The following is a 54,595-nucleotide window of genomic DNA, read 5'->3' as shown; positions in this document are numbered from 1 at the left end:
CGGCTCCAGGCCTGGGAAGGAGGCACCTTGGTCTCGGCCTCGGGGTGCAGGGGTGCGGGGGTGCGGGGGTGCAGGGGTCCTTTGGAGGAAAGAGGAATTGGCCAGCTCCTGAGAAAGCAGCCACCGTCCCTCCCTCCCCGGCGTTCCCCTCGTGGGGATGCACAGGTGCCCCGGCCCTGGGGGCAGGTGGGAGAGGGGGGCCGAGCACCCAGGACCCCGCCATCCTGGAGGCCGCCACACGCCGACCCCAGAGCTGCGGCCTTGCCACACTCACGCCTGCACGGCCGCTTTGCAGATTAACTCTCTGGCTGCCGCCTAGGCCGGGCGCCCAATGAACTCATGAATGGGGTTCCGGGATTGCCCCCCCGGGAGAACCCACTCCCCATCAGACACCGGCCGGCTGGGCACCGGGGCCTTGGTGTCACCAGCCTCTGGTGCGGCCAGGAAGCAGCCGCCACCGCGCCGGCCAGTGCCCGCGGCCCAACGCCGCCAGGACCAGGAGCCACTCGGGGTGCCCACCTGGCGGGGTCAGCAGCCAGGTCGCTCCTGGGCCGACCCGGAGCCAAGCCAGGATGCTCGCCGGCGCCCCCGGCCCCTGGGCGTCCTGTCTGAACCATGAACCCCCGCAACCGCCCGTCCAGCACCCCGACCTCAGATCGTCCCCATCCCAGGGAAGGAGGCGAAAGGGGAGCGCCCTTAACCTTGAAGACACAGCACAGCCCGTTACTGATAGGGCAGCGCCGCGGAGCCCCCGGGAGGTCACGGGCGTCAGGCGGGCACCAGTGAGCTCATTAAGCTTTCATAATCAGTGTAATTAGTCAGCTTGGGCCATCAGAACAGCGGGCCCCAGGTGCTGGCCGGCGGGCTCTGCAGGCCCCACGGAGCTCGGCGCGGCCGGGGCTGGTTTTCTGGAGACCCCCCCCGCTGCAGCTGGGCCACCCCTCCGCGCACACGCCCGGGGCCCAGGCTACCCTCATCTCTTTTTTTTAAAGATTTTATTCATCCATTCATGAGACACAGAGAGAGAGGCGCGACACAGGCAGAGGGAGAAGCAGGCTCCATGTAGGGAGCCCGACGTGGGACTCGATCCCGGGACCCCGGGGTCAGGCCCTGCACTGAAGGCGGCGCTAAACTGCTGAGCCACCCGGGCTGCCCTCATCTCTTTCTTTTTTAAATATTTTACTTATTTATTCATGAGACACAGAGCGAGGCTGAGCCACAGACAGAGGGAGCAGCAGGCTCCCTGCGGGGACCCGACGTGGGACCCGATCCCGGGACCCCGGGGTCACGCCCTGGGCCGAAGACAGACGCTCGACCGCGGAGCCACCCGGTTGCCCCTTGGAAAGCCCTTAGTGACATAGGATGGGGCCATAGCCTGGAGCACGTTCGTCCCACCGGCCCCCGGCACCCCCCACGACCCACGACAGACAGCACTGACCGGCCAGACCCCACACAGATCACAGCGTCCGGGTGTGTGGGATGGGCCCTGCTGAGGGGGACGGCAGGCAGGAGGCTGCCCAATATGCTGGCGACACGGTCACCTTGATAAGGGACGCGCACTGGTCACAGAGGATCCTTAAATCTCAACACCAAGGAAGCCGGGGAGGCCATCGGAAACGGGCAGAGGACCCGAGAGACCCCTCCTCAAAGATGCGGGGACACGAAGCAGGACATGGGCTGATGCCCCACCTCCTAGGTCATCTGGGACACGTGAATTAAAGCAACGATGAGCTACCAACACAGGCCTGCGACAATGCCCCACACCGGGGCGCCGGTCCCCAAGTGCAGCAGGAGCTCCCCGTCCAGGCCAGCGGGGACACGAGGCTGGCGGTCACCCCGGACTCACTTTGGTGACTCACTACGAAACTGATGAACGGCCTCTCATGGGACCACCCGACTCCTGGGGGTTTACCTGGACTCGAAGGCACGGCCACACAGAAACCCCGGGGGGACGTGCCCGGCCGCTTGGTGCAAAGTCGCCCAAACCCCAAACAGTCCTGGTGTCCCTCCCGGGCAAGCGGGCAGCAGAACTGTGCGACAGTCACCCGGGGACCTCATCAGCCCTGGAAAGGAAGGGACCTGAGCGCAGCCGGCGTGCAAGCAGCCAGTCGGGAAAGGTCCCCGACGCGTGATTCCGAGTCTACGACAATTCTGGAAGAGGAGAAAACCGTGGGGACAGCACAAAGATCAGTGGCTGTGGGGGCTCAGCGGGGAGGCAGGGATGCATGGCCGGGCGGGAGGGGGCCGGGGGCAGCTGGGGGCAGTGACACGGCGGTGGTGGGCACGCGTCACCCCGCACCCGCCCGAAGCCACGGAAGGCAGCGCGGCGACCCTCCTGTCAGCCACGGGCTGTAGTTAATAGTCTGTGGACACCAGGACCCCCGCGAGGACGAAGGCTCCAGGAGGGCAGGATGCTTCAGAGGAGGCGCAGCCTAGGGCCCGTGGGAACCCATACTTTCTGCTCTAAGTTTCTACAAATCTAAAGCCACTCGAAAAAATTAAGTCTAGGGACACCTGGGGGGCTCGGCGGTTGAGCGTCTGCCTTCGGCCCAGGGCGTGACCCTGGGGTCCCAGGATCGAGTCCTGCGTCGGGCTCCCCGCGTGAAGCCTGCTTCTCCCTCGGCCTCTGTCTCTCTCAAAAACAAATTTTTTTTAAAAATAAAAAATTAAGTCTATTAATTTAAACAAAAATTTAAACACAGTTAAGATTGTATTGGGGTGTCTGGGTGGCTCAGTTAAACGTCCGACTCTGGATTATCTGCTCAGGTCATGACATCAGGGTTGTGAGATCAAGTCCCACGTCAGGCTCTGCGCTCAGCGTGGAACCTCCTGAGGCTCTTGTCTCCCTCTGCCTGCCCCCCACCCCCTCGCCCTGCTTTCACACATGCTCGCTCTCTCTCCAAAAACATAGAAAAAGATTGGGAGTACTGCTTTGTAATATTTTTATTTAACAATACACCTTCGGGGCAGCTCGCTGGCTCAGTCAGTGGAGCAGGCAACTCTTGATCTTGGGGTTGTGAGTTTGAGCCCCGTGTTGGGTGTTCTTACTTAAAAATGTAATGGTTGTAGTACTTAAAAATAAAATCTTAAACAATCCAACATTTTCCCATGTCGTCAGATAATTAACAATAAAATTTTAATGATTGGTTCATTTTTTTAAAATAGATAAATGGGGCACCTGGGTGGCTCTGTCATTAAAGCGTCTGCCTTTGGCTCAGGTTGTGATCCCAGGGTCCTGGGATGGAATTCTATGTCACGCTTCCTGCTAAGCAGGGAGTCTGCTTGTCCCTCTGCCTGTCCCCCCATTTGTTCTCTATCTCAAATGAATTAAAAAAAAAATCTTAAAAAAATAAATTTAAAAAAATTTAGAAGATACCTATATGAAGGACAATACCATTTGCATTTAGGTAAGTTCTCCAAAACCACACCAAAACCCCATACACTGTTGAAGGATGAGGACATGTGAACTGGAAAAATACACTAGCATAACACTGCATACCTCTGGGGAGGCTGGAAGGGGTTTCAGAGAGAGCTTCAAACTTTACATTCTTTTTTTTACAAAACAAGATTTTTAAAAAATCTTTATTTACTCATGAGAGACACACAGAGAGAGGCAGAGACACAGGCAGGGGGAGAAGCAGGCTCCATGCAGGGAGCCCGATGCAGGACTCGATCCCAGGACCCCAGGGTCACGCCCTGAGCCAAAGGCGGATGCTCTCAACCACTGAGCCACCCAAGTGTCCCCAAACTTCACATTCCCATGCATCGAGACCACCACAGTTACATTTCATTAAATCCGAGTGGCAAATACAGCGAATGATGTTGTATTAGTCTCTGAGCTTTCCTTTGACTGACTTCACACCAAACAAGAAATACAAATGCAGGTGGAAGGGAATGGTTTAAAGGCTCCGAACGCAGGATTCAAGAACTAAACTGGCTTCTGCACAAACAAATTTTGCGATGGAAATTGGCTACCGAGAATAATGAGCCTTTGCCGTTTGTCGGGATTTGCTCTGCGCCCTTCTGCAGGATGACAATAAAATCCCAGCTGCACAGATACAACGTCCACCGGGTGCGCAAACTGCAGGAAGCGCTTTTGTATTAGCCTGGGTCAGTGCTTCCCCCCACCCCGTGCACACACACACACACACACACACACGCACACACCTGCGGCTGTGCACACGGGCCTCGGGGGAGCACACACGACATAGCAAACCATGGGGCGTCGCTGCAAGAGGCTGCTAGAAAAGACCTGTCACAGGGTTTAGGCTTAGCTCTGGGAACACTGAGGAAGGCCTGGGACAGCCGGGCTTGGCTCCTGGGCTCCGGACTGGGTGCTGTCCGGGGCTGGGATAACCCTGCGATGGCCCAGCTCACCTACGGAAGTGAGGCTGCGACTGGCGGAGCAGCGGCCCCCGCCCACACCCGCGCGGAGGGATGCGTGATCTCCGCTGGGAGCCCAGCAGCCTGCCCTCCAGGAAGCGGTTACGGAGCGATCCGCGTTGGTCCTGATCCATCCGGGTCCGAGGCTGGCTGCACCTGTCGCGCTCGGGCAGCCCCGGGTGGCCCAGCGGTTTAGCGCCGCCTGCAGCCCAGGGCGTGACCCTGGAGACCCGGGATCGAGTCCCACGTCGGGCTCCCTGCGTGGAGCCTGTGTCTCTCTGCCTGTCTTTCTCTCTGGGTCTCTCATGAATAAATAAATAAAATCTTAAAAAAAAAAAAAAAAAAGAGCGTCCATGCTCACAAGGAGCCCCCGTCTGCCCCGGCGGGCAGGTGGGCTGGCAGGGGGCAGCGGCGCGGTTAGACGCCCATCCGCCAGGTCCCTAAGCCCAGGTCCTCGCCGCCCCGCCTCGGCCCTCCCGGCCCCGGGGTGCGGCCCGTCCTTCCGCCTCTGCGCCGTCCTGACCGAGGCGTGACCCGGGGTTCGGCCGTTCGCTCAGGCCCCCACCCTGTCCCCCGCCCCCGGGCAAGCACGAACACGGTGGGCCCGGGCCCCCCGCCAGCTCCTCCCGGGCGGGCCGGACACAGCCCGACCTCCCCGCCCCTCCCGCCGCCCCCTCCGGTCTCTAATCCTGCGAAGTCCGGGGCCAGCGCCGCAGCACCTCCCGGCGCCCTCCGAAGGCGGCCCACGGGCCTCCGGAGCCCCCTCCGCGGCGTCGCACCCGGACCCGCCGCCAAAACCACGCGCCCAGCGCTTCGACCGCCCCCCGCAGAGCCCCGGGGCCGCGCGCGAAGCCACTCGCGGTCGCACCCAAACGCTTCCGCTTCCGGCTCTGGAGCCGGAAGGGACGAGGCTTCCGGGGGCCGGGATAGGCGGAACCTCAGAGCCGGGCGGGGCGAGCCGAGTCCTCCAATCACCGGGCGGAGACACCCTAGTCCCCGCCCACCAGAAATGCCTTGGGCTTTAGGGCCCAACGGGGCGACTAAGGCGTATCCAGGGAATGAGACGGCCGTGGGCGTGGCTAGAAAGGCTCTGTGGGCGTGTCCGCGGGGGCCAGGCTCCTCTTCTGGGCGTGGCCTAGGGCTTGGTCTCTTGGGTGTTAGGTGAACAGCCTTTAGAATTTTTCCTTATGGTCTTTTAATTATTTTTTAAATGAAAGTGGAATCATTTCATATACACATTTCTGCAATTAACGTAAAAAAAAGATTTTATTTATTTATTCATGAGAGACACAGAGAGAAAGGCAGAGACATAAGCAGAGGGAGAAGCAGGCTCCCGGAGGGCCTGGATCCCGGCCCTGAAGGCAGACGCTCCACCACTGAGCCACCGAGGCATCCCTACTCCTCGGTATTCTTAAAAATATATATATATCTAAGTTTTAAAGATCTTATTGGCGGTATTTAATGAATCAGCATGTGCTCTTAGCGAATAGAAAAGAGCTCCAGAGAGCTGTACAAAATGAGAGGTTTTCATAGACAGAGGGAGAACACAGAAGTTATTAGTAGAGCAGACTGGTTTCAGGCAAGGTCACCCTTGTGGGACAAAAATGAGCCATCAGGCAGATCACCCAACCGGGAGACTCCCAGCTGCCTGGCTGCGATTCCTGGGAGAGGCTGAACTGCAGTTAAGTTAGGTGTCACGGCTCCGTTTGGTGGCATGGGCTTGGCACAAGTGACTCCATTTCGGTCCTGCTGTCTCTTTAACAGTATCTAAGGAAAGAACTGAAAACAGTTTCGAACAGATCCTTTTTTTTTTTTTTTTAATTATTCATGATAGACACAGAGAGAGAGAGGCAGAGACACAGGCAGAGGGAGAAGCAGGCTCCATGCAGGGAGCCCAACGCGGGACTTGATCCCTGGTCTTCAGGACCAGGCCCTTGGTTGAAGGTGGCGCTAAACCACTGAGCCACCAGGGCTGCCCTCGAACAGATCCTTGTACACAAATGTTTACAGGAGCATCACACACAATGGCCCAAAGGTGGAAGCAACCCAAATGTCCACCGACAGGTGAGGATATGAACAAAATGTGGCCCATCCACGCCCTGGAAGATCATCCAGTCTTTTTTTTTTTTTTTTTAATTTTATTTATTTATGAGAGACAGAGACACAACACAGGCAGAGAAGCAGGCTCCAGGGAGCCTGATGTGGGACTCAATCCCGGGTCTCCAGGATCACGCCCTGGACTGAAGGCGGCGCTAAACCGCTGAGCCACCCGGGCTGCCCAGATCATCCAGTCTTTTTTTTTTTTTTTTTTTTTGATCATCCAGTCTTAAAAAGAAATAAAGCACTGACAATGTGGATGAACCTTGAAAACTTTATGAAAGAAGCCAGTCACAAAAGACGACATATTGTATGACTCTCTATATATGAAATATCCCAAAGAGGGAAATCTCTAGATGGAAAATTTATGAGTGGGGGTGAGGGGATACGGAAACAGGGTGGTGGTAGCTAAAGGGTAGAATTTCTTTTGGAAGCGACAAAAATATTCTAAAATTGTGGCAATGGTTGTGCAATTCTGTGGGTGCTAAAAGCCCTAGATTTTTACACTTTATATTTCAGTAAAGCTGTTTGAAAACAACATACGCTAAACTCTTTAAATAAAAATAAAATTTTTTGAAACTGCCTCATGGGGCTACCACATGGGACAGCATTTGCTGCTGAAAGCAGCACCACAAAAATCACAGGTTGCAGGGAACAAAGAGAATTGCAAGAATTAATTCTGATAAATAACTGGAAAAAATAAGTGTGTTTAAAAATAACAGAAGAATCAAATCTCAAAAAGTGAGTTTTGCAACACCCGGCCGAGGAAGCGTGCCATAGAAAGCAGCTTCAAGACACAGGAGCTTCAGTGAATAATTTTAACAGTCGCACAAATGACAACCGAGTCAACACCTCCAGGTGACCATGAACTCAAGATTTTCAAGTACTGGCCAACGTTGGGTAAAATCAGCTCTTATCAGGCCCTGCAGGCTGCTCCGAGGACAATCGGGCAGTTTGCATTGCAATTTAAAATGTACACGTGGGCAGGCCAGGGGAGCTCAGTGGTTGAGAGCCGCCTTTGGCCCAGGGCGTGATCCTGGAGTCCCGGGATCAAGTCCCACGTTGGGCTCCCTGCATGGAGCCTGCTTCTCCCTCTGCCTGTGTCTCTGCCTCTCTCTCTGTGCCTCTCTTGAATAAATAAATAAAATATAAATGAATGAATGAATAAAATTTAAAAATGTACATGCTAGGAGCACCTGGGGGCTCAGTGGTTGAGCATCTGCCTTCGGCCCAGGGCGTGACCCTGGGGTCCTGGGATCGAGTCCCACACGGGGCTCCCTGCAGGGAGCCTGCCTCTCTCTCTCTCTCTCTGTGACTATCATAAAAATAAAAAAAGAGAGAGAGAGAGACTGGAATGAGGATGACCATGATGAGTGGACATTAACAACTGACATTTCTCGGCACTTGTTACCTGCCTAGTGCAGGTCCCGCTGTACTTCAATTTTTACAGACGTGGACTCAGAGGCTCTGAAGAGCTTGGCAAACTGCGTGTTACCATCTGAGAACCAATTAAGGCTTGGGGCCAGGACGGGAGCCGGAGGCTGGCGCCCAGGCGAGTACGATGGCGCACTCAGCACGGCAGGCAGGAGCGACAGGAAGAATCAGCTGAGACAGTAAGTCCCTGCTCTGACATTCAGGGGCCGGGAGGGCAGAGTCGGTAAAACCAACTGCAGGGATCCCTGGGTGGCGCAGCGGTTTGGCACCTGCCTTTGGCCCAGGGCGCGATCCTGGAGACCCGGGATTGAATCCCACATCGGGCTCCCGGTGCATGGAGCCTGCTTCTCCCTCTGCCTGTGTCTCTACCTCTCTCTCCCTCTCTCTGTGTGACTATCATAAATAAATAAAAATTAAAAAAAAAAAAAAAACAACTGCAGAATCAGCAAGAAATATTTCCTCCAAGAACGCGCTGCAGCGCCGGTGTCACAACCACCCAGGTCGGAGTCCCCCCCGCCCCCCTTTCCCAACTTGCTGAAAACCGTGTCCCTTCAGTTAAGAAGGGAACATCCCTCTTGTGCCTGGACGATCTGATTCCCCCGGACGCTCGAGAATCGGGCCGCATTTCCCAGCAGGCGCGGAGGCTCCGGGAAGGGGCTCCCGGTCGCAACCACCTGCATCTCTTTGCGGTTGCCAAGGAGACGGGCCCCGGGTCCAGCAGGCCCCGCCCCCTGCGCGCGGCCCCGGAACACAGGCCGCGTTGACGCCGCACCCACACGCGCCCTTCCCCCAGCCTGGGCTCGGCCCGCGCCCCCGCGCCCAGGGACCACCACCCGGGCTGGACGACCCCGCCCGCTGACCCAGCCCTGGCTGTCGAGCAGACGCAGGGTCGGACTCCGCGGAGGACACAGAAACGTCCACTAGGAAAGGCGAGCGTCCCGACGCAGGTGCCACCGCAGCCGCAGCCGCCGGCCGGATCGGCGCCCTCGCTTCCGGTTCCGGGGCTGCCGGGAGCGGAAAAAGGAAACAAGCCTCGGCCTCGGGATTGGTGGAGCCTCCGTGGTGGGAGGGGCGGGCCGCGTCCTCCAATCGGCGAGCAGAGGAGCGCTAATCCTCCCGCCCTCTGGAACGCGATTGGGTCCAGCCTCCGGGTCCGCCCCCTTAGGGCTTGACTGAAGCCAGATGGCGCTAGGGGCGTGGTTAAGACTGGACCCTCCCCCGGGGGCGTGGCTAGAGGCAGGACGAGGCCCTGGGGTGCGGCCGGGGGCGTGGCCACCGAGCGCGGCCTGAGCGCCCCGTTGACGTTGGTAGTAAATGCTTCTTGCACGCTTTCCGCGTGCCTGCACCTCCTGTGAAAAGATATTCACGCCATTGGGATGTTTCTCCCTGGAATGTCTTTTACTTCTTCCAGAAATGGAGTCAGGGTTTGTGCATCTCTACAGGCGGTTTTTCTTCCTGATGAGCGTGGTATCCTGTCCTGACCACAGGATGGCGGCCTAGTTCACATTTTCACGTTTGTGATTATTTTGTTGCACTGGGTAGACCGGAAAAATGCCTGTGGACTCCTCCAACACCTACTCATTAGGCATCTCTTGTATCCCAGACTCTGTCCTCTGCACCGGGGCTCATGGCAGTAAATGAACGCAGAAAGCCTTGCCCTCATCCTTCTTAGATTGCAGCTGGGAGGGACAAAAGTATTAACTATATTAATAAATGGCATATATAATAAATGTAATACATCCCAGTGTGGATAGCAGAGTGACTGCAAGCCTGTCCCCTCTGCTGCGCTCCCCCTCCCCCCAGGCCCTGCACAGCTGTTTGAGTCCCATCACTCCCAGGCAAGCCCCTACCCGGCTCCCCACACTTCCCCCCCCCTCCTCTGGAGCAGCCCCAGCCTCTTCCAGGTTCCAGCTGGATGCTTCTGGTGGGGGTGGGGGGCTGGTCCAGGGTGCCTGAGGAGGGGCTGGGACAGGCCTGGGGACTCTGGGCAGCTCCTGACTGGGAGCTCCCATCTCAGGCAGCTGCAGATGTTCCGATGTGCTATGCATGGTGACTGGGATGTGCTGGGACAGCTGGTTACAACTGCATTAAATCAACAGGCCCAATTTAAGGCGAATTGAAAATTCTTACAGGCCTTCCTTTTAAGAACATGCCTGTGTATGCAGAAACAGTGAGTTCATCATAGTATAGCGTACGCAAATCAGTTCTGAGCCAATCGTAGACCTGAGTGTAGAAGCCGAAACTCCATAAACATCTCGAAGAAAACACAGGATAAAAAAATCCTGGTGATGGATATCTGGGTGGCTCAGCGGTTTGGTGCCTGCCTTTGGCACAGGGTGTGATCTTGGAGACCTGGGATCAAGTCCCACATGAGGCTCCCTGCACGGAGCCTGCTTCTCTCACCGCCTATGTCTCTGCCTCTCTCTGTGTCTTTCATGAATAAATAAACAAAATCTTAAAAAAAAAAAATCTTGGTGACCTCAGGCCAGGCAAATATTTCTTAGATAGTATGCAAAATGTGACAAACACACACAACGAAAAGATCAAGTGGGTCATTAAAATTTTAAGTATTTGCTCTTTGAAAGCCACTTTGAAGCAAACAAGGAAGAAGCGACAACAAGGAGAAAATATTTGCGAAACATATACGGATAGTCATTGTTTCTAGAATGTAGAAGGAATTCTTTCAGTGGAGAAAAAGTGTGACCGCAAGAGGGCGCCCCTTACTCTCAAAACCTAGTTCACTGCAGTATCTCAAGATAAAGGGGTGCAGAATGTAATTTACTCTCAGGGTTAAAAGGAGGAACACCCATAATTTGTATATGTGTATATACACACATGTACAAATATGCACGGACACGTGCACACAGAGACACGAACACGTGTGCACACACAGACACACATGCAGACATACACGCACATACATGAATTCTTCATACTATTCATGCAGAAGTTTCAAATGATATCAAAATAAAAAGTTACCCAAAAACAGTTTTCTAGTTTGTACTATCAAATATGCAGATAGCCAAAAAATAATAATAAAAAAAAATATGCAGATAGCCAGCAAATGATCAAAGAATAACAAATGACCAATTCTAACTGTTTGCAACCATTTCCCTTTATTCTTTCCCCTGTATCTCTGGTTTTATTGCCGTTTTTCAAGAATATAACTGGTAACATTATTCCTTCCAGGAATTTGAGAGTGGCTTATTTGCAGTTGAAAACACAGGGTCCCAGGGGCGCCTGGGTGGCTCAGTGGGTTCAGCGTCTGCCTTCGGCTCAGGTCATGAGCCCTGAGCCCTGGGATCGAGTCCTGCGTCGGGCTCTCTGCTCAGTGGGGGGCCTGTTTCTCCCTCTCCCCCTGATCTCCCTGCCCGCCCCCCCCCCCATGCTCTCTCTCTCTCTTTCTCTTTGTCAAATAAGTAAACTTTAAAAAAAAAGAAAAGAAAACAGAGGGTCCCAAGTGAAGCCATTTCCCTGAGTCACCCGGAAGCATTCCTTTTTGCTTTTCATCCTGAATTTTATCCTCAAATCATTTCTGTAAAAATGATTTGATTGGGCGCTAACAGGGAAAATCATTCATGTAGCTCTACAAGGTCAATGCTTGAAAGCTGCAGCCCCCAGATTCTTCCATTCGGCCTCATGTTATTGGCACATCTGCTGTGATGCTGTTTTCCTATGTTCCTGTTCGTATGTCTCTTTTTTATTTTTTATTTTTTAAAAATATTTTATTTATTTATTAATGAGAGACACACACACACACACACACACACACACAGAGGCAGGGACACAGGCTGAGGGAGAAGCAGGCTCCACGCAGGGAGCCTGATGTGGGACTCGATCCCGGGTCTCCAGGATCACACCCTGGGCTGAAGGCGGCGCTAAACCACTGAGCCACCCAGGCTACCCAAGTATGTCTCTTTTTTAACTGAAATTTTTGAGAGAATGCCCATTCACCTGAACTGGTACAGAGAGATCCCGTCCACATGTGTTCACTTTTTCTCTACTGATAACATTTTGCAAAAGTAGAGTTGAAGGTCATAAGCAGGGTATGACATTGATACAGTCCATCCATCTCAGGCAGAGGGTCCCTTTCACTTGGGGTGGCTTCATGTAGCCACGGCCAAGATACAGAACACTTGTGACATCCCCAGGACCTCCTCTAATACCCTTGTGTATTCACACCCCCACCTCCCTCCTAGCTCTCAGGCCACCCCACCCCACCAGGAAGCTATTTAAAAAGATGCTCACTGTCCCAAGAATCCCTAATTTCCGCTCCCACACCTGCTGGGCTGAAGCTCAGAAATCTGCCTATTTACAAAGATGATCCCAGGGCTGGGGACAGGAGAGGAACAAGAGCCTGGACCATCCAGTTCTGCCTGAAAGCCAGGAGGCACTCAAAAGAATGATGGGGCATGTCACAAAAGCACAGAAGCCAGCTTGAAAGGGGGCCAAGTCTTAGACAATGGGACCATCAAAATAATTAAGGAGAATGATGCATTATAAGCCATTAAAAAAAATGGGACTGTGCATCCACACCAAGAGTAAATAGACTCGCGGGGGACAAGGGAAGGCTGTCACTTACAGCTGAATACCAAGGGCCCACTGGCAAACGCGAGGAAGCGATCGGGGTACAAAGCAAGAGCAAAAGCTGCTTCAGGCAAGAAGCATCCACCATAACGGCTTCCAATGATTCTTGCCTCCTAGTTTCCAAATTAATATACTGTGGTCCACTGGTGAAATGGGTGTGAAAATAAAAGAAAACAAGATAAGGAGAATAGAAGGCGCCCTGGGCAGACGTAGTGTGTGGTTTAATGTAGGTGGAGGTCGGGAGAGGCCACCCCGAGGAGGTGACACTGAGCTACGATCGGAAGTATTAGAGGAAGTGAGTCAGAGCTGTCAAGGAGAAGAGTGTTCCAGATGGGCAGACAGCCCGTGCAAAGGTCCTGTGGTAGCCGGTGAGGAAGAGCAGGAAGATCTGTGTGGCTGGAGTGAAGGGCCTGTCATCGGGATTAATCAGAAGGGTGGTAAAGACCCTGCAGGGCCATTCAGCTCTGAATGGGAGTGAGAGCCTTGGGAGGAGATTGGGCAGGGGAGGACAGGATTCCACTCAATGTTTAAAGGATTGTCCAGCTGCTTATTAAGAATACGGGATCCCTGGGTGGCGCAGCGGTTTAGCGCCTGCCTTTGGCCCGGGGCGTGATCCTGGAGACCCAGGATCGAATCCCACGTCGGGCTCCCGGTGCATGGAGCCTGCTTCTCCCTCTGCCTGTGTCTCTGCTTCTCTCTCTCTCTGTGTGACTATCATAAATAAATAAAAATTAAAAAAAAAAAGAATATATTGTAAGGAGAGGGCACCTGGGTGGCTCAGCGGTGGAGCGTCTGCCTCTGGCTCAGGGCATGACCTGGGGTCCCGGGATCAGGTCCCACATCGGGGTCCCCGCAGGGAGCCTGCCTCTCCCTCTGCCTGTGTCTCTGCCTCTCTCTGTCTCTCATGAATAAAAAATAAAATAAAGTCTAAAAAAAAAAAAGGATAGGGGATCCTTGGGTGGCTCAGCGGTTTGGCACCTGCCTTTGGCCCAGGGTGTGATCCTGAAGTCCCAGGATCGAGTCCCACATCAGGCTCCCAGCATGGAGCTTGCTTCTCCCGCTGCCTGTGTCTCTGCCTCTCTTTCTCTCTCTGGTATACATAAATAAAATCTTAAAAAAAATAAAAATAAATAAAATAAAATAAATTAAAGGATATATTGTAAGGAGAGGGAAAAAGAAAGAAAAAGGCAACTAAATGCTAAAATGAACACCCCGAGTGTCCGCCAAGTGGTGAACAGACACACACAGCATGTCCACCACCCATGGGAGCATCACTAGGCTGGCAACAGGAGCGAGGGGCCCACACATGCCGCCCCAGGGATGGACTCCGAGCCCACGACACAGGAGGCCCCACAGGTGTGAGTCCACGTGTGTGACACGTCCAGGACGGGCTTGTCCACAGACAGGAAGGGGGCCCGTGGGGGCTGGGGGCTGGGATGGGGGTGACTGCTGATGGGGATGGGGTTGCTTTCTAGGGTAATGGAATGTTCTGGAATTAGATAATGCAATGGTTGCACAACCGTGTGAATATACTAAAAAAAATACTGAATTCTACACTAAATAGGTTGGTCGCTATGGGAATATAGCTCATAAGTTTCTTACTAAACAAAATCATGAGCAAAACAGAGGAGGAGGAGGCTGCAAACACCACCATCCAAGGAAAAGACGTTGTGAGCTACATATGCAACTTAAAATTTTCTAGGGGTGCCTGGGTGGTGCAGTCAGTTCAGTGTCCGGCTCTTGATTTCAGCTCAGGTCGTGATCTCAGGGTTCTGGGATCGAGCTCCGCGTGGGCTCTGTGCTCAGCACCGGTCTGCTTGTGCCTCTCCCTCTGCTCCTCCCGCTGCTCCTCCCTCTGCTCCTCCCTCTGCTCCCCCCGCTGTTCCTCCCCCTGCTCAGGCTCTCCCTCTCTCTCTCTCCCTTGATCCCTAAAATGAATAAATAAAATCTTTAAAAAATTTTTTTTTCCTAGACACGTCTTTTAAAAAAGAAGAAAAAGTAAAATTAACTTTAACAGTATATTTAACCCAATTTGTCTGAAATAGTATCCTTTCAAATGCAATCAGTATGAAAAATATTCATGAGCATTTTACCCTTTTTCTTTTTGGTACAAAGTCTTCGAAATCCCAAGTGCATTACACACTCAACTCAGACACTTAATTGTCATTGCAAATCTTTGATCTGCATTTAGATTTCGTGAAATCAACCGTCAGACAATTAGATTTGCATACCCAAATTGTCCCAAAAAGAAACATTTTCCTATACGTTTGTGGTGACCACCTCGTCCCCGTGAGCCCGGCACCGGCCGGGTTTTAGCCCCGCACGTCCTGCCAGGCACACCGGGACGCTTTACTCGCCCTAACCAAAGGTCATTTTATAAATTCACATTTTAATTAATTTAATTCAAAGAAAATTAGACACCCAGGTACTGGGTTCCGCGAGCACATTTCGATGGCCACGTGGACCGCAGGGCTCAAACGACAGCGGTATTTACAGGTCGTGGTAACGGCAGTGCCCGGGGTCCATGAGCCCAGCAGGACGGTCACAAAGGGAAGCGGACGGGGAGACGGGGTTTGGAGTGATGGATCTGAGCCCTGCGCCCCCACTGCCGAGCCGTGGAGAGAAGCTTCTCCAGGGTCTCCGCACCGGCTGCATCTGCGCCACCCGGGAGCTGCTTGGGCCCCTCCGCAGACCTGCTGTGTCGGGCCGCAGTGATCTGTGATTCAACAACCCCCCATCCAGGGATTCGGGTCCCTACCAGTTTGAGAACCGTTGCCTGGGGGGCACCTGGGGGGCTCATCGGTTGAGCACCTGCCTTTGGCTCAGGGCGTGACCCCGGGGTCCTGGGATCGAGTCCCACATCAGGCTCCCCATAGGGAGCCTGCTTCTCCCTCTGCCTGTGTCTCTGCCTCTGTGTGTGTCTCTCATGAATAAATAAATAAAATCTTTAAAAAAAAAAAAAAAGAAAGAAAGAAAGATGGATAAACAGAGAGACAGACTGGAGGGACAGGTCCCCACCCAGCACCGCAGCGCTTGGCCATCCCAGACCCATGTGACTCCATGTGACTCCGGGGCTGCCATGCAGGCTCCGAGGACCCTTCGGAGAAGGGAGAAGTGCCTGCCACCGGGAATCCCCCCATTTAGAAGCTTTCCCACCGCGAGTATGAGGGAGCAGCCGGGGCCCCACACAGAGCTGGTGGGAGAGCGAGCCGGTGCCCCCGCCGCTCCGGGGAAAGGCCTGGAAGCTCCGGGAAAATTAGACCCGTGATCGCACCGTACCTCCTCCCGGTTCAACGCAGAGGCTTCCACGTGAGAGAGATGAGCGCAAATTGCCGCGCGCACGCGCGCGCGCACACACACACACACACACACCCACACCCACACCCACACCTGTTCATGGGTGCTCACAGCGGCCGCACGTGGCCACCCAAGCTGGAAACAACCAAACACCCACCGCGGGCCCTGGAGAAACAAACCAGGCCCGGACACACAAGGAAACACTCGTCGGCAGCAAATGCAAGAAACCCCACATGGATGCATCTTAAAAAATCACGTTCGGTGAACGAAGCCAGACACAAACAGACACATATTTATAAGCACATTTATATAATGTTTCCAGAAAAGGCGATACTTCCTCCCAGCGAGAAAGCTAGGGATGGGAGGGAGGACGCTTCCGAGGTGGCCGCGGTGACGGTCGTGCAACCGTACAAGTTTACTGAAGACCCTGCAACAGCGGAGCTTGAACCCGGTGGGGACCCGGTGGGGACCCGGTGGGGACCCGGTGGGGAGGCCTGCGACCGCGCTGTCACAAGACGTTTGGCCAGCACGGGGCGCCAGAGACCACAAGTTCAACCCCCGCCAGGCCCGGGTGGGTCTCCTGGAGATCCACCCTCCCCTCCTCCCACCCGGGAGGCAGTTGCCCGACCCTCAGGAGGGGTCTGCAGCCTCTCCCTGCCTGGGGGTCTCACGGGATTCGTGGGCCACCTGGGAACCTGCTGGAAGCCTGCAGCCGCCCAGTGCCCCCGTGAACCCACCGTGGTCACTCTTGGTCCTAAATGCAGACCAGCCAGCTGGATGGGCGAGTCTCTCTGTAACAGAAGCACTGGTACCAGGCCCTCCTCCACGTCCCGGGTCTTCCCCAAGTCCCACAGGAAGGCTCCTTTTGGGGTGAAGTGTAAATTGGGATGAATGTATACTTTGGGATGCATGTGACAAGGTCTACGGCTGGGGGGTGGGCAGATGATGACCTGGGACCACAGCGTGTCCCACCGCACAGAGAGGGAAGCGTGTCAGAACTGTGCCGGGTCCCAGGGAGGGCGAAGCCACTTGGGACCCTACAAATAGGACACAGACATCTGGGGAAAATAAACACGAAAGAGGCCCATGGGTGGATGCAGGTGTCACCCACCCAGCTGTCCTTCTGGCTACGTGCACACACGACAGAGGAACTTAGAACAACAAAGCACCGGGTGGTGAGTCGGCCCAGGGACACGGGAGACAGTGACAGGACCTCACTGAGATTTTTTTTTAATTTTTTATTTATTTATGATAGTCAGAGAGAGAGAGAGAGGCAGAGACATAGGCAGAGGGAGAAGCAGGCTCCATGCACCGGGAGCCCAATGTGGGACTCGATCCCAGGTCTCCAGGATCGCGCCCTGGGCCAAAGGCAGGCGCTAAACCGCTGCGCCACCCAGGGATCCCCTCGTTGAGATTTTTTAATGAACTTCTGGATGGCAGAGCATGTTTGCTGGGAAGGGGGGGAGAGAAGCTGCTCATCAGCCCCCCAGACGTGCTCCGGCAAAGCCGCCCCCAGATTCCTGAGCACCAGAACCTGCATGAGATGACAAACGCTTCTCGTTGAAGTCACTAACTCCGGGGACAATTTGTTATGAAGCAGTAGCTAGCTCATGCACCTGGATTTCTTTAGAAGTGAGAACCAGGTCCCGGAGATCCCGAAATCCACTCCTGGAATGGGTGCACCTTGCCCCAAGCTCGGGGCCATGGGTGGTTCAGCCTAAAGCCGCAACGTGGGCAGTTCAATGGCAGGAGCCTAATTGAGACGTAGGCCTTATGGTGTCAGAGTTACGAGGATACTTCCCCCTTGAGCCAGGGTTCAAGTCCGGGCCTCACCCCTTCCTAGTTCCATGGCCCCGGAGGGGTCAGTTAACCTTTCTGGATTCATGGTGGGTTATAGCTACTTAACGCCCCCTTTGAGCCCGTGGGGAGTAGAATGATGCCCTTCAAAACAATCCCTTTGAGTCCTAACCTCCCAATAGCTGGGAATGATTTCAGGTGTGATTAGTTAAGATGATATCATTGGAGCAGGGCGGCCCTAGATCCCACGACTGGTGTCCTTTAAGAGAGAAATTAAAAAAAAAAAAAAAAGAAGAGAGAAATTTGGGGGTGTCTGGGTGGCTTAGCGGTTGAGCATCTGCCTTCGGCTCAGGACATGATCCCGGGGTCCTGGGATCGAGTCCTGCATCGGGTTCCCCGCAGGGGGCCTGCTTCTCCCTCTGCCTCTCTCTGTGTGTTTCATGAATAAATAAAAAAATGAAATCTTAAATGAATAAAAAGAAGAGGAGAATTTGGACACAGTCACGAGGAGGGAGAACCCCATGTGAGGACAGACACAAAGATTGGAGGGATGTGTCTACTGGCCTAGGGACACCAAGGATCAGTGGCCACCGCGGAAACAGGAAGGACGGGGGGATCCTCCCTGAGAGCCTCCCGAGGGTGCACAGCCCCGCTGACACCTGGATTTCAGACGCCAGAACAGAACAGAGTAGACGGCTGTTGTTCGAAGCCACCAGGTTCGCGGTCATTGGCTGCAGCAGCCCCGGAAGTGAATTCGAGCCTGCATCCACCAGATGGCAGAAGGCAAACTTCAATCAATTCTGGGTAATTCAATCAATTCACTTTTCCTGGGGCTAGGTCCAAGTTCAAGGGCATTCCTGTGGCATCGGAGAGTGTGGCAGCCCAGAGGCATCCTGCCCCTGAGTCTCACCCAGCCCGGCCACCGGCCACCGTCTTTGGAGGGTGTCTGTCCTTCCGCCTCTTGATTATTCATCTGTTGACCGGACACCAGGGTCCTTCCTTCTACCTGCGGGGGCTCTGCAGCTGCTCCTTTACCTCGGGTCACTTGGCTATAGTCACTTGCCCACAGGGGCCACTGGGATGTCCTGGGGGGGACCGGAACCTGCCACCACCTCCCTGTGGTCACTCCATAGCCCCCCTCTGCAGCCTGGGCTTTCCCTCGAGCCTTCCGTCTGGGCCTACGCCCAACCCCAGTAACCCTGAGCCTCTGGGAGCCTGGGTCAGCCAGGGCAAGCCAGGAATTGCAGAGCTTTGGAAATGCAAACCCCTTCTCTGTCAATCTTTCTTCCAGACCTTGGGCTTCCAAGTCTACCGACCGCAACAACTCAAAAGCCAAGAAGCACATCTTTGCTGCCTGCCCTCCTCTCTACTGTGCTCTCGGCTCTTCCAGAGGGCTCGAGGCAGGCTGCATCCCTGGGGGCCAGCCCGGGTTACGGGTTACGTGGGGGCCAGTGGGAGGCAGGAAGGGGTGAGCGCAGGCCAGCCGACCCAGCTGCCACCCCACCTGCAGGTGGGGCTTCAGCAGAAGAAAGTAAAACAACCTCCAGGGGGGTGACGCTTCTGACCTCTCTGACCTCGATGTGGACCTAGGGATATTTCCTCTTCACAGGCCTCAGATCTGTGCCGTCCCCTGGAACTTTCAGCCAGGCTGGGAATGTTCAAGATTCTCACTGCCCTGGGGTGGATGGTCATCCCCAGCCTTGTGTGGCTACTGAGCGATTGACATGGGGACAGTGAGCCTAAGGAACTGAGTTTTTAATTCTATTTAATTTTAATTTGTTTTAATTTAAATAGCCACAGGTACCCAGTGGATCCCGTGTGAGACAGACAGCCTCGGATAAACTGGTGTGCCCAGCAACCGCGAGAGGAGGAGAGCCAAGTGCACAGAAGGAGGCAATTAGCAGGCTGGCCCATAAATAAAATACACTTCAATTAAGGGCCAGTGGAGGGATCATGGGCGAAAACCTTTTTTGCGGCTCACACATGGCAGCCCTCACTTCCCCTCCATACGCCAGCCACAAAACCCAAGTTGTGTGTTTACATTACAACCTCCAGGGGGGACTGTGCATCCCGAGATCTGAACCCCAGGGTGCCCCTACCCCAGACAAAGCACAGAAGAGGGGCCAGCTGAGTGTTCTCGCACTCCCCTGGATCCCAAGCCAGCATACCCACCCGGGCAGGGGCAGGCGGGCGCCCCGTGGCCCGTGCGAGAATGTCTGAGAATCCCATCAGCAGTTACCTGAATTTTGAACACAGCAGGACTTACAGCCACTGAGATTACCACGAGATTAGTGCCAACTCAAACCACGTTTGGAGAAAAATGAAATAAAGGGAGGGTGGGGGTGGTGTTGGAAGTTCATTTTTAAAAGAGATGTGAGGGGAGACCTGGGGAGGTGGTGACCTCGGGGTAGACTGCTCAAGGAGGGAGCACGGTCATGACTGTCAGGGGGAGACTAGTCCCCGTGGAGGAGGAAATGGTTAGTGCAAAGGTCCTGGGGTGGGCAGGACCACAGCACACCTCCAGTAAGCATTGCAAACCGGGCCAGAGAACAACTCTAGAATCCCTAGACATCCCCCTACCGCCCTCATCCCTTATCTTTCTATCATCCCAGGCCTGGAATGCCCACCACCACCCCTTCCTACCCTGGCCTTGAAGCTGGAAAAGTTGTACCAGTTTCAAGGCCTCTGCAGCCCCTGCTTTTGGTTCTCAGATCCTGGGCTTGGGGAACAGTTGGGAAAAATTCACGACAAAAATTCAGAGCCCAGGACTGGGTGCTGGATGAAGGGGAGCTGTTTTCCCCATTAAGGGGGCTTGAAGCTTCGCTTGCACTGCCCGTCATTCATATCGAGGAAAATGTTATCAGCCCCTATCCGGGAATTGGGATGAAGGGGAAGGATTCGGGTCCCCTCTCCCAGCACCACCTCTCACCCTAAACCACTCCGGGGCGTCGCCAAAACTGATCAGGCTTTTCACCAAACAATGCAACCTCACACCGCCCAGCCCCTTCCGGGGTTGCGCCCTGTGACCCCAAGCCCCACGCCCTCCTTAAATATCCTCGCCCCCGCCGGGACCCCAAACCGCCCGCGGCTCTGCACGCCGCCCTTCCCCACAGCTGTAGCGCAAGGGTTAAGCCGAGGCGCCGGGACCGCTGATTGACAGCCGGGCCGGCGGCTGGGGGGAGCCGACCAATCAGCGCGAGCGGCCGCGGCCCACGTGGGCAGGCGGCCTCGCGATTGGCCAGAGCCTGCAGCGGCCGCCCGCGGAGTCCGAGCCCACGTGCAGCGGCTGCTCCTTCATTGATCGTCCTCGTGGTGCAGGTGGCGGCGGGCGGGGCGGGGCCGGGGCGGGCGGGGGCGGGGCCTGGGCGGGCCGGGGCGGGGCCGGGGCGGGGCGGGCCGGGTCAAAGGGCCCCGGGAGGAGGGGAGACGCGGAGGGGCGTTCTCTCCGGGCCTGAACTTGGTTGACCCCCCGCAGTTTCGTCCCGGGGTACTGGGCCTCTATCCTGGCGGGGGAGGGGGGAGTAGGCGGGCGGGCCTCCGGGAGGACCTCCGCGCCCTCGGGCCCGGGGAGGAAGCCCGGACGCCGCTGAGGGCCAGAAGCCAAGCAAAGAAGGGGCTTAGGGCCGGAGGAGTGCCTGGGGTGGAGAGAGGTCTCTTTCCTCCTGTCTGAGAAATCCCTCCTAGTTCACCTGGCCGACTCTTACTCATCCCTCAAAACCCTTTCCCAATGATGTTTACCCAGGCTCTGGGAAGTTGTCTCAACACTGAGGCTGAGTTTTAGCGTCCTTCCCCGGGGTCCCGAGCGGTGACAGCTCCTGGCAGGGAGTGTAAGTGTTTGGCACCGTCAACGTCCACCTCCTGGAATGACGCTCCTATGAGTTGGGGCTGGTGGAGGCAGCAGAGTTTGACAAATGAACAAAGGGTATAGGGCATGCAGTGGGGGGCCGGAAATCAGGGAGGGGGCTTGGGATCCAGGCCTGGGGCCTGCAGGGGAGGCCAGGGGTGGGGTGGGGTCGGTTCTGCCCCTGGCTGCCCGGCCTTCTGCCCTCAGGGACCTGCCATCTCTCCTTGGGAGTTCCAGGCTAAAGTCCTTTGGCTACTGCCCGAAGATGACGTCTTGGGACCGTCTCAGCCGCCAGCAGCACCCTCCAAGGATGAGGAGGCCCCCAGGAACTTTGGTGAGGAGAATATTAACTGCGAGGGAAGGGGGCTCAGCTCAGACCTCACTCTCCTGCTCCTGAGGGAGGGACACGGGCGGGTGGCCAGGCCTTTGGCTGGGGCCGCTGGCCCATCATACCTGCTGACAGGTGCCAGGCCACTTTCTTTTTAAATTGAACCTGCTTCTCATCACGCAGGTGATCAAACACATGCCTATGTCGTCTCTGGTTAATACTTTAGGAACAGAAGCCCCTCCTCCTCCAGAGAGGACCCTTTACAGTAGTTGAGGCCGGGGTGGGCGACCTTTCTCTCTCGAGGGCTCTCCAGAGAGTCTGTATTTGAGACTTTAGGCCAAGAGGCAAAACGGGAGAAACTCCGTGGGGACTTAAGTAACCAGAGAAAGCAAATTCCCTTCAGGTTTGGGTTTTTGCTTTTTACGATTTTATTTATTTGAAAGAGAGCAGAGAGCACAAGTGGGAGGAGGGGCAGAGAGAGAAGCTGACTCCCCGCTGAGCAGGGAGCCCACGTGGGGCTGGATCCCGAGATCACGATGCTCTCCTGACTGAGCCCCCCAGGTGCCCCTCCCTGCAGGTTTTAGGCGGGTCCCAGCCCACCCTCTGGGGGGCTGATTGGAAATGTGGCCTGAGGGTGGGAGAGCGGGAGGCGGGGGTTCATCTATACAGCCTCCTCTGACCTTCCCAGGCTCCTGAACTGAACTACCACAGTGTCCTGGGTCAGCTCCGAGAGCAGTTCCCCAGGTGAGGGTGGCTCTCAGGGGCCCACGTGGAGGGGGAGAGACTCCCACCTGGTCTCTGGGTGGCCCAGCAGCCCTTGGTCCAAATGACGGAACTTGGTAACAAAGAGCCTTATTGGAGCCTGAAGCAAAAGGAAAGAAGCACCATTACCAATCCGGGCCTTCATTTGAATTTTCTGGTTGTCCTTGTGTTGTTTAGCATGAATTTTTTTGCACCGATTATAGGTTTAAAAACATTGCAGGGAAACGGCATCTCTGATGCCGCCTTGGGGTGGCTCCTTGGAGGGGGGTGCGCAGGGGCCAGGCCTGGGTGGGGCAGTTCTGGCTCTAGTTCTGCGGAGGGGTCTTGAGGGCTCTTCTTCGGTTGCTTCCCCCCCCCCCCCCCACAGGTTATCCCCTCACCTGGCAGCGCAGGTGGACAGCATGTACCACACGGTGAGCCACCCCGGGCAGCCCCCAGGAGCCGGGCTTGGGGACACGGTCTCCTCCACTTGCTTCTGCTTCCTTGGGGCGAGCAAGGTCACCCGTGCAGGCCAGCTTCTCCAGGAGCGTTTTTCCTCATGTGTGCACACCTCGCTGCCAAAGTTAGACATTCCATATTTAAAGGAAGGGTTTCTTTGGCCACTCATCATTGAGGGATAGGTAACGGGAGCCCCTGCTCATGAGGAGTATATGCGCTGGTGTGGTGCTGGTCTTCTAGAACCTTCCGCAACGATGGGAATGTTCTATACCAACAGTACCCAATATGACACCCACTGGCTGCTTGTGGCTGTTGAGAACTTGTAAAGACTGACTTTTTTTTTTTTTAAGATTTTACTTATTTATTCGAGAAAGAGCAAGGGAAAGAGAGCACAAGCAGAGGTGAGAGGGAGAAGCCAGACCCTGAGATCATGACCTGAGCCGAAGGCAGATGCTTAACTGACTAAGCTCCCCAGGTGCCCCAGGAACTGAATTTTTAACTTGATTAAATTTAAATAGCCACACTTGACTAGTGGCTAGCTCCTTGGACAGGGCACCCCCAGGGCGAGGAGAGAGATAAGAAAGCAGATCACAAATCGTAACCACTATAAAGGAAACAGAAGATAATGGGATGGAGTGATACAGATACTGAGCTAAGCTAGTCAGGAAGGGCTTCTTGGAAGAAGTGGTGTTCACAGGGAGATGTGGAAGATAAGGAGGTCCTGCCATCCCAGAGAGAGTGGGGAAGGGGATTCCGAGCAGAGGCGCACAGCCTGTGCAAAGGCCCTGGGGCAGGACTGGCCTTAGTCTGTTGGAGGAATGGGCAAGGAGGCCAGTGTGGCTGGAGCAGAAGGTGGAGGGGAGGGGCGGGGAGCAGGTGTGCAGGGCCTTGTGGCTGTGGGGTCTTTGTACTTCACGTGGAGAATGAAATCTGAGGGTCTCCTTGATTCGCTTCCACTCCATGTGGTAGGTCACCTCCTTTTTGATGAGTGTAGTGACCAGAGAGGTAGAGCAGCTTTGCGGAGACGCACAGTTAGGGAGAAGCATGCTCGCCATTCGACTCCTTGCTCTCGTCCACTTGCGACAGCCACCTCCGGGTGCAATCCTTGCTGTTCCTTGCAGCTCCAGAAGGTACGGCAGGATCTCCAGGAACATCACCGGCAGGTGAGTAACCAGGAGCTGGAGGTATGGCTGGTCCTCCCTGAAAGGTGGGGGGAGGGGGGGCGAGGAGCGCGGTGACAGTTGTCAGGACTGCAGGGAATGTCTGGGGTTTTCCACAAAAGAGGTGGGAGCCCTGGCGGGCTGTGGGCAGAGAGGGCGCGGGGATCGGTGGATGGATCTCTCCCTGCCATGCGCACGTGCACATGCACGCGCACACACCTCTTCCCCTTCCCCTTCCCCTTCCCCTTCCCCTTCCCCTTCCCCTTCCCCTTCCCCTTCCCCTTCCCCTTCCCCGTGCATTTCTGTCCATCCGTCCATCCTCATCCTCGAGGCTCTTCCCTCCTGGCCTGCTTCCCCGGTCCCTGCGTGGCTCCCATGAGGCCAGGGGCCTTCCCAGCACGTTGCAGGTCAGCTGCTTCCGCTCTGAAGGGCCTGTTCCGTGCCAGGCACACCCGGATTACGGTCTTCCGTGTGTCTGCGAGTTCTCGAGGGCCTGGATCACACGTGAGCGGGGGCGGGGGTGGGCCCAGCTCCCCGCACAGGGCGCCGGCCCAAGCTGAAGCACGTCCTCCACTCCCGCCCGCCCTCCCGCCACCTGGCCCCTGTCTCCTGGGTGCTGGCAGGACTTTCCGCCTGTGCCAGATGTGACTGGCAGGAGGCCAGGACCGTGTCTGCAACTTAGCAGGGCCTGGGGTGGGCAGTGTGGGGAGCAGGGAGGGACGGATCCAGAGTGACGGGGGCCGGGGGGGCAGGAAGCAACCAGAACACGGTTATTCATTCAACAGATATTTATCCATCACCTTCTTGCCAAGTGCTGTTGTAGGCACCAGGGAAATTGCAGAGAAGGACACAGACAAACTTCTGCCCTTGGGGTGGCGGGAGCTTGGTAAACAGGAGTGTCAGATGGTGAGGGCTGGACAAGGTGCAGGACGGATTAGAGCGGCCCTAGGGGGACTCGAGGGAAGGGGCAGGGGTGGGAAAGTCTTGCTGAGGAGGTGACATCTGAGCAAACTTGAAGACTACCAGAGAGGTCTGGGATGGGAGGAGTGGAATAGAGGGCGCGGCCCATGCAAAGGTCCTGGGGTAAGACAGCGCCACTGCCGCCCAGTGTGTTGGAGAACAGAGGAGGCCCTGTGGCCGGAGCAGCGTGAGGAGAGGAAGACAAGGAGGGGACAGGGCAGGTGCTCAGGAGCATCATGGGAGCCCCACAGGGCTGTGGGCAAGGGGGGGCACCTGACTCGGGCTCATGGCCCCTGGAGGATGGGTGAGCTGCTGGGCGCTGAGAGGCTTTGGCAGTAAGGGATCAGGATGTGGATGATCCCGACAGCACTTGCTGAGCGTCAGGATGTGAGGGGACAGGACCCCAAGTAGCTGCTGTTGAAGCCAGGAGCCCAGAGAGGCCCCTGTGTCCCCGCAGCCCCCCCTGCTCCCCGGGGAGGGCCTAGCCGGCAGGGGGGAGCAGCGCTTTTCACGCTGAGTGCATTCAAGTGCCAGTAAATTGCGCATTAACGAGCCAGGGCGAGCTGGGGAAGGCTCCCCTGGGCCTGTGCGGCGGGAGGGAGGCCCAGCTGGGGAACCATCACCGCCCGCCAGAGGCAGCCGGGGACCAGCCCAGCCGGGGACGGGGACGGGGGCTCAGAGAGGGGTCCCTGCTCCTGCTGCCTGCCCGGCCCCTCCCTCGCCGTCCTGCCCGCCTGCCCGCCTGCCCGCGCCAGACCAGGCTGCCCCTGGAAGCAGGTTGACGCCGCCCGGCCCCCCTCCCCCCCATTCCTCCCGACTTGGGAAATTGGCTTTGCTTCCCGGGGCCTCTGTTTTCTCGTCTGCAAACTGGGAATGCCGGGAGCTGCCGTGAGACAGGACCGACCGCGTCGCCCTAGTCATTCTCTCTGGTGAAGCACATGTTTTCCCAGGATCGGGGAGTTCGCCCGGGGCCAGGCAAGTGTGGGGAGCCACTAGGAGTCTGCCACGGAGGGGCGTGCATCGACGAGGCCCAGGGACGTCGCTTTTTTGGGGTGCCGTAGACCAAGACCAGACCTGCGCTGGCTTCTCCGGTAGCCACGGGGCACGTGTGGTTGTTTAAACTGAAGTTGACCGTAAACAAGTGGCCCCAGCCACGTTTCAGGGGCTCGGCAGCCGCGTGAAGCCAGCAGCTACTGCATCCGTCAGGGCCAGGACGCTCGGGGATCGCTAAATATAGCTGCACACGCACGTTCCCAGGGAGCTCTTTATCAGGCCAAGGAGATGGGTGTCCCCGTTCTGAATTCTTAGGAGCACTGGCCAAGAGGCTCCAGCCTCGCCGGGTACCTGCCAGGGACCCCTCCTCTGGGTACCTGGGCCACCCACATCCGTAGCCACCAGCCCGACGTGGCTGTTGAGCACTTGAGTGGGGCTGGAGAAACTGCGTTTTTATCTTATTTAAGATTTTCTTTCTTATTTATTTGAGAAAGAGCATGAGCAGAGGGAGAGGGAGAAGCAGAGTCCCCGCTGAGCAGGGAGCCCGACTTGGGGCTCCATCCCAGGACCCTGGGGGTCATGACCTGAGCTGAAGGCAGACACTTCACAGGCTGAGCCACTGGGCGCCCCCCCGCCTCCAAATTTAGTGGGACTTAACTTTCTGTGGCTGGTAGCTGCCGTGCAGGGCAGGAGGGGCTCCGGGCACAGCTCGTAGCTGTGGCAGAGGAGGGAGCCCGTATCCTAAAAGGACAGGCAGATGGGTGCCTGCTGGTAGTGGGAGGAGGGAACCTGGATCCCGCAGCCCCTTTCAGGCCCAGGGAACCTGTTCACTTAAATTTGGAATTCCTGGTAGTCCCGTGGCCTGATGCTTAAGCACAGAGTGACGTTACATGACCCTTCACAGGGCCCCCTCTTGTCCCGTTGCCCACCCCCCTCCCTAAGAGGTAATCACTGGTTTCTTCGTATCCTTCCAACACCTGGCTAGTTCGCCTGTCAGAGGGACAGACGCGCAAATGGAATTGGCTCCTCGAAGCCATTGTAAGCAGGGTGGTGTGGAGGCTTTACCTTTTTTTTTCTTTTTTTTTTTTTTAAGATTTTATTTATTCGTGAGAGACAGAGAGAGGCAGAGACACACGCAGAGGGAGAAGCAGGCTCCCTGCAGGGAGCCCGATGCAGGACTCGATCCGGGGATCCCCAGGATCACGCCCTGAGCCCAAGGCAGACGCTCAACCACTGGGCCCCCCAGGTGTCCCTGAGGCTTTAGTTTTCAAGCAACCTAAGAAAACCAGCTGGAACAGGAACCCAGACCTGACGGACTCGGTACCCCTCTGTGATGACCAGAGGTTAGGGTTCGGGTTAGCTGCTGAGTCCTGGGTGCCAGGAAGTTGCTTCGTGCTCTGTGTAGGGGGCAGGGCTCCGTGTTCTCACGAATCCACCCAAAACATGCTCAAGGCAGGCAGCGTGTCCCCATTTCACATGCAGGACGAGATCTGTGCCCAGGCCGTCCCCGCCCAAGGAAGGCCTAGCTGGGCTGTGTCGTGTGTCACCCCCCCTCCCCTAGGCAGAAAGCTTCCTGCGGACCATGGAGATCTGGAGCGGGCCTCCGGGCTTCCAGCCGGGGGAGGTGGGTGCCTGGGCCCTCGGGAGGGAGGGGACCGGCTGGGAGCACGGGGCACGTCCTCCCAGCCCTCACCAATGTGTGCTTGTGCCGCCAGGTGAGCCAGGGCCCCTCGGGTGTGCAGGCCAAGCGGGGCTCCTGGGGGCCGGCGAGCCCCAAGGCTTCCCCGCGCCCCGGGGCCCCCGCTGCTCCATCCTCCGGGACCCCTCGGTCGCGCTTGTCAGATACCACGGCCACAGGGTCGCCGCACTGGCCCAGGCGGCCCTCCTGGGACTCCGAACCCCGCTTCTGGCAGGATGTTCTGACCGAGCAGCTGTGGCAGGTCTTTGCAGGGACCCACGAGGAGGGGGACCAGCCACGGCACCGGCGTGAGTGTCCCCGGGGGGTGGGGGCCTGGGGCGGCCTGGGGCTGCATGGGGGGCAGCACCACTGAACCTCCTACCGGCTTCCCCTCCATTGGCACAGGGACAGAACCAGCGCTGGGCCCGGTGAGTGACCCCGCAGTCCCCGGAGGGGGGGCTCCCGGCTGCTGGGATCCGGGTCCACGGCTCCCGTCTGGAGCCCTGGACGCCCTTAGAGGACCCGGGACTGTGCCCCGAGCCTGCAGCTCCGCCCGCACAGGACTTGGGGCCTGTTCACGCGTCTCGTCTACGCGACGTCGGCCTCCGCAAGGCCTTCTGGGTCCACAACTGACCCAGAGCAGGTCATTTGGTCGGAACTGATCACCCCCAATGCCCGTGGCAGGAGAGTCAGGACCCAGGGCCACACCCCCCAGGACTGGAACTGCGTACTGAAGACCCTCTGGGTAATCCCAGCGTGGGGGGCGCCGGGGGCAGCCGGCCCCGGGGACCCCACGCCTGCCACTCACCCCTCCTCGTCTCTGCCCAGCTGCCAGCCCCCCCACGGCCTCCCTCAGCCCCCCCAGCTCCCCCGAGGGCTCCCAGGAAGGGAGCGCAGAGCCGGGCACCGGAGCTGAGGGCGTGTTCTCCCGCGTGGCCCAGGTGAGGCCCCATCCCACGTGGCAGGCTCCCCAAGGGCTGAGGACAGGGGCGCGGGGAGCTGGCGTGGCTCAGCGGACCCTGGACCCCACAGGAGCCTGCTGGGAGAGCCTGTCCATTCCTGAAGCCCATGTGAGTCTCCGTGCTGTCCCCTCTCCTCTACCCCCATCCCACTGAATGTGCGGGTGTCTCCTCCTTCCCCACCACCGTGGACAGTGCTTTGTCCCCAGAGCTCAGGGGTCTGGGTAGAAACGTGCTGCTCCAGCTGCACTCAGGCTGTCCCTCCCCACATAACCGGCTCTGGGTCCCAGGGATCTGGGGAAAGAACTCCCGTGGAAAGAGGGTGTTAGAGCTGCATGTGGAAGTCCCAACCTTGTGGTCTGAGGCTGGGGGAGCCCCGACAAGGACAGGGAGGCTTCCTGGAGGGAAGGGGCATGACGGTTAGGATTTTGCCGGATCAGTAGGAGTTTGCTAGGATGAGGCAACGCGTTCCCAGTGGGAGTGATGTTTGGTTATATGGAAGGGAGAGTACTTGAAGGGGCATGGGTGCCCCCTGGGGGAAGCCCAGTGTAGTCGGGGAAACAAGGCCTGAGAAGGAACCCCAAATCTGAAAGATGAAGCTCTTCAGGCTCAGGGGGTGCCCCCTCCGGGCAGAGAGGCTCACAGGTAAGCTGGTGACCCCACGGCCTCCCCTCCCAAGACTCTGGGACCCTGAGGACTTCGAGGACACGTGGAGGAGACCGGACGCCTTGCCCTGGCAGTCCAAGAAGTCAGCCCTCCCCCACCGAGCCCAGAAGATGCGGACGCTCCGGCACGGGGAGCCAGTGCTGGCCACGGCCGTCAGCAGCTTCATGCGCCACGCCTTCACCTGCGGCCGGGGCGGCGTCAAAGTGTGGAGCCTGGTGGGCCAGGGGCTGGAGGACAGGTGTCCTGAGAGCCACCTGGGTGTTCAGGTGAGGGAGGGGCTGGCTCGTGGGAGCAGGAGGGGCTCCCGCGGCGGAGGAAGTTCACCGGCCTCCGCCCTCGGCCTCCGCAGACCCGCCGGGCCTACCTGCGCACCTGCCTGCTGTCCTCAGACAGCACGACCCTGCTGACGGGCGGCCACAACCTGGCCAGCGTGAGCGTGTGGGACCTGACCGCGCCCTCCCTGCACGTGAGCCGGGAGCTGCCCTGCGTGGGGCTCACCTGCCAGGCCCTGGCCTCCAGCCCCAGGGACAGCCTGGCCTTCGCCGGCTTCACTGACGGCACGGTCAGGATCTGGGACCTGCGGGACCAGAGCGTTGTCAGGTGAGGCCCGGGGCGGGCGGGCTCATCCTGAAAGCCCCTGCCTGCTTACGTTTGCATCCCAGGGAGCTGAAGGCCAGACTTCAGGTTCTGGCGGGGTTTTTTCCAAGCCCAGTAGTGGCTCTTATGGGCCAGTGTTTCCCCATCTGTCACCTGGGTGTGATGGAGCACGTGGTATTCCCACGGCTCATTCTGAGCCCTGATGCCCTCCTGACACCCCTTCTGGCCAGGGACCTGCCGGGCCACCCGCCTGGAGCCAAGAGCATTGCTGTCAAAGAGCAGAACATCTGGACGGGGGGTCTGGACACCTGTCTGCGGTGCTGGGACCTGAGGACCACCAGAGAGCCCCTCGAATACCAGTTTGAGTCTCAGGTATGCAGCTGGGATGGGCCGTGCACTAAAGCAGGTGGAGGATGTTGCAGGAATGGGGTAGTGGGACCCCAGGTCTCTGGTGTTGGGAGTCTTAGGGTCGTGAGAAATGTCATCCCCACCCCACCCCACCCCCCAGCTGCCCGGGGCCCCCAATGACATGGGACACTTCCATACTGTTTCGGGCGTGCATAGCTAATAATCCCTTAGGTAGAGAGCACCAAACCACTTTGCAGATGGGCAGACTGAGCCTGAGAGGTACAAAGTTGCCTGTCGGGCCTCGGAAGCCAGGAAGCTGGCAGGCGGTCCGCCCCCACGCAGGGTCCCTGTGCCCCTGTCCACCTCCCGGTCCAGGACCTGACGGGCCTCTTCCTTGCCGCCCGCTCCCCAGATCATGAGCCTGTCCCCCAGCCCCCAGGAGGACTGGGTGCTGGTGGGCACAGCCAACGGCCAGCAGTGGCTGCAGCCCACCCGAGGCGGCCAGAAGCACATGGTGGGGTGTAAGGACGGCATCATCCTGGGTCTCAAGTTCTCCCCGCTCGGTGAGCGGCCAGGAGCGGGCGGGGGAGTCCTCCTGGCCCCCCCACCCCCAGCGCCCCTCATCAGCAGAAGCCACCCAGCGATGCTCCCCCCAGGCCGTGAGGGGGGCGGGGCCCTGCCCTCAGCTGCCAGGTGTCCCCTCCCCGCTTCCAGGCCAGTGGTGGGTGAGCGTTGGCACAGACGACCTGCTCGGCATCTACGGCATGCCCGCGGGGACCCTGGTGTTCCAGGTATGGCAGGGGCCACGGGGGCCATGCTCGGCTCCTGTGCTGAGCGCAGGGTCCTTAAGCAAAGGCCCCGGGGCGGGGGGCCCAAGCGTGAACTGATGGGGAGGTTGGGGCGGGGGTTGGGGCGGGGAGCCCCCTCAGCGCATCCTGGCCTCCCGCCTTCCCAGGTGCCCGAGGCCACTTCCATCCTGTGCTGCGATGTGTCCCCCAACAACCGCCTGATTGTCACGGGGTCCAAAGCCCACGCCTCGGTGTACCAGCTCACCTACTGAGGGCCCTGGCGCTGGCGTCTGCACCCTGGATCCTTTTTTCCTTTCTTTTACTTTTGTCTTTTTTCCCCTAACAAGGTGGAGGCATCGTGGTGGGTGGGCCGGGTGTCTTTCCCTTTGCACGACTGGGCCGGCGATCTTTGTCGCCTGTAATAAAGCAACTGGAAAACGCAGAGGGGTCTGTCGTGCAGCCCTTGCCAGGCCCTGCCGTGTAGAGAGGTCTGGAAGGACTTGGCCAGCTGGGTCTCCCAGCCTCGAGTCCGCATACCCTGAGCACCCCCTTCAAAGCCGCTGACCTCCCTGCTGTTGGGAGTAGGGGTGGGTATGGACCACTCCTTCCTGTCCCAGTGAGCTGATCCCCCCCCCTCACCCCTCCCGGAGGGGGGTTCCCACCCAGGGATGGGGTCCTCCACCCTCCCGAGTGCCCCGCTGCAGTAGGTGGGTGCATCTCACCTTGGGGTAGACCTAACCCCGGGGGGGCACATAGCAACATCTGTGGACGGGAGCCGTCATTGTGACTTTGGGGGGGGGGTGGCGTGCCTGGCATCGAGTGAGTGGGGAGAGCGTAGTTGACAGTAGTCGCTCGCCGGCTGGCTTCTCCTCCCCCCTCTCCCGGGGGCTCTCACAGCCTTTGGTGGCCCTGGCCTCCTGGATAAGCGTCCCGATGGTGCCAACAGGTCTGCTCTCCTTGCCCAGAGAAACTCTCCTCTCCGAAACTCCCCGGAGTGTGACTGGCTTCCCCCAGGGACCCTGCCATCTCCACCCAGGAGGTCCCCAGCAGCGTTCCTGCTTCACCACGGCCCTCCCACAGGAAGCTCCCTCCACAGGAGCTTCCAGAACCTAGACCTGAGGCCAGCCCCGCCCCGGGCTGGCCCACGTCCATAGGCTCCCTCTGCTGCAGCCTGGGCTGCAGACCCCGCCGGCCTGGTTTCCACCCGGCCGAGCTCCTTCCCTCGGAGCCTGTGCACACACGGTTCCCTCTGGACCTGCACACTCGGGTGCAGCGGCTGCTTCTCGTTAGCTCTCGGTTTACGCTGTACCGTCACCTCCTCTGGGACTGCTTGCTTACTAGCACCTGGGGGTGGGCCAGGCGTCCTCGTGCACCAGCCTCTCAGCATCACCTGTGGGGGTCGGAGGGAAGCACCCCAAAGAGTCACGTGCTGCATGCAGTAAGTCCCCTGTGTACGCGGGCGGTGCCCTGGGATGATCCTGTCCCCTGGGCCGGGAGTGAGGCGCACGGCAGCCCTGGGCCCGAGCACGCAAGGCCGCGTGGGACTCCCTCCTCTGCCACGCGACGGCGAATCTCCACCGTCCTGGAGCCCTGCCGTCTCCCAGATGGCGCGCAGATCGTGGGGGCCGGCCCCCTGTCCTGGGCATCACTTGCACTGTGCGGCCCCACAGCACACCTGTCTCCCACCCAGCCTGCCCCCGGTCACGGCCCGGGGAAAGCGATTTCCCCACCCCCCCGACCCCCATCCTCCAGCCCAGGACAGAAAGGCAGTTGTGATAAATACATTTATTTCCCCAAAGTCCACCTGCCCATCCAGCCCCCCGTGGGTCCAGCGAGGGCAGGTTGGAGGGAGGCAGCCAGAGTGTGGACGGGACGTAGCACTGGAAGGTAGGAGCAGAGGGGGGCCGTCGGGGTCTCTGTCCGGGACGCCCCTCCCCCAGGAGCCAGGCCAGGGCTGCAGGCATGGGCGGGGGGGGTCTCAGTAGACCACCTCGTACACGGTGGCCTTCTTGTCACCCGAGCCTGTCACGATGTACTTGTTATTCCCGGAGATGTCACAGCTCAGCACGGAGGAGGATTCCTTGGACTAGGGACAGGGATGAGGGGAGGGAGAGAAGGGGGAGGTGAGGCGGGGCAGGTGGGAAGAGGCAGGTGCCTGTGGGGGTGGGGGGGTCCCTGCCCCCAAGAATGAGCCTTGTTTCACCCAGGGACCCTGCTGTCTCCACCCTGCAGTCGAGGCTGGGGCCAGGATGGGATGCGGGATGGGGCAGCCGGCAGGGGGGTTGGGACTCTGCCAGGGCGGGGGGCGATGACAGGAGAAGCAAGGTGACACATTGTTCCAGGGGGACCATCCACTGAAACTGGGCCTCAGGACAGGTGACGGCGCTCCTGGGAAGGGTAGGACCCCTGTTCTCTTGACACCAAGGAGATCTGAGGCCCTGCCCTCTCGAAGGACGCTCAGAGCGTGTGCGCCAGGCACGAGGCCACACGGCACAGCGAGGGTGGCTCGCTAAGGCTCACCACGACGACCTACACCCATAAAGGGCCCAACGATGAGTTTTCAGGCTCTGCCAAAGGTCCAAATACGTCTCTAGCCAACAAGTCCAGAGGCCAAAATAATCTGCGTCACAGCATTCTCCCTCTGCTGTACTGCCCTTTACAAATGTAAAAAAAAAAAAAAAAAAAAATCGCCCCACACGCACTAGGATGGCTACAAACAAAAAGGACACAATAACAAGTGTCAGTGAGGATGCAGAGACTCTGAACCCATGTGCACTGCTGGGGGGTGGTGGAGAGTTTGTCCAGAGGTTACGCAGTTGTCAGCAATTCCACTCCAAGACAGCTGCCCCAGACATGAAAACGTGCCCACGGCAGCATGATTCACAGTCGCCCAAACGTGGAAGCAAACCAGGTGCCCGTCAAATGGTGAGTGGATAAGCACCATGCAGCCCATCTATACTCTAGAATCCCACCCAGCCCCGGGGAGGAAGGGGCCCCGACCCCTGCCCCCACATGGACGGACCCTGAGGACACCGGGCTCAGGGAGGGGACCCAGACCCAGAAGGACACCTCCTGCAGGACCCCACTCCCAGGAGGTCCCCAGAGGAGGCCTGTCCACACCCAGGACACGACCCAGCCCCAGGAAGGAAGGGGCCCAACACCTGCCCCCACGTGGACAGACCCCGAGGACACCAGGCTCAGGGAGGGGACCCAGACCCAGACGGACACCTCCCTCAGGACCCCACTCCCAGGAGGTCCCCAGAGGAGGCCTGTCCACAGAGACAGAGAGGAGGTGGTGGGAGCCAGGGCGGTGGGGGGGTCCGTGTGGGGAGATGGTTCTGGAGGTGGTGGTGGGGGTAGGTGCAGGGCGGGGTGAGTGTGCTTCGTGCCCTGAGCTGCGCACTTAGAGTTGGTTACAATGGTGAATTTTATACGTATTTTAAAAGTTAAGAACACACAAAAAAAGAACCCAGGGTGCATGCAGATGTGGCGTGTGGCCAGTTTGCAGACCCTGCTTTTGCAGCTTCCTGGCTGGGGTGGGGGGACTTGGGGGACATGGTGTACCCACCAACCACCTGGGGGCTCCGGGACACCCTGCCCTGCCCTGCCCTGCCCTGGGGGCTGCAGACTGCCGAGTACCTGGAAAATGCTGGCTCCGTACGGCGTCCTCCAGGCGTTTAGCAGGTTGTCCTTCCCGGTGCTCACGAACCAGCGCCCTGGGGAGGGGAGGGCCGGGGGAGTTCCAGGAGGGAGGAAGCAAAGACAACCCAGGGCCGGCCTCTCCCTTTCTCTCGGACACCCCTGCTCTCACGAGGGGGGCACCCCCCAAGGGGCTCGGTCTGGCTTCGAGAAGGGGGAGCCCCCAGGAGAGGGCTGCCGGATAAAATCTGGGATGTCCAGTTACATTCGAGTCTCGGGAAAATCACAAATCACTTTTAGTACAGAGGCGCCTCGAGCATCGTCATTTATTCTTTGTAGTCTACGTGCTTGGGATACACTTACACTAAAAAATAAGCCAAGTGATTTTTAGTGTAAGTATATCTCCTGAACACGTAGGCATTTACACAGCAGTGGCCTTTCCGTGTAAGTGTGTCCCGTGCAATACTTGGGAAAACCTCACACTAACGAGTGATCTGCTAAAATTCAAATCCCACCGGGCGTCCTGTGTCCTGCCATGTGGGTTGCTGGTGCTGTGCTGTGTGTTGGCAGAGCCCGCCCCAGCGCCCCGCCCAGCCCGAGCACCCACCGCAGGAGGCGAATTTGAGGGCGAGCACACAGCTCTCGTGAAGGTGCAACTGATACTTCTCTGGCTTGCGGACGTGTAGGACCTCCACGTTGCTGCTCTCCATGCCCACCGCCAGCCAGTCCTGGTTGGGGCAGTGGCCCAGAGAGAAGATCTGGGGGTGCAGAGGGAACAGGGGGCATCAGAACCCGCTTCCGATATTGGAGGATGCCCAGAGGGGGCGGAGGGGGGAGGTCCGGCGCCCTCCCACCGCAGCCCCGCATGGAGAGGCAGCTGGCCCAGGGCCTGGAACACAGCAGGCAACTGCATGTCAAATCATTAATATTAATCAGAATTACACGGAACCCTGGGGCCTCACATCCATTATCCGCTCCGAACGCACAACAGCTCTGGGAGGCGGGTGGGCGGGCGTGAAGCCGGCCGAGGACAGCCGCCCCCCTTGAGCAGATGGTGGAAGGCAAGCTGAGGCCCCCCGCTCGCTCAAGGTCACGCAGCCGTGAAGGATCAGGTCCTCGGACTCCCAGCTCGGAACGCGCCCCACTTGCCAACACCTTTTATTTGGATCTGCAGGGGCTCGGGGGCCTCATCACCCCATGCCCCAGCCGGAGCAGGCCCAGAGCAGAATGAGGCCTTGCTCTGCCCTAAACTTCTCACAATCTCACTGACGGGACACATGTGGAAAGAACCCTAAGTTGACAGCAGAGAGGAGACAAGAAGGTTTTACGTGTTCTCTCCTGGCCGCACAGAAACGTCCCTGTATAATAAAGACAGGTGGCCCAGCGGGATGGGAGATACTCACCACAGGGTCCCCAGAGAACAACCCAACTAAGTCTCGGGGGCAAGGGACCGGCTACCACATCCACCTGCACCCTGCCTTCCTTATCAAAGAGACTTTTAAGCTAAAGAGAAGGGAAGGTAGAACAGAAAAGGGTTTGGGAATCAGCTACCCCCAGGCTTCCAGGAAGGGGGCAAAATGGAGGTGGGTTCTGAAGGATGAGCAGGAGCTCACCAATTGGTGAAAGGAAGGGGAAAGCGTGTCAGCTGGAGGGCACAGTAAGTGGAGCACTCTAGAGGTGTGGCCGGGCATGGTGTGTGTGAGACCAGAGTTTGGGGGTCTTAGATGTCAGGCCACGGAGCTCCCACCCTGTCCCAAGGCAGTGGGAGAGAGGACCTGGGTGACTGTGCCCAGCCCTGAGGAGCCCCCCGATTCTGTCCAGCCCTGTCACTACATCCTTCAGCCCAGACTCCCACAGCGCCCTCGACAGACCTCTGTGCAACTCCTGTGTCGACCTTTGCCTGTCTCTCCAGATCAGTGGCTCCCCTATGCTGAGTCCCAGAGGGGGGTGAAGGCGGTGGGGGGTAGGGGGTGGTCAGGAGCTCTCAGGAGGGTCAGGAGATCGAAGGCCGGGGGGAGGAAGAACAAAGGAATAAGGGGGTGGTGTGGCACAAGCATCTGGGAAAACAATCTGAGGGTCTTAGTGGGCTCACAGCTTCCTAGGAATCAGCTCCTCTGTGCTTCCCTGTAGCTGTCCTGGGAGAATTAAGGGGAAAGGCCTGTGGATTTGTCTTAAGGACAAACAGATGGACAGACATCAGGTATTTGAACCACTCGGCCTCTGGAAGTGAGTGCCTTGGGTGGAGAGGAGGGGCCTCCGGGTTCCAGAAACTTCTACGGCCCTCCCAGCAGACCCGCTGCAGCACCTGGGAGCTGAAGTCGTGCTGCTGCAGCTGGCGGCCCTCCCGCAGGTCCCAGCAGCGCACAGTGTTGTCCAGGCCCCCGGTCCAGAGCCGAGTGCCGTAGTCGGAGATGTCGATGCAGCTGGCGCCGTCGGTGTGGCCCTGGAACTGCCTGCGGGGAGAAGGGCCCGGGCGTCACTCCGGAGCTGCTTCTGCTCCAGTGCCCTCCCAGGCCACCCCCGGCACCCAAGCAGAGGGGTCAGGACCACCCACCTGACCATGGTCTGGTTTTGCAGGTCCCAGACCACGATGTTGCCGTCGCTGCAGCAGGAAAAGCAGACCTTGGCGTCGGGGCTGACCGCCAGGGCGTAGCAGGCAGGGGCGGAGGAGGTCAGCTCGGCCTTGATGCGCGGGGTGGGCGCCGCCAGGTCCCAGATGGACAGGGTGCTGGCCTCGCCGCCCACGATCAGGCTCCGGCCATCCGGCAGCAGCTTGCAGGAGCGAATGTAGTTGTCCCGGTTCTGGGACAGAAGAGAAGCGAGGGCGTGGGGCTGGCCCTCCCGCCCGGCCTCCGAGCGCCCCCAGAGCGCCGATCAGATCACCGTAGGCTGCGAGCCCCGCCCCCGCCGGACAAGCCCCGCCCCGCCTGACAAACCCCGCCCCCAGGGCGCCAGGTCCAGTCTCCATAGGCTGCGAGCCCCGCCCTGCCGGACAAGCCCCGCCCATACTCTCCAAGCCCCGCCCACCGGGCAAACCCCGCCCCCAAGGCACCAGGCCCAGTCTCCATAGGCTGTGAGCCCCGCCTTGCCGGACAGGCCCCGCCCCCACGGCCCCAAAGCTCCACCCTGCCGACCAGGCCCCGCCCCTCACCGAACAAGCCCCGCCCCGCCCGGCGGCGGGCCCCGCCCTCACCAGGCAGTCCAGCTGCGCCACGGGGGTCTTGGCGCCCGGCTGCCCCACGTCCCACACTTTGACGCAGCCCTTGCCGCCCGTGTACACGTGCTGCGTGGAGCCGCTGATGGTGACCGCGCAGACCACCTCGCCGTGCGCCAGCGTGTGCAGCTGCCGCGCGTGCCGTGGGATGCCCGCGCCCACCAGCGCGTCCGAGGGGAAGGGCACCGGCTGCATCTGCCCGTCGGCAGATACGTGGAAGGAGTAGGCCCTGGACAGGAGGAGGACCGTGACCGCGGGGAGGGTCGGCCCTGGAGGTGGCACCGTCGTCCCCCCCGCCCCGGGTGCCCCCACGCCCTCGGGGAAGGAACCCCGTGATCACAGGCGACCCAACAGCGTGGTGCTAAAGGCCTAGCCCGGTGCCCGGTGCGCGAGCCCTGGGAGATGCCTGGAGAGCTCCCGAGAACGGGGCCCAGGGGTGTCACCAGCCACGGGCGGCCAGTTCAGCCTAAATACATTTACAACTCCGGTTCCTCAGTGGCCAAAGCCACAGGTGGCTGATGGCAATCAGCCTGGACAGCTGTAGGTACAGAACGTTCCGCCACGGCAGGAAGTTCCTGGGTACTTGGGGCCGGGGCCAGTCTGTGCGCTGCAGGGCCTGCAGCAGGATGGCTGGCCCCAACCCACGGGAGGCCGGATGTGGGCGTGGCAACCCAAAATATCACCAGACAGGCCAAACGTCCTGGGGTGGGGGTGGGGAAGGCAACCCCCCCCCCCCCCCCGCGCCCCTCCATTGAAAAGCAATGGTCTACATCTTGCTTGTTACATAACCCCTCTCTCCAGAGCCCCTCAAAGAGACCTTCTGGAAAGGCAGCCGGGAACCCCAGCCCCCCGCCCCACAAGGTAAGCACCTGACAGGAGGCCGGGAGCCCCGAGCCAATACTCACGGCTTTCCGCCAGGGATAGTGGGCAGGGAGGAGGAGATAGACGACCCTCGGAGATGCGGGTGACACTCAAATGCCATCTGCCAAAATGCCAGAGGGGGCGTCACAGGGCAGGGGACTGAAGGCCACCTCTGCCCTCCCCCAGGCTACCTGCCGTGTTTCTGTTTATCAGAGGATCCCTCACCGGTTCACCAGCCCCTCCCCAGGAGGAGCCCTGTCCTCCACCCATACTGCAGATAGGAGGGCAGAGGCTCCCGCCAAAGTCTCCCTGCCCAGGGAACCTAGAACCCCAGAGTTGGCAACCTCTGGCCCCCTGCTTCTTTTTGTAAATAAAGTTTTATTAGCACACAGCCACACCCACTCCTTTATATGTTGTCTGTGGAGGCTCTGAGCTGTGAAGGCAGAAGCGAGTAGCTGCGACCTGTGACACAGAAAACCCGGTCTCCAAAGTCAAAACTATTTACTGTCTGGCCTCTTGCGGAAAATACTTGCTGAGCTCCGTTCTACAACATCCCTCCCAGGTGCCACCCAGCCTGGGGGCCGGGATGTCCCCAACGACGGCATTTTCTTCCCTCTGGAGGCATCCTGGTCCACTTCAGCCATCTGTCCCCATACTGTCCTCTGGGGCCCACAGGGGTCTGCCCCCTGCGCCCCAGCTCACAGGTCTCATGCCCCATTCCTCCCACTCCTCCTGAGACCCCACTTCTCGTCCTCTCCCCGGCCTAGTCCTTCGTCCGCAGTCTGCTGGAATCATTAGTCCCTGAAAACAGGACTAGCAATGGCACGCCCTCTGCCAGGGGTCTGAAGGGGACCCTCAGCCCTGGGGCGGGGGCTCTCTGCTCCCAACAGTGCAGCACACTCACTGTTGTTTCTTTGTATTCAGCTTGTGGGCCCCTGGGACCCTCGGATCACCCTCCCACATGCATATGTACTTGCCAAGCAAGTACTTGCCGTCCTTTTCCCTATTTCCTTGTCTCTCCTTATGTGATTGGTTTCTCCTCCCGGCCCCCTGCCCCCCGCATCCTGCCGATAGCACCTGGTGCCCCCACACCGAGCACTCACCATGGGGGACCGTCCATACACTACAGAGCCGCTGACCTGGGGGGACAGGTGGAGGCTGACGTAGGAGCTGGGCACAGAGAGGTCCCCGTTAAGGGCGCTGTGGGAGCTCAGGCTGAAGGATGTGGTGAACGGACTGGACAGTGTCAGGGGGCTCCTCAGGGCTGAGCACGAAGGGACAAAGACAGGTCTTCAGACCCCCCCGGACCCAGACCCGGCCTTCCACGGCCTTGACCGCTCACTGGGGGTGGCTGTGCCCTGGTCCAGGCTCCACCACACCGTGTCATATTTCCAGATGTTTGAGAATCTTTCCCTCTGGCTTTCCTTCCTCAGTTGCTGAGCTCCTACTCACCCTTCAAAACCCTGGGCCGATGTCCAGCAACATCATCAAGCTTCCCCACCCCCACCCCCGCCCATTTTGCTTCCCTCTGTCTATGCTAGCCCGGGTCACACACGCCTGGGAGCTCCTCAAGGGCAGGTCCCAGGGCTGATTCTTTCTGGGGCCCCAGAACCAGCCAGGGCCAGGCCACAGGACAGAAACGGAAAACACCGTCACCCCCACGTCAACGATGGGGAATCTGAGGCTCAGGAAGTTTGAGTCGCTCGCCCAGAGTCGGGGCTGATGAGTACCCGAGGCTGGCCTCAAACCCCAGGCCGTCTGACCCCAAGGCCTCTCGGCCCGTGCACTAGGGCCAAAGCTCGTGAGTAAACCAGTGCCTCTCTGGGCCTCGGCCTCCCCAACTGTCAAGCCAAGACCCTGAGGAGACCGAGGTCCAGAGTGAGGCAGCACTGGGCTCCGAGTCCCGGAAAGGGCCAAGGCCAGGCCAGGGCCGGATTCTGGCCTCCCTCCTCCCCCACCCCTAGCATCTTCTAGAACCCCCCAGAGAAGAGACCTGGTCTGGCGGGCCCCAGCCCACGCTCACCAACACTGTCGGTGCAAGGCGCTGGCTTGGCAGCAAGCTGGCGGAGGTGACTGGCTGAGCTGGGCCCGGGGGTGGACGCATCCTGGGGCGGGGAGGAGTCGCAGGACTTGGGGGCGGGGGTGCTGGCAGGAAGGTCGTTCTGGGGAGAAAGGTCAGGACTGAACACCCCTGTGCCCCGCACCTTGCTGCCCACACTCTGGTGAGAAACCAGGTGGGAGGAAGGAGCAGGTGTATGCGAGCTAGGCTGGGGCTCACGGGATGTGCCTGCGTGCCACGGAGCGCCCCGCTAGTGCCCCTCTGCCGTGTCAGGGACACGCGAGGGTCCGCACACTGGGAGCGGCAGGCGGGCGCCTGGGCAGGAAGGGGCACAGCACCCGCCCACAGGGGTACAGCGGGCGCAGGGAGGGGCACTCACACCTGCTGCCAGAACCGTGCACGCGTATGATAAGGCATGCAGTGCGTTACACGGCTAGGGGTTACAGGGTCACTAGTGCGGGTGTAGACTGGCCTTGAGCAAGGGGCACACCTGCAGGGAGAGGGCACACTGCGACAGAAGGGGGCAGGGTGTGGGGCGGGAGAGCACAGGGTGTGCTCCTGGATGGAGGACGGGGACCCAGGACAGAGGACCCGCACCGGGGGAGGAGGACAGGGACCCAGGACGAGGGACTGACACCCAGTAGGGGCCCGCCCGCCCTGCTTCTGGGGAGCAGTGTCTCTCAGGGAGGGGGGGACACCTGAGCAGGGGGGAAGCGGACCTGGGGAGGAGCTCCTCGCCCTGTCCTCCTGCTGAGGGTCCCCGACCGCCAGGAACCTTGCCGACCTCGCGCCCATCCTCGCCTCCCCAAGCCCGCCTCGCTGCCCCAAGCCCGGGCGCCCACGAGGGCCGTGGGTGGGGACCACGTGGACAGGGAGGCCGCGGGCGCCCCTCCCCCTCGGCCTCCTGGAGTGGAGGAGGTCACAGAAGATGCCACGTGAGCCCCAGCCTCTGCGTCGCCATAGCAACCTGCTGGGAGGGGAGGCCTAGAAACCGGCGCCTCTCCCTCTCCGCCTCTCCCTCTCCCTCTCCCTCTCCCGGTAAGTGGGTAAGTGCCGGGCTGGGCCTCGGGAAGATTTGGGGGAGGGGGCGGGACAGATGGAGCCCCGCGTGGGTGCCGGGGCGCTTCCTACGCGGAGAAAGTTGTTCCCATAGTAATCCTCCTGCCCGGACCTCAGGTGGGGCTGCTGCGCCTCCAGCGCCTCTCAGGGGCCGGAACACTTGCAGGGCGGGAGTCAGCCCTGGGCCCGGATTCTATGGTCACTGGGCTTATTTCCGGGGCTCCCTACTTAAGCAAGCAACCGTCTCCCCAGAAGATGGAGAACGTGTATGTATTTGGTGTGTGTTTAGGCCCGACGGAGCCAGTCCGCTCGGGAGAAGTACTTGGGCAAAGTCGAGGCGGATTTTAGGAGGGTGACAAATAACCACGAAGGACAAGCCTCTGGACACCCAGGCCGGGCGGGTTTCCGCCCCCCTCCACATCTCAGGTGTCAGCATCTGTTTCCAGGTCCCCAGGATGCACGAAGTGAGTTTCCAGGCCTCCCCCACTCCTTACCAGGACAAGCTCCTTGGCTCGGGGGAGTGGCGAGCCGAGGCTCGAGGCCAAGGAGGCCGGACTGTCCACGAGGTCCCGACGGGCAGGGACGCAGATGGGGGCCTTTCCACACGGGGTGCTGGCAGGGCTGGGGGGCTCCGACGGCTGGTCCTGGGTTTGAGGAGGTGAGGTTAAGTGGAGAGGAAGCGGGTAAAGAGGGCGAGCCCATTCCTGTACCCCCCCAGACCCCGTCCCACCCTCCAGGCTGGGCCCCTGCAATCCACCCCGTCTGATGGGATTGAGGGTACCTGCACCATAAGCACACATGGCAGCGTCTACGTCAGGGCTTGCTTTTGGTGTCCCCCCCTGACTGGGGGGCCAGTGAGGCCAGGGAGGGGGCACAGCACCCCATCACACAGCGAGGGCGCTTGAAGCCACTGCCCGCCCCCCAGGGTTCTCAGGGCCTGTGCTATGGAGGGGAGGTTGTCCCGGGCTGTCCCCTCATCCCAGCCACCCTGAACTGAGAGGAGGCCAGGACGCCCCCTTCCCTCCACGCCCAACACTCTGCCAAACCTGCCACTCGCTGTGCCCAGACCTCTGGGCCCTGCAGTCAGAGGCTGGACCCCGACTCACCTCGTCCACCACCAGGTTGTAGTCACTCTTGTCTTCGTCACTCTCCTGGGGGGGGACACAGAGGAGAGGGAGAGAGCTTACTGTGGCCGTGCCCCTGCCTCCACATCCCCTTATTCATCCCCAGGAGTGGGGGCGGACACAGGGCCAGTCCCGGTCTGATCAGGTCTCTGGAGGCTCCAGAGGCCCCTGTACTTGGTTCGGAAAAAAGGCTGCCATTTGCTCAGGTCCAGGGGGGTGTTGGGGAGGGGGCAGGAGTCCCTTATGGAGAAAAGTGAGGGGGGTGGAGCTGCATGCCCACGACGTGCTGTGGGGCCCTCCCCGGGTCTCAGTTTCCCCGCTCTGTGCAGTGCGGGGAAACCATAGCCTTGGCCCTTCCTCAGGCTCCTGGCCTTCAGCTTGCCCCCTCCAGGCAGCCCTCCGAGCTTGCCCGAGAGGAATTTTCTCCTGACGCCTGCCCCTACATCAGTTCTCCTTCCTTGTGCGGCTCCCCCACGGCCCTTGGGGGAAACAGCGTTGTCCAGGGCTGCCCCGTGTCAAGCAGAAAGGCCAGGAAGACCGAAGGTACAGCCTGAAGCCCACGTCTTCCCAGCAGGAGGGGCTTCTCTGACCCCCCCCCCACCGACCCCCAATTATCTTCTTTAAAAACCAAAGGAGTTGCTGACGTGTATAGAACAAACTGTTCCGATTCTTAAAGAGCAAAGGCATCTGTGAGAAACAGAGGAGGACCTGCAGGCTCTGGGGCTGCCAGGCAAGCGGGACCAGGGTGAGGCTGGCCCTGCGGATGCGACAAGTGCTCCCCCTGCAGGTACAGCCCCAGCCTCCACTGAGGTGGGGGGGCCAGAGGTAGAGACTACAGGTGCGGGGCTCATACAGTGAGGGAGGGGTCCCGGCCCTGGAGGGGGCGGGGGGCCAGGGCCAGCCTCCTGCAGGACAGAGCATTCTGGGCCTCCTAGAGGGGCAGGGGAAGGGGAGTCACAGAGGGCTGCACGGGCCGGAACAAAATCCAGGAGGGGGGGCACCCGCTGCCCGGTCCAGGGGCTTCAGACACAAGAGCAACTAGAGCTGGGCCCGGCCCGCAGGGGTCTTCTGATTGCCCTGCGCTCCGTGGGCAAAGGGGAGCTATGGAAGGCCCTGGAGTGAGAGAGTCACGGCCAGAGCTCGGCTCTGGTCGGCTCTGAACAGCAGGGCTGGGGGCCTGCCCCAGTCTTCTGCTTGCCCCCCACTTACATAAGGTCCTGACAGATCTTTGTCCTCAGCGCGCTGCTTCCCGCTGCCGGCCGGGCCACCGGGCCGCTCCTCTTCCACCACACTCTCAGGGGGTGAGGGGGATGCGCTCTGCAGAGAGACAGGGCCAGATGGGACAGAGGGTCAGAGCCCCGAGGCCCCAGACCCTATCCTGGCACAGCCAAGCCCGAGGGTCCCCAACACTGTTATTGGGATCTGGGCCTCAAGTTTCCCGTCTGGGAAATGGGACCTTCCGAGGGCAGAGTCAATGCTCAGTTCTTGACCCCCCACAGCAAGCTTGTGGGGGGAGGTGATGGTTAATCCCATTATACAGACAGGGAAACTGAGCCCAAGGGAAGGCAGGGCTGTGCCGTGAAGGAGGGGCTGAGACAGGACTCAAAGCCAGCCCACAGGCGCCAACGGTCTGGCCTTCGAAGGTCAAAGCCTGGGTCAGCTGCATCCCCCTCCCCCAGCATCAACCTGCCTGTGGGCCTCAGGCAGTCGGCTCCTTCCCTGGCACTCAGTCTCCCCATCTGTATGACCCTGGGGTCCTAGGATCGAGTCCCACATCGGGCTCCCCGCAGGGAGCCTGCTTCTCCCACTGCCTGTGTCTCTGCCTCTCTCTGTGTCTCTCGTGAATACATAGATAAAATCTTTTAAAAAAGAAAAACAATTTAGAAATAATAAAAATTACACACAGGGCTACGGAGCAGCTCTGATAGATAACATCAGCTGGATGACGGACAGTTGATGAACGGAAGGGGGGTGGAGGCTACTCCTTGCACGTTCACTTATTCAATTGCAGAAAGAAGCTCAAGGTGGCAAACTTTTGATAAAAAGAAGTCTAGCCTTAGGGGCACCTCCCACAGCAAAAGGCTCCAGGAGCTGCCCGGGGTCTTGCTCTGAGGACCCCATCAGCTCAGAACCCCCGGCTCCAGCCACCTGCGAGTACAAAGCGAATGTCACCCGAGTTCCTGGGCGCCCTGCAACTTACCCTGCTCGGGGCTCTGTCCACTGGCAGGATGCAGGGGAGGCGAAGAGAGAGGGGAGACAAGGTGAGGGTTCCGTAGCTCGTGGTGCCAGGGACGCGCCCCTCTGGAGTTTATAGGGCCCCCTTCCCAGCTCAGAACCCCCCTCCTTCTTCCTACACCCGCGTCCTCCCCTGAACATTCAGACAGGTGTCCAGAGACGGGCAGTAGCTCGCCCAAGAACACACAGCGGCTGGGAGGAAAGCTGACCCCAAGCCCGGCGGGCCCGGTCACTCGCTCCCTGGCGCTTCAGGGAGTCTGGTGCTCTGGACAGCCTGGCCTGCCACTCCCCCTCCGCACCCGGGATCCCCTGCCCAACGCCACCCTTGGGACCCACTCACCTCTGGGTCCCTCGGCCTCCCCACCTGCCCGGTCTTCCTTGGCGGCCGCAGCCAGCTGAGCCTGCGCGGCCAGAGCTCCGGACAGGGCCAGCAGCCCCGTGGCACTGCTGCCCACCAGGCCAGCAGGGCGAGGGGTGAGGGGTACAGGGGGGGCATGGTGGGACAGCGGCTGGAGCTGCTGCTGCTGGAGAGAGGACGGGTGGGCCAGGGCCGGGCCGCAGCCCAGCAGTGCCCCTGGCCTGAGAGGCAGCAGAGACCGGCACCGGGTGTGGGCAGAGGGGGGCGCCCCGAGGCTCCGGGGAGGCCAGAGCCCCCTCCAGCCGCCCACCTGGAACCCCCAGCCTTAGCACCTCCAGGGTGCCCAGGACCGGGGGTGGGGTCTCCCCGGGACAGGGTAGGGGTGGGGAGGACTCACCCCGATGAGGCTGTTCAGCTCCCCCACGGTCACCTGCTTGGCCCGCTCCACGGCCTGTAGCACCTGTTGTTGATGCTGGGAGGCGGGGGTACCGGGAGGGGGTGCTCAGGCTCCCTGTCTGCTGGCAGCCCCCATCCACCCCCGGAGTGTCCTCCGAGGCCCCAGCTCCCCCCCATCCTTGTCCCCAGCGCTCCCTGGGGGGGGTGGGAAACAGCAGCAGGTCACAAAGTAGAAATTGTTGTCCCTAGTAGCCCGAGGGTCTCTGCCCTGCCACCTTCTTCCTGCCTCTCCTTGCCTCAAGCAATGACTACAAGTCCTCTGTCCCCACTGTCGGAAAGCCACAGGCCGCAGGTGGCTACTGAGCACTTGAGATGCGGCCCGTGCAAGTGACGAAGGAACCGTTTCACTTAATCTCATTTAATACAAATTTAAGTAGAAACATAATGTAATACGTTCAAATAGAAACATAGATGAATGTACGTGTGTGACCGCACACGGCTGTGGATCCACACACCCGCGTGTAAGCATATCTAGGCCGAGGGTTGGCCCACTTTTTCTGTAAAGGGTCGCAGAGTAAATATTTTCAGTTCTCTGTGGCACCTTCTCTCTCCGTGTCCTGCCATGCAGACCATGTGCCTGAACGGGCCTGCCGGTGTCCCCATAAAACCTTATTTATAAAGCAGGCAGAGGGTGGGGTGTGGACCCCGACCACACCATCCCCTGACCCCTGGGCTAGAATGGACTTGCTGGGGCACCTGTGTGTGTTGCTGTTCACTTCCTAGTCCGTTTACCATCTTTCTTCCCGTGTTGCTCTTGTCACCGCGGCCACTCGGTCCCCACCCTCTGCTCCAGACACCATCTCTACAGTCTCACGCCAGCCAGGATATCCCTCCTTCCCGAGCTTCCAGAAAATCTCAGATTTGGTGGGGTCCCATCCGAGGTGAGCATCTACCCCTGTTTTTGTTCGCTGTCACAACGGGGGGGGGGGGCTCCATCTACCCACCCTGCAGGGGGACCTGCCCTGGTGTCTCTTGTGGATGGAATGCTCCAGAAAGGAAGCAGGGACAGCTGCTGCAAAGGTCCTCAGGCTGGCAGGCCCTTGGAGAATTCTTACAAGGGCTAACTTTTTTTTTTCCTTTTAAAGATTTTATTTAAATATTTAGAGGGAGGAGGATCCCTGGTGGCTCAGCGGTAGAGCGTCTGCCTTTGGCCCAGGACGTGATCCTGGAGTCCCGGGATCAAGTCCGACGTCGAGCTCCTTGCATGGAGCCTGCTTCTCCCTCTGCCTGTGTCTCTGCCTCTTTCTCTCTCTCTGTCTCTGTGTGTGTGTGTGTGTGTGTGTGTGTGTGTGTCCCTCGTGAATAAATAAAAAAAATCTTAAAAAGAAAAAATATTTAGAGGGAGGAGAAGCAGACACTCCACTGAGCCGGGAGCCTGATGTGGCGCTTGATCTCAGGACCCTGGCATCATGACCCAAGCCGAAAGCAGACGCCTAACTGCTACCTGAGCCACCCAGGCACCCCACCCCGCTTTTTTTTTAAGTTTCAGTGAGGTGCTCACACTGCTTATTATGTCATCTGCCCCGGTTCTACCTTTTTAAAATTATTATTGTGGTTACAGATACCTACGAGTCACCATCTTAACAGTCTCTAAGTGCACAGCTCAGCGGCACGAAGCACACTCACATCGTCGTGCACCCACCCCCACATTCCATCTCTAGAACCTTCCATCTCCCCACACGGAGACTCCCCATCTCCTCCCTCAGCCCCTGGCTCCCACCACCATCTCGTCTCTGTCTCTGTGCACGACGAGACTCCTCTAGGGACCTCCCGGGAATGGAGCTGGACGGTATTTGCCCTTTCGTGACTAGCCAGCTGCACTGAGCACACATAGGGCTAACTCTTCCTGGGTGCTTGCTTAGCACCCAGTATCGCCCTGGCGTGTATCAGCTTGTCTAAACATGACCACAAAGGCACAGACAAGGCAAGCAGCCAAGGGCACAGAGCCAGGACTCGGACCCAGGCGGCCTGGTGGCCGGGCCGGAGCCCCCACTCCTCGCCCTCAGCCTCCACCTCCGTCCATCCCTGAAGCCCCTGCCCGGTCCCCCCTCCCCGGCCCCCCGGCGGAACCAGTCCCCCCTCTCCCAGTCATCCAGCTCCCCGTCTGCCCCCACAGGCCCACTCACCTCCTGGGTCAGGAAGGGGATAATCTGAGCACAGATACCACTGAGGCGCTTCACAATCTCGGCCTGGCAGGAAACAATAGGGAGGAGGCTTGGGGGGGACCCTCACTCCAGACATAATAAGCCTTGGCAAAGCCCGGGAGGTAAGGGGCCGTCACCAGCAGGTGCAAAGGGGGCGACGCTGAAGCCAGAGAGGCAAGGCTCGGGGGCGGAAGGCGGGCTGCGGAGGACGCGGCCTGCAGAGCTGATGCCCAGGGCCGCCGGGAGCCGGAAGGCCGGGACGGATACAGACACAATCAACAGATTCCCAGGAAGCAGCCACCCAGACGCCCAACTCAGATGGGCACTGAGGGGCTGTGGGGTCATCGCAAACAAAGCAGTGGCCATCCCAGGCCGTGTCTGGGGGGCACAGGCTCCCTCTGCGACCTGGGCCACTGCCAGGCCGAGATCCCAGTGCACCACGCTCAGGGGGAAGGGCTTTGTGGTGTTGGACTAATAAAAAGAAACATATATCTTGTCTTTGTCCCACATCCTGGTACAGAGGAGCCCCTAAAACTCTCAGAATTTCCCAGTGATGGGGGCGGGGAGCATCTTGCTGTTCTCAACACCTGAGTATGTTAGAGGGATGGAGGTCGAGATAATCAGCAACGGCGATGATGTAACCAATTGGGTCTGTGCAATGAAACCTCCCTAAAAATCCTGACGGAGTTGGTGGGGAGCCTCGGGTGGGTGACCAGGTGGGTGACCGTATGGAGGTGCTGGGAGGGTGGCGCACCCGGGCAGGGCATGGAAGCTCTGCGCCCCCGCCCCATGCCTCGCCCCGCGCCTCTCTTCCATCTGGCTGTTCCTGAATCCGATCCTATAGGATAAGCGGGTAATCTAACAAGCCAACTGTTTCCCTGAGTTCTGGGGACTGTTTGGGCAAATTATTGAACCTGAGGTGGGGATTACGGGAACCCTCAACTTATATATAGCTGAACGGTCAGACGCTTGGGCCAGAGACCCAGACTTTTGCTTGGCATCTGCAACAGGGGCAGCCTGGTGGGGCCGAGCCCCGCACCTGTGAGGTCTGAGCTAATTCCAGGCAGAGTGTCAGAATCAAGCTGAATCTCAGGACATCTGCTGGTGTCGTAGCTGGAGAATCGGCTGGTATGTGGGGAAACCCACACGTTTGGGCGCAGAAGTACAGGGAGTGGAGGGGAGGCTGTGGTTTTACAAGCAGGTGTCTTCGGGGACAGGATCTGAGCCAGGGGAGCCCCGAGAGGCTGAACAGAGGGAAAGCTGCATGGGGGCAGGGGGAGAGGGGCAGGTATGGCATATCCAGGTGTGTGCAGGGTCAGGCTATGCTTCGCCTCTGCCAGGGTTAGAGGGGTGCTGTGTGCCTCGTGCATCTGGGCAGGGCTCGAGTTCCCACTGGGAGGGTGGGGGCCGGGCCCTAGCACCTGCCTGCCCCCTCCCACCCCCTAAGATGGTCTATTTCATGCACCCCCAGGACCACGCCCTACTCCAGCCAGGTCAGCCCCCGCCCGCCGCGGCCCACACCAGAGCCAGCAGAGCCCACGCATACCCAGAAAAGCACACCAGGGCGGGCACCCTGAGGCAGTCCACACTCTTAGCCCACTCCCCCTCCTCTTCCCACCCACCCGGAAGGAGTGTTGTTTTAGGCTCCACCCCCCCCACCCCTACCCTGTTCTGATAGTCTCAGGGACAGAACCTAAGACCCCATCAACCTCACAATCTTTTGGGGTCCCTCATCTATCAGAGAACCTTGAGGTCAGTGTCAGGTCCTTGGGGTTAATTTTTTTTTTCTTTTTTTAAGTAGGCTTGGTACCCAGCGTGGAACCCAACACAGATGGGGCTTGCACTCACGCCTCTGAGATCAAGACCTGAGCTGAGATCAAGAGTCGGATGCTTAACCGACTGAGCCACCTGGGCACCCCGTCTCGGGGTTAATCTTGAACAACTGGAGTCAATTTGAGACCCTTCTGGTCTGAGAACCTTGCATCACACTCAGAAGCTGATGAGAGTCTCGGACCCTCAGGGCACTAGGGCCAATCTTACATCCTTTAAAGCATCAACAGCAGCTTGGGGTCCAGCTCAGATCATCAGGATCCATCCTCCAAACATGAGACTCTCTGGCCTGAAAGGGACCTCCCTGGGCCAGAAGTCACCTCCACTGCCTGCCCGACCTGGCTGCAGCCTCTGCCACAAGCCCTCCTTGACAGGGACACCTGGCTCCTGCCCACTTCTCGCCTCTCTGCTGGACCCTGTCTCCAGAAGTTCAGAACTGTTTTCCTTCTGTGAGGCTGAAATCTGGCCCCCTGGTCCCAGAGATTTCAGGATAAGACCCGGACTGCCTGAGCGCTGGGTCTCTCTCACAGCTTCCAGACCCTCACCCTTCCTCCTGAACACCCCGAGCCCCAACAGTTACCTGTTTATGCATTTCGATGTTGAGCCCGTAGGACATCTCATAATACTGCAAAGGAAGAGCCAGTTGGGAATGTCTACTGTGCCAGTTGGTGCCCAGCCTTGAGCTGGGTGATGCTGGGGCTTCCGGGGAGCCCCCAGGCTGGGGGAATCACAGCAGGGCACAGAGCCTCCCCCCAAGCCCAGAGGGGAAGACCAGAGGAGCAAGCAGGGAGGGTGGCAGGAGGAGGTGCCCAGAGACCCCGGCCCCTCAGAGATGCCCATCAGGAGAGGGGACATCCTTGCCTCATTATTTGTAGGATGGCCAGGAATCCCAACCAGCCCCCTTTACAAGACGGAAAATGAGGCCCGGAGGGGCAGGGTGAGCGGGGAGTCAAACCCCCAGCGCTTTCAGTCACAGCGGAGCCCCCTCCCCACTGCCCGCAGCTCCTGGCACCCGAAGCCCCTCACCATGACATAATGTCGTTGCATTTCTGTCTTCTCACTGGCCAGCTTCTCACACTCCAGCTTGAGGCTGGGAAGGAGAGGGGCATGGGGATCCCACTCTGCGCCCTGCCTCTACTCCCACCGCGCCCCACCCGGCACAGGACGCAGAGATACCCGGTCTGGGCCAGTTTCCAAAGTGATGGCTTTGGCTCCGTCCCCTGTCCCCACTTCCTGCTCGCCGCCCCACCTCCCGTCCAGTCCCTTCCCGCCCCTTCTCAGGCTCCAAGCGCCCCAGTGCTGAGCGTCCCCGGCCACCTCACCTGCGCTTCCACCTGGAAGCCCTCCCTCGGCCCTGCAGGGGGGGCTCCCTCCTCCCGGCACCCTGGAGGCCCCGCCCCCGCCTGGCTGCGCCCGGGGGCCCCCAGCGGGCCCGTCCCCCCCCCCGGGGGGCTCCCAGGTGAGCTCCCAGGTGAGCTCCCAGGTGAGCTCCCGGCTCCCCCGGGGCGCGGCGCCCCCGCCCCCCTCACCTGTGGTACTGAGCCTGAAGAAACTGGAATTCCTCTTTGATGCGGTCGCAGATCTCCAAGATCGAGAACTTGAAGGGCTGGCCGGACTGGAGCGGGGTCTGCGGGCGGGGGCGCGGCGGGGTCTGAGCTCCGGGCGCCCGCGCCCCCCGCCCCCGCGCGGCCCGGGCCCCCACTCACCGGGTGCCTCCCCTGGGGGTACATCCTGGCGATGCGGAGGCCCCCGCGCCGCCGGAGCCCGACGATCCCGGGGGGGCGGCGGCGGGGCCGGGGGCGCCCGGAGGCAGCAGGAGGGGCGCGGCGGCGCGGGGCCGGGACCCGGAGCGCCCGCGCCCCCCCGAGCGCGCGGGGCGGGGGCGGGGGCGGGGCGGGGGCGCGGGCGCGGGGCGGGCGCGAAGGTCGCGCGAGCCGCGGCCCGGTGTCGGCGGAGGCGCGGGCGGCGGGCCCCGCGCGGAGCCGCCTCCCTCCGGCGGGGCTCGGCCGGGAGCCGCGGGCAGAGCCGCCTTAAGGTGGCGCCGCCGCCCCCCGGCCCGCCCACCCGCCCGCCCGCCGCGCCCCCGCGCCTCGGGCCCGCGCCCCGGGACCCCGCCCCCGCCCCGCCCCCGGCCGGGCCCCGTGGGGAAACTGAGGCCCGCGCCCAGTGCCCCGCCGACGCCGCCCGCTCCCTCCCCGGAGGAGAGACGTGCAGGGAAGCCAGACACACCTCGGCGGGGGGCGGGGGGGTGCTGTGGGGGGCAGCGTGCTGGGGAGGGGGCGGTTGGGGTGAAGGGGCCCTCCCGAGGGAGAGGGCTGAGGCAGGTTCTGGAGGAGGCCGGGAACCTGCACCGAGGAGGGCAGACCCCGCTCGCCCCCTCCGGCCTCAGTATTCGCATCTGTAAAACGGCAGAGCCTGGAGCTGTCCTTTAAGGAGATGGGGCCTGAACAGCCCCCAGCCTGGCCCTGCACGAGCAAACTCCCGCAGCTGGGACTCGGACTCCCCTTGCCACCAGCAGCAGACTGCGAGCTCCTAGAGGGCAGAGCAGGCCCTGAGAAGGGCAGCCGAATCCCTGCCACCAGACCGGGGTCGCTGGGGGCAGGCGTTCCACTGGGGGCACAGACCGCAGCCAGCCTGGGAGCATCCCCCACACTCACCTGGGACATCGCACCTCCTTGCTCCCATCTTGGTAGGAAAAACCTCAAAGTTTGTTAAGTCGGTCAACAAGCATGCCTGGAGCACCTCCTGCGGACCAGACACAGCTCTAGGCACCGAGGCGCAGCGGACACAAAATAGAGAGAAACCCCTGCCTCGCGGTGATGCCTGCCCCTGTGTTGGAGGCGGGGGAGCCAAAGTAGACGAAGCCCTCCCGAGCTGAGCAGCACCGCCTTCCAGCCAACAGATAATTTATTGAGCATCTATCAGGGGCCAGGTATCCTTCCAGGTGCCAGGAATACGAGGGTGACCGAAGGGGAAGCGATTCTGGCCCTCTCCGAGCTCTGCGGACAAGGCACAATCACAGCTTGGCGATTGGGGAACTATTTGTGTGTACAGAGAAAGACTTTGGGGAGCAGTGGTGGAGACAAGAGGGAACCTACTTATCTGGGGTGCCTGAGAGACATGCGACCTACCCAGGATGGGAGCGCAGGGGAGAAAGAGATCCTGAGGACAGAGATGTGTGTGTGTGTGTGTGTGTACTAGTGTTCAATGGCTCCCTATTGTCATCAAAATAAAATCCAAACTCTTCTCTTTTCCCACAAGGCCCTGCACAAACCCCGTCTCTGCCCTTCCCTCCCTGGACCCAACTGCCTTCATCTTCACCCTCATCCCCTCTGCTTCCGACACTCTGGCCTCTCCACTCTTTTCCTAACCGACCAGATAGGGGCCTGCCTCAGGGCTTTTGCATTTACTGTTCCCTCTGCCTGAAATGCTGTTCCCTTGCTTTGGGTCATTCAAGTCTCAGCTCAGAGGTCACCTCCTAAGAAAGCCCCCTCCAGGCCACCCATTTCTACGGTCATTCACTCATCCCACCTGGTTATTCCCAAATCCTGTATCCCGTCCTCCCTCCTTCGAGGCCCCGCCAGAGTGTGTTTTGTTTCGCCAACACCACATTTCCCTGCGGGTTGTTCTATTCGGCATTTGTCTCCCTCACTAGGCCGTGTGGGGACAGAGCCGTTTCTTGCAGAGCCTGGCACACAGCAAGTGCTCAATAAACGGATAGGCAGAGGAGCTGGGGAGAAGAAACAGCTGATCAGCTCAAGCCGGAAGTCACTGGCCACACTCCTGCTGGGAAGGGCTAAGAACGGAGTTCCACCTTTCTACAACGCCAGGAATCCCCGGTTCTGGGGTGGGGGTCCGTGAAGTCCTAATTCCAAAACCTTTCCAGGAAGCGCCATGCCTCCCCGGGATGTTCCCGGGGTCACTAGGTGTAGCACCTTCCCCCAGACCTGGGCCCTGGTCCTGCTCTCCCAAGACAGAGCATTGGCCTAGGCCTAGCCCCTTCCCTCCCCTGCACCTGCCCCCTCAATCTTGCTCCCTATCCGCAGAGCGCCCCCTCCGGCCTGAGCCAGCTCTTCATCCTCCCCCCTCTGAGCTCCAGCCCCAGCAGGCTTTAACTCTCGCCATCATTTTTGGGCCTGGCCCTCCCACATAAAAGCTTCCCATGGGGGCACCTGGGTGGCTCAGCAGTTGGGCATCTGCCTTCGGCTCAGGCTGTGACCCCAGGGTCCTGGGATCAAGTCCCACATCAGGCTCCCACAGGGAGCCTGCTTCTCCCTCTGCCTGTGTCTCTGCCTCTCTGTGTGTCTCTCATTAATAAATAAATAAAAACTTTAAAAAACAAACAAACAAAACCCTTCCCATGGCTTCCTATGGCAAACTTCCTCAGGACAAACCCCAGATCCTCTGGCTAGCCTCAGATGTCCTGCAGCACCTGGCCCGGCCTGGCTTCACCTCCCTCCACCCCTTCACCTACTCTCTCTGCTCCAGCCCACGCCAGTC

The 54,595-nt window shown here is 59.5% G+C and overlaps 2 protein-coding genes and 3 long non-coding RNA genes across 22 annotated transcripts; 3 read left to right on the top strand and 2 right to left on the bottom strand.

The window, feature by feature from the left end:
- Positions 1–20,877: 20,877 nt before the first annotated feature.
- TLE6 (TLE family member 6, subcortical maternal complex member) lies at positions 20,878–31,558 on the top strand. Of its 10 annotated transcripts, none has more exons than XM_077860558.1 (18): positions 20,878–20,913; positions 21,338–21,422; positions 21,677–21,773; positions 22,456–22,511; positions 22,897–22,942; positions 24,089–24,130; positions 27,642–27,704; positions 27,796–28,066; positions 28,164–28,186; positions 28,443–28,503; positions 28,587–28,699; positions 28,791–28,828; positions 29,397–29,649; positions 29,733–29,983; positions 30,211–30,352; positions 30,741–30,891; positions 31,043–31,119; positions 31,284–31,558. In XM_077860558.1, the coding sequence occupies exons 3-18, from the start codon at positions 21,705–21,707 to the stop codon at positions 31,386–31,388; spliced, it is 1,761 nt and encodes a 586-aa protein (XP_077716684.1). In that variant the 5' UTR covers positions 20,878–20,913; positions 21,338–21,422; positions 21,677–21,704; the 3' UTR covers positions 31,389–31,558. The 10 variants fall into 10 exon arrangements, 9 of the variants coding, with proteins under 9 accessions (XP_077716684.1, XP_077716682.1, XP_077716685.1 ...); XM_077860556.1 differs by lacking the exon at positions 20,878–20,913 and adding an exon at positions 20,974–21,082; XM_077860559.1 differs by lacking the exon at positions 20,878–20,913 and adding an exon at positions 20,974–21,082 and having other exon boundaries at positions 21,671–21,773.
- A 1,328-nt stretch (positions 31,559–32,886) lies between these two features.
- Positions 32,887–51,953, bottom strand: TLE2 (TLE family member 2, transcriptional corepressor). 8 transcript variants are annotated; one of them, XM_077860548.1, is made up of 20 exons: positions 51,802–51,936; positions 51,625–51,722; positions 51,122–51,185; positions 50,676–50,720; positions 48,248–48,310; positions 46,063–46,137; positions 45,648–45,831; positions 45,273–45,292; positions 44,282–44,389; positions 43,055–43,099; positions 42,443–42,592; positions 40,854–40,992; positions 39,934–40,094; positions 38,875–38,951; positions 37,949–38,198; positions 37,310–37,557; positions 37,061–37,208; positions 35,363–35,513; positions 34,756–34,832; positions 32,887–33,202 (listed from the first exon to the last, which is right to left on the bottom strand). In XM_077860548.1, the coding sequence occupies exons 1-20, from the start codon at positions 51,823–51,825 to the stop codon at positions 33,095–33,097; spliced, it is 2,235 nt and encodes a 744-aa protein (XP_077716674.1). In that variant the 5' UTR covers positions 51,826–51,936; the 3' UTR covers positions 32,887–33,094. The 8 variants fall into 8 exon arrangements, with proteins under 8 accessions (XP_077716674.1, XP_077716675.1, XP_077716676.1 ...); XM_077860549.1 differs by having other exon boundaries at positions 45,648–45,828; XM_077860550.1 differs by lacking the exon at positions 32,887–33,202 and adding an exon at positions 33,240–33,770 and having other exon boundaries at positions 39,970–40,094.
- On the top strand, positions 41,753–43,926 carry LOC144290888 (uncharacterized). 2 transcript variants are annotated; one of them, XR_013358380.1, is made up of 3 exons: positions 41,753–41,927; positions 42,238–42,412; positions 43,450–43,926. It is a non-coding gene; the product is annotated as an uncharacterized LOC144290888 (long non-coding RNA). The 2 variants fall into 2 exon arrangements; XR_013358378.1 differs by having other exon boundaries at positions 41,753–41,935.
- Positions 45,090–48,728, top strand: LOC144290892 (uncharacterized). Its single transcript, XR_013358383.1, has 3 exons — positions 45,090–45,333; positions 46,915–47,002; positions 47,683–48,728. It is a non-coding gene; the product is annotated as an uncharacterized LOC144290892 (long non-coding RNA).
- Positions 51,954–52,347: 394 nt separating the features above from the next.
- Positions 52,348–54,041, bottom strand: LOC144290891 (uncharacterized). Its single transcript, XR_013358382.1, has 3 exons — positions 53,627–54,041; positions 52,753–52,840; positions 52,348–52,627 (listed from the first exon to the last, which is right to left on the bottom strand). It is a non-coding gene; the product is annotated as an uncharacterized LOC144290891 (long non-coding RNA).
- Positions 54,042–54,595: the final 554 nt, after the last annotated feature.

Source organism: Canis aureus, chromosome 19 (genome assembly GCF_053574225.1).
Source record: "Canis aureus isolate CA01 chromosome 19, VMU_Caureus_v.1.0, whole genome shotgun sequence".
Classification (NCBI taxonomy): domain Eukaryota; kingdom Metazoa; phylum Chordata; class Mammalia; order Carnivora; family Canidae; genus Canis; species Canis aureus.
Note: the sequence above shows the minus strand (reverse complement) of the source record. Positions and strands in the feature narration are given on the sequence as shown.

Coding starts and splice junctions, on each gene's coding strand:
- TLE6 (XM_077860558.1), top strand. CDS start 21,705: ATGACGTCTTGGGACCGTCTCAGCCGCCAGCAGCACCCTCCAAGGATG. Junction 27,705..27,795: donor CGGGCTTCCAGCCGGGGGAG/GTGGGTGCCTGG, acceptor TTGTGCCGCCAG/GTGAGCCAGGGCCCCTCGGG. Junction 30,353..30,740: donor AATACCAGTTTGAGTCTCAG/GTATGCAGCTGG, acceptor CCCGCTCCCCAG/ATCATGAGCCTGTCCCCCAG.
- TLE2 (XM_077860553.1), bottom strand. CDS start 51,825: ATGTACCCCCAGGGGAGGCACCCG. Junction 50,721..51,121: donor TGCAACGACATTATGTCATG/GTGAGGGGCTTC, acceptor CTTCCTTTGCAG/TATTATGAGATGTCCTACGG. Junction 34,833..35,362: donor CCTCAAATTCGCCTCCTGCG/GTGGGTGCTCGG, acceptor TCCCCTCCCCAG/GGCGCTGGTTCGTGAGCACC.